This window comes from Balaenoptera ricei, chromosome 5, assembly GCF_028023285.1.
Source record: "Balaenoptera ricei isolate mBalRic1 chromosome 5, mBalRic1.hap2, whole genome shotgun sequence".
NCBI lineage: Eukaryota > Metazoa > Chordata > Mammalia > Artiodactyla > Balaenopteridae > Balaenoptera > Balaenoptera ricei.
In genome coordinates, this window is record NC_082643.1 from 91,715,886 (window position 1) to 91,787,974 (window position 72,089).

The window sequence follows — 72,089 nt, forward strand, 5'->3', positions numbered from 1 at the left end:
ATCATCCTCAGTTTGAGTCCTCATCTTGCAGCTCTTTCAGTGCTAATCATGTTATACTGTTACACTGGAGCCCTGCTGGGGTGGTGGTAAGGAGTGGGCAGGGGATGTGTTCTCTAATCTTATCACTGAATCTATCTTCTAATGGGTCTGTGTTCCTGAGCTGTGACCTTCACAAGCCTTTCTTAGCTTTTTTTTTTTTTTTTTAATGCCCTTAGATAAAACAGGAAGGCTAGAAGGGGTTGGAGTGGGAGAAATGCCCTCCACCCAGGTGGGAAGGCTCTGGTAAGAGCCTTTTTCTCTCCTGGAAAGTAAGCTCTTGCTATGGAGAATGTTCTGGGCATATTTCACAATGGTTTCTCTTCCCCATCTCTTCCGGAGCCACAAGAGTATGTTTCTTGGCTCTTTATTGTGAAAACTTGGTGGGATTCCTGGAGGTAAAACCCACTGTGGAGTGTGAAAGCCCACCTAAGACCGAGGCCCACAAGAGTTTTTCACTCTCTAGATAGTCCCCACTCAGCCATTAGCAATTTGTCAAAATGACCATTGGGGTGAGCGTTCCAACCAGGTATGGCTCCAGTGGCTTCTGCTCCAGGTAATCACATCTTTGCTATGACTCTTTGAACTTGCCTGTCTCTCCAGAGTTCAGGGTGGCAGTTTACCCTGCAACCTCAGTTTTCTAATGGTTTCAAGAAAAGCCACCGGCTTTCAGTTTGTTCAGCTTTTTCTTCTAAGAACGGGAGTGATAACTTCTAAGCTCTTTACATGCTGGCGGTGTAAGTGGAAATTCCTCCGCAGGTTGTTTTTTATTTAGTATCTTGGCTGAGATGGGGGGGTATGGTTTCATAAGCCTCTACTCGGCATTCACCACTATGATAGCTCTTACTCCTTACAGGCCAAAAATTCAATATGGGGGGTTGTGCAAACTACCAAGGATGTCTATCCTTAAGTGTATTGATACATTTATGGACTGGGGACATGACAAGTGGGTGTGTTTGAGAATCCAGGAAAACTGCTACAAGCTGGACCTGGGCCAGACCTCCATTCCAGGCTCCCATCTGCCCCCATTGTAACGGAGTCCATACAGGCACTTGGAGTCTCTCAGTGTCAATGTCAGTTCAGGTCCTATATCCAATTGTCCTTGAAATGTTTGGGTACTCTCTTTTCCCCAGCGTATGGCTACATAAGCCAATGGCTATAGATCCCTTAAGGAAAGGACTCGGGGAATGACTACTGAACACACTGTTATGGTGTTGTAGAGTTCTTTCTCCTAGGAACACGTTTCTCCCTTAATTAATGTATTCCAGGTCCAAAAACTGGTTGTAAACCCCAAACTAAAATGTAGTCACTTACGTTAGGGACAAAGTGGAGTTGGCTAATTCAGGTTCATTAAAGAAAAATGAAACTTAAATTTACCTAACATAAGTTGCAGGAATTTACAGCTCTTCTCAGAAATCAGCAGAGGATGCGGGCCAGTCCCCAAATGCCAAGTCTATTCATGCCATCTTTGGATTTCCTTGTTCCCCTGACTCACTACCCTGATCAAAATAAGGAAGAAGACCACCAGGCAACCAATCACCTGAAAAATCCAAATAACTTCTGCATTTACACACCCCCCCCCCAAAACCCTTTAGTCTGTGAGCAACTCAGAATTCATTGCTCTGGTAGCCCTGAGTGTCCCGCCTTGCAGGTCAAAAACCTTTCAATAAACTCATCTTTCTGCTTTGTTTTACTCAGTGTGAAGAATTTGGTTTTTGACATAGTTCAGGTCCAGAAACTGGGCAAATTTTCACTGGGGCAACTTTCTTTAACCTCTTGATCTTGCATCCTTGATTTATTTTGGTTGTTCATATTGAGGACTTCCTTTGATGGTTGTCCATCTATTTTGCCCTAGATGCCTTGTTCTATTCACCATCTCCATAATTCTGTGGGTCAGGCGTCCTTGACTGCACTCCTACCTTATAGCATCCACTTGGTTTCGGATGTTTAAATGCCACCATAAGACCTCTGTGTTACAGGGTGCTATCATCTCTACCTCTCTCAGGAAGCCCAGTTCTGAAATGTCATCTTCTGTCTTCAGCCCTGGACTACAACGACAGCCACCACTGAATTTATGAGTGATGATGATGCCTCTCACCAGAAATTCCTTTTCGATTTGCTAATTGGTGTATCCTCTGAATAGATCTGTGGAATATATTCATCTGCTGAGTTTTCCAGCTTTATGTAAGTATTTTCGCTCCAGCATGTTCACTTACCTGAGCTGTTTAATCCCCCCTTACACTGTCAACCACAGCAGTTCTGGCATTTCTACCTTACTTGATGTAGTTTCGGCCATTGTTTTTTCCATGCTTCTAGATGACATCTTGAGTGTGTTCATGTCAAGACCTGGGGTTCTTGCGTGAACCCGTATCCTGGGAGAGTACACCCAAATTGATAAATTCTCCCTCATCGGACTTTATGTTCCTCCTCCCTCTTCTCTTTTTATCCAGAACCTTTAGAGTCCAATCACATGCATACTTCCCTGGCTTCTGTTGGTACTTGTTGCGTAGGTTCTACAGCTTCTTTGGGGTTGCTTTCCAATATTATCAGCCTTAGAATGTCTGTGGAATATCATATATCATGACTTAATTCTAACCATTGCCTAGTGATCGGCAGGTAATGTGGGGGGTGCATCCTGAGGGAGGTGCATGTTATCCTGCACAGAAGGCCTCTCATTATCTCACAAGGAAGGAGCACTAGCTTTTAATAGGAAGTAGTGGGGCATTTTGGCAGGCTCAGCAGGTTGTAGAGAATTTAGGGTTCGAGATTTTTCATGTATATCGACCTAAATGTCCTCATCCCATGTGTCAGGGTCCCACTCTTTCCCAACCAGGGATCTACCCTTGAAATATCATGCCTGCCTAAATGGAGAGTATAATCTTCTTTGGAAGTTTCCACTTGGCTTTCTGTTACTGTTACAGTTAAGTCCTGGGATCTGTCCTCAGTTTTCTCTGTCTTCCCACTGCAGGAGATGAGAACCTCTTTACATGCTTCCAGAAGATCTTCTGGCTTTCACACTGAGCTTTGACTTGCAGATTAATCATACTCAGCCTTTCATTATCTCTCTTCAAAGTATCAAGTCTACTTAGCAATAGCCAATCAAATCCCAATGGTCTTACAGAATAGATACTATTCCCCCTATACTTTGGCAACAGTGCCTGATCTTTCCCAGTACACTACAGTTAAAAGCTTTAACAATTGCCCTGCTTTCTTGTGGTAGCTATGTTCCACCTGCCACTGATTCATTGCCAGTCAATGAAATTGGTGGCCAACTCCAAAATTCAATCATAGTGTCTTCTTTCTTGGACCATTCCTGGCACCAAAGCTTTTAGGTCGGGTTCCATGAAAAGTAGACTCTGAAGCAAAGATTAGTGTTCTGGGAGTTTATTAAGGAGTACACTAGTGGAAGGAACGGCATAAAAGTAGGATCAGACAGAGGGAAAAATTAGGCTGTGATGCTGTCGTATAATAAAGAATTTGACTGGTTTTGTCCCTGGTTCCTGGGAGGCAACTTCTAACCCATTGGAATTTCCCATGGGATAGGAGTGAGTTTGTTATTTATGGTGGGTCCTCGGACCACACCTGAGTTTACGCTAATGAGATGATTTAGGATGAGGGTTGGTCATGCCAGAAAGACCAACCATGTGATAAAACAGTTGAGGCTTTCGGCCATGTGACATCAGCCTAAGTTCTGGACCTCTAGGGAGGGGAAGGGGGCTGGAGATTGAGTTCCATCATGGGGCCAGTGATTCAATCAATTATGGCTGTGTAATGAAACCCCAATAAAAACTCAGGACACTGAAGCTCAGTGGAGCTTCCTGGTTTGTGAACAACACCTTGATGTGTCAGGAGTGTGACGTGTCCTAATTCCACAGAGAGAGGGCACAGAAGCTCTGTGTTTAGGACCCTCCCAGGCTTTACCCTATGTATCTCTTCATTTGGCTGATTCTGATTTGTATCCTTTATAATAAAATTGTAATCATAGGGCTTCCCTGGTGACGCAGTGGTTGAGAATCTGCCTGCCAATGCGGGGGACACGGGTTCGAGCCCTGGTCTGGGAAGATCCCACATGCCGCAGAGCAACTGGGCCCGTGAGCCACAACTACTGAGCCTGCGCATCTGCAGCCTGTGCTCTGCAACAAGAGAGGCCGCGATAGTGAGAGGCCCGTGCACCGCAATGAAGAGTGGCCCCCGCTCACCGCAACTAGAGAAAGCCCTTGCACAGAAACGAAGACCCAACACAGCCATAAATAAATAAATTAATTAATTAATTAAAAAAAATTGTAATCATAAGTATAGCACTTTCTTGAGTTCTGTGAATCATTATTCCAGCAAATTACTGAACCTGAGTAGGTTGTGGGAAACCCCAAATTTGTAGCCAATTGGTCAGAAGTACAGGTGGCCTGTGGGTCCCTGAGCTTGTGGATGGCATCTGGAGTAAGGGCAGTCTTACTGGAGACTCTGCCCTTAAATCATGGCATCTGAGCTAACTCTGGGTGGTTAGTGGCCAAAATGCATGGTGGTACAAGAGACGCCATCATAAATAATAACAGCCTCAGCTGATCCCACAGGGAGCTCTGATGCGCCAAAGCTCACGGTTGTTCCTAGTTACGTAAAGGGATCAGGTGTTTATACCTCCACAGCATCTTCAGGCTGCCCTTGGGCATCTTTATTTATTTATTTATTTATTTATTTATTTATTTAGCTGTGTTGCTTCTTAGTTGCAGCACGCAGGACCTTTGTTGCAGTGTTTGGGCTCTTTGTTTGGCGCACGGGCTTCTCTCTAGTTGCAGTGCGTGGGCTCCAGAAGGTGCAGGCTCAGTAGTTGTGGCGTGTGGGCTTCTCTAGCTGTGGCGTGTGGGCTTCTCTAGCTGTGGCGTGTGGGCTTCTCTAGCTGTGGCGTGTGGGCTCCAGAGTGTGTGGGCTCAGTAGTTGTGGTGCATGGGCTTAGTTGCCCCATGGCAAGTGGGATCTTAGTTCCACGATCAGGGATTGAACCTGCATCCCCTGCACTGGAAGGTAGATTCTTAACCATTGGACCACCAGGGAAGTCCCAGGCAGCTCTCTTTAACCAAGGAAATTCCTGAAGGGAGCAGACAGTTGAGTACTGCCTGCAAGTAGCACTCCTAGAAACTGAGGGATGTCTTTCATTCTTGAAGCAGAATTTCCATGGCAAGTCATAGTGCCCACTACACTTTGTTACAGTTTCTATTAAATGGTAGAGAGAGGACAGGGTGATTAAAAGCACTACTGAAGATTGTTTTGAATTTGTAAGCATTTTGCAACTAAAGAGAATTCAAAAAGAGAGATTGGCCGGCTGATCCTGGCAAATCCTCACAAGTGATCATATTTTCCCAATTAAGTCTTTTTGATGTCTTCCTATTGCTCTTGGGAAGGATAGTCTTAATATCCTTAGCAGGACAACTCAGGCTCTGCGTGAAACGGCCCCTTCTTGCGTCTGCAGGATCATGTCTTCCTCATCTCATTGCACTCATGTTCTCTCTGTCTGTGGATTGCACCTGACTTTTGAAAGTTTCAGAGCCTTTGCACAGGCGGCTTCCTCTGCTTGGAAATGCTTTCTTACCTCTTTGTCTGACCAATCTGTACTGTTTTTGGTCTTTGTTTAAATGTCCCTTTCTCAGAGAGGTCTTCCCTAACCTTCACTCTAGATAAGGGCCACTTGTTATATGCTCTCACAGTGCCTGTTCCCTTTGCATGGCCTAAAAACACTTACTAGATATAGTTACCTGTGTATTTATCTGTTTAATGCCTGCCTCTCTCCCTCTGATAAGTGTCATGAAGGCAGGAACTATGGCTATTTTGTTCTTCTCTTTTTCCCAGCACTTAATTCAGTACCTGACATGGGAGTTTAATAAATATTTGTGGAGTGAATACGTAAATGAAGTAATTAAGGCATAGATAATAGTGACAAAGTGCAGTGGTTAATCATGTGGCTCTGGAGGCAGAGTGGGTTCAAGTCTTTTAAATCCTGACCCGTTCATTGAGAGCTCTGTAAACGTGTCCTCCCCTTTGACAATGTAGAAACTTATCAGTTCACATTGAGTCTGTCTGACTGGGGAAACTTATCCTCAATAACCAAACCCTAGGAGAATAATGTGGAATAAGAATACCTATTTATCAGCAGCACTACCGTGTACCCCTTAAGCACACAGACTGTTCTGGGATGAATCCAAAACTGTCATCTTGGCCACAATACTCAGCTTCTTGGTGCATCAGTTTCCTCACCTGTAAACAAGTCTAACTCATAGCACCCAGCTTAAAGTTCTGTAAGGATCTGATAGGTTAATATATATAAGAAACAGTGTATGGGACCCAGTATATGTGTGTGTTATATGTGTTAGCTAATATTATTTATTAAGTTAGGTTGGGAGACACCTCTGGCTTGACACCTGGAGCTGGTTAGCTGCGTAAGACATTCCCTCTAGGTGAGTAAAGTCATGCCATAGACCAAATAATAGACTGGAGAGTTGTCTGGTGGAGTAAGAGTAAAGGAAATCTCCTCTGGCAACATTTCTGGAAAGCTGTAGGGGAGCTGGTGGATAGCTCTTCTCTATTCTAGGGACCGTTCTGCCTGAAAATCCAGGGTGAGTCATTCAGATCCAGAACTCTACCCCTCCTCACAGAGAGTGTAAACATCCTGGCAGATTCTGGCCCTTTGCTCCCCTGTTGTAGATTCCAGAAAGGCCACTGTCCTTAGGGAAATATAGCCTCTCTTCAGTCATTCAGGTCACAACACAATTGATTAGGTTACAGTTTTCTTTAAATATACACTAGACCCAAGGAAGAAGTCTTATCACTTTCATTTCAGTTCCTCCTTTACCAAGTTTCCTTGCACATTTATGACAGGCTGATGCCTCTTAGGGTGGAACATTTCTGCAGGTAGAATTCTAAGCTTTTCCCTCACTGTTTCTCCAAAATTTTAGAGCACTTTATAGTATCCCTCAAACTGGGAACCTGGAGACCTGAGCCTGGAAATGTGAGAGTGAAATCTGGATTTTAATTCTGACGTTGACACTAACTGGTGAACCTGGTCATCACAGGGGTTAGATTTCCTCATTTGGAAAATGAAGCAGAAAGAGAAGATCAGCTGGAAACCCTTCCAGGTTTACAATTCAGTGATTATGCATCATGATCTCCAACAAAAGTCAATATGCTGTTAATGTACTTTTAGGGTAGAAAGTTGTACTGGGTATTTTATAAGTGAAGATACTCACTTTTCTTTGGGCTGATCTTGGAATGTGGATTTTGTACCAAAAAAAAAAAAAAGAATTCTCTTTATAAGCTGCAATTGTAGAGTTGTATTTAACCTTAGAGATTGCAATTCTGAGGATTGGATAAGAACCCTAATATGGTCTTCCAGGGCATCCAAATGACCACTGCGCAAACTACATAAATCACCCGGCTTGGGTTGGTTCACAGATCTTTTTCTTGTGTGCTTCTTCTGGGAATGAATGCAACTGAGCAAGCAGATAGGTTCTGGTGGGAGAGAGTCACAAAAGTCATAAAGTCATTCTACCCCACCAATTTGCTATGGCTTTAGGGACAGCCCTAATGGCTGTGTGACATAACCTCTCTGTCTTGGCGTCCACATCTATTAAATAACACCTACTTTGCAGGGTTACTGTAAGAATCAGAATAGAGGTAGGGTTAACACCGTGGAAGCACATAATATGCACACAGGAAAAAGTTATGCCCTTACTGCCAATTTTCCCTATTCCAGTAAAAACATCAATAGGTTGAGTGCAATCTGTCCGTGCTTGGTAAAAAGAAGCAAAATGTTAAATCAACTATCGTATAAAATAAACAATTAAAAAAAAAAGGCAAAATGGATTATGGTAAGTCTTGACATTTTCTCACCTCAGTTTCCCCACTGCAATTGAGAATGTCCGGTCAGTGGCTTCAAGTGCTAGATCTGGAGTTATAGTTGGGTACCAATCCTGGCTCTGTCCCTTATCAGCTGTATAATCTCGATTAGTTTTTCAACCTCTGTGGGTCTCAGATTCCCCTAATGCCAGGGTAATACAGATGGATAGGATTTCCTAACTAGGATTAGACTTCCTCTTCTCTCAATTTCCTAAATCGGAGGGCCGTGAAGGGCCCAAGGTACCAACCCGCCTAGCACCCACCCAGAGGGCAGAAAATGCCTGCCAGAGGGAGGGCGGAAGAAGGGCGGGTCAACGAGGCGGTGGGCGGGGCTGGAGTTCCCGCCTCCTATGCGTGTGCGCGCACCACGGACGCACGCACGCACGCACAGCATACCGCGGAAGCGCGCGCGCAGGCCCAGCCCTCATCGCCGCCGCCATTTTAGCTCCTGGTTCCGGCCGCACGGTGTAGGCTGTTGTAGCGGGAGGGGTGGGGGTCCTCCAGAGTTTTGTAGCTGCCTTCGACTGCACCGATAGAGCCGCTAGGTTCTCTTTTTTTCTTCCTTCGTAACCGCCCGCTCGAAGAGTCCGAAGATGTCTAAGCGACACCGGTTGGACCTGGGGGAGGATTACCCCTCCGGCAAGAAGCGTGCGGGGACCGATGGGTAAGCCAGGCCGGGGACGCGAGGCAGGGGCTCAGGCTTTGTTGGGGTCCCGGCCGGGAGCGGGCCACGGGCCCCGACCCTTTTGTTTCCCTCTGGGCTCGGGTCACTGGCGGCGGGGCGCGGGAGAGCGGACCCTCAGGCGATCGGCCCGGCAAGGGCACGGGGAGCTGAGTGGCGCGGTGGCCGCTCGGCCCAGTCGGGAGAGCGGAGAGGCCTGTCGTGGCCAGTAGGGTGCCTCCTCCCCGGGCGGAGTCGAGCAAGAGTCACTTCGAGGGGAGCGGACGGGAGGGAACCGCGGACCTCGTGGCCTGGGCTCCTGGTAAGGCCTGGAGCCCGGGGAGAGGGTGGGGGAGGGCGCGGCGGGAGTAATCGTTTCCAAGGGCACCAGGTACTTCTCAGGCATTGGGGTCGGGGAGAGGGCCTTGGGGGGCGGCTGGGCGCCCAGCAAGGGGAGAAGCGGAGGCCGGAAAGTGAGCGAAGCGCGTGGATTCTGGTGTAGGCTGGGGTGGAGGTGCTGGGAGTAGAGTGAGGCGTGCAGACGAGGAGTTCTCGGGGGAGGGGAGAGTAGAGGGCCAGCCGGGAGAAAGGAAAACGTGGAGTATACCTGATGGGCTGGAGGGCTGGTGGTTTGGAGCCGCGGAGTTTATACTTTGGCGGGAGAGTGCGTGCCTCGGTCCATTCAAACACTTCAAAGTAGATACTAGGCAAACTTCCGCTCTCTGCCCACGCTCCCGCCATCTCCTTTATTTCCTGCTTTGGCCGAAACAGTAGTTATTGGGCATCCCCGGGATAGCAATTAGAAGGCATTCTTTTTTTCCAATAAGTTCTTGTTTTCTGTGTCCCTCCCCCGTCCTCGTTCTTAGGTAGCTTTTGAAACAAGAAGGCTCTTTTCAAAAGTTTTTAGTGTTTACGGCAAAATATCGCCCGTCGGGAGGTTGCTTGGGAGTTGAAATAGACCACGCCCGTGGTGTTTCAGATTCCTTTCTACTTACCTTTTCTTAAAGGTGCAGAGGAATTTAACAGTTAACCTTAGCAATTGCATCAAAATCATTTCTTGTCCAGTGTGTATTTTCGTTCCTGAAGTACAGAGATTTATTTGGATAATTCAGGCAGAGCCATGAAAGTCTGAATATCTTCAATACTTAGCATAATTTTGCATTTTATTGTGTGTGTACGTGTGCAGAATCACTGTGTCAAGTCTGTATAACTTTTGTTCACTCAGTCCTTCCTTTCGGTTGATTGAGGTGTGTGTGTCTGGGGAGTATAAGCCAGGATAGGGTATACTTTTTGGTGGCTTTCCGTATATTGAATATGGAAAGCATAAATATATAACATTTTAATCGTGTAAATTTTTTAGTTTACAGTGTTCGATGTCAGCTTTCTCTCCCTCACCCCAACACACACAGCAGAACTTTAGCACATTTGAGCTACAAGTCACAGGCTCCTTAAGAGCTGGAAGTGACTTTAAAGAAAGTATACTCGGCTCCACTTGAGGGATGAGAAATGGAGACCCAGAGTTGTTAAGGTGGCTTGTGCAGCCTTACAGTTTACAGGTGGATCTAGAACCTTGATCTTTTAATTTTCAGTTTTAGCCTGTTGCTTTTTCCGATACAGCACACAGACTGTGACTGTAGTTAAGAGTCATTACGGCCCATTTTAATGACATTTACAATGGGTTGGTAAAGTAGGGAACACTTGGTTCTTTGTTCCTGTGAAGCAAAAATAAATTGCTTGTCATCTGGCTAAGATGCAACTAATGCCTCGCACAGAATTCAGATTGGAAAAAAAAATACGGGGAAGGAATGAATTCACTTACTGGTATTTGTGTGTTTGTGCACCATTTAAATGATTTTTTGGGGATTAGTGGGCCCATGATATGTACATGGGTTTGTTCCCCTTTCCTTGCAAATCCGACATCCTTAGTAAAAATGTGGACTTTTTAAGTCTGGTGGTGACCTTTTGATTCTCTTGGATATTATATATGACATCTACCTGTAAATGAACGAGAGTTCATCTTTGGAATAAAGCTCAAGTTCTGAGATGTTTTGGAGGGACATTTGTATACTCATTTCTATGTCACCTGAATGTCATTTCTGATAGAACTTTCTTTAGCAGTGGGCTTAGAGTGTTTATTAGTGCTTAGGGTTTTTTTTTTCCGTATTTAATAATTTAAAAAGTTACTTTTGTTGACTGTCATGCAGTCTTGCAGATTTTTCTTTTTTTTTAAGCCCTGCTAAGTAGCAGGTGGTTTTACATGAGAGGGTAGGCCTGTCAGTCTTGTGAACTCCACTGCCAAACATGGATGTCCCATTTTCCCCGCTACTCAGAAGGGAAGGTAATTCAGTGAGAGATTTTACTCAAATTCATGCTCCCAAACTATATGTGGCTTTATTTACTTTTGCTATATTTTAAGTTTGGAAACAGATAGAGAAGTTGAAGGTTTCTGTTACATACTGACCTTATTCCTTTTTCCACTTTTCCCACAACATTTTCTGTGTAAAATTATTAACCAAAAGACAACTTACTGTTGAAATATGGAAAAAAATTTTGAAAACAGGAACATTTTTCACTTTGATGTTAGTTTCTGATATTACTGCTTGGTAAGAGTTTTTTCGGTTAAAAATGTGAAACATAGATAAGATAACATAAGTACAGTGTTCCCAAAACTATTTCAGGTGCTTTATAAACAGGTTTTCACTGCAGTTCTGTGATGAGATTAAGTAACTTGCCCCAGGGAACACAAGAAATGTCCATTCATAAAGATATAAAGAAAAGGGGAAAAAATTATCAAATCTTCATCCTCATCTTTATTTAATCCCTTGATGAAAATTTTTTTAGATCTCTGCATATTTATTCACAGGTATCCTGTTTGATACCAATAGGATCTTTTAATATGTATTATTTGTGCTTTGATTTTTTTTAAATTCACCCAGAAATATGGAATGGATATACATTATTCTTTTCATTGGCTGCATAGTATTCCACTTGTAAAGGGGTATCATAACTTATTTAACCAATTTCCTGTTCACTGATGTTTTGGTAGTTTCCTAGTCTTACAAGTGAAAAGTGTGATGAACATCCTTATGTGTACTTATATCCCTAGAAGTCCCTGAAAGTGAGATTACCAGATTAAAAGCAATGCTTGTTTAAAATACTCTGATTTTGATAACCAATTTACATCTTCATTAGCATTTCTTTAGTTTCTGTTACTCCATGTAGAATTTTAACATGGTATTTTAAATTTAAAAAATAAATGATAACCAATGTTTATTGGGCATTTATTATGTTCCAGGCACTACTTTAAGCACATTATATATATTAACTCATTTAACCCTTGCAATACCCCACAAGAGCTTTTTATAGATGAGGAAAGAAATAAATGTGGTCATATAGTTAGCTTAAGTGCTGAGCCAGGATTAAGCTGAGATAAAATACTGAACCACGTGCTAAACAACTGTGTCCTGTTGTGTCTTTCCCTGCCAGTATTGTGGCTAAGTGATCACTGCTTTGATAATTAGTTTTTTAAGCATTATACCTCGATTAGTAAATCTTCTAAGTAACAAACTCCTCTATAATAAAGGTGCCTGTTTAAAAAAGAAAACATGCATGTACACAATATTCTGCATGTATTTATGAAGCAGTAGGTTTGAGGGCCCCCCCCCCCCCCCCGCACTGACCCTTAATTTTTATCTTCCCTTTCCTGTTGAAGGTAGATAGTTTGAATCACAGGCAATATTTCTAGGTGATTGAATTTGCTTTCTTATTTTAATCTAAGAGACTATTTTATCAATACTTCTCGCTTTGCAGATTAGTAAATTGAGGCTTATACCTTTCCAGTGGTTATGCGACTGTGACCTAGGTGCTCGTGCTCCTTTTACTCTTATATCAGAGTTAAACCCCAATTCATGGTCAGCAGTTAATCTTTGTGTCTTCAGAATGTATTTTATGCTTCCTCTGTTGCAGTTATTTTTGGTAATAAAGTTTCTGGTGAAGTAGGCGCTTGAAAAACATGCATTATTTAGACCAGATGTTCTTTAAGGATTCTTTATGTTCTATGAACTATAAAATGTCTAGTCTTTGAATCCATTCCTGACTACAGTGCTTCTCACTTTGCTGGACATGTATCTATCCTGTTGTAAACTTATTCTCATTCACATTCTCGGGCTGTGCAAATACTTATTTAATTACAAGCACCTTAAACTGGAGCAGAATGAGAGAAGCAAAGAAAGGATGGTTGATGGTATATTGCGAAGATAGGCCAGGAAGCTTACGTTCTGAGTTATGGGACCTCATTTTGTATGCTGAGTAGGTTATCCTTTAGGTTCCTTTGATTTCTTTCTCTTTATGCCAGATGGGATGAGAAGCTTCGATCCTAGCTTGTATGTCCTGTAATTCTGTAGAAGGGAACATTGGGTTGGGGGAAGGGAGAATCGCTTTTTATATATACATATGTGAAAAGATTATATATATGTAAAAAATATATGTGTGTATGAATATTTGTGTACATATAATAAGGTTTTTCTCTACTTAGACAAGTTCCTGTGGAATAGAATTATTTATTTCAGAAGGGACAATATCAAATATAATTGGTCAGCTTACCATTTTTGTAATTGGGGAACCATCCTAACTCATGCTGGGCTCAGCATTTTAGCTGTATTCTACCAAGGGGAGTAACTGTTGCCCAGCTTATGTGCCATTACATCAGAATGAATGGTCTTCCCTAGTCTGCTGCTGATAATTGGGGCATGGGAAATTTGTATGTCTTTTGTGTGTTATGGATAAGGAACAGTGACATGTTTAGCAGCTTGTGTCATGGTTCCATGTTGCCTCACTATTTCAAATCTGAGTCCAAACACCTTGTGGCACATTTGTCTGCTATAGGATTTAGTCTGAAGTAAACTAGATTAGTAAAATGAATAAGCATAGATAATTTTAAAATTCTTACTGGTTAGGGATCATCTCTAGTATCTAGAAGTAGATACTAGAATTGGCTAAATGACCTAAGATTAATATGGCGGTCATCTGCATAATTTAAACATTTTAAACAACTTAATAGTGTTCAGTGAAGCTTGTTTTTAAATGAGCTACTTTTCACTTTATGGGTGATCAAAGTATACATAGGTTTTACAAAGTACTTCCCAGTGTCTTTTACTATTGCTGTTAAGGATACATGCAAGAGTAAACAATGAAAACAAGAATAAAAAGTTTTCGTTTTCCTTATAGAGCAATAGATGCATTTTGAACAAAATTTGGAAAGTGTTAACTTAGGAAAACAAACTTGCTAATTCTTTAACTCAGAATTTTGTTCTGAATTTTGTTTGTATTACTGTAATGTGAGGTGGAATTGTCTTTGAGGCCAGAAGCAATAAAAGACTTAGTTCTTGCTAAATTTTGAACATACTTTCAGTGTGAAAATACCTTTTCATGTAACCTGAAGGAGAATCTGGGAAAGACTGATGCCATTCTCTTTTTGCCTAATTTGTCCCTACCTTTTTCCCACACTGCCCTCAGTCTTTAATTTCTAAGAAGGAAAGGATTTTACATGCAGAATGAGTTCTTGTGTTATCTCAGCTGATGGCTAAAGGTGGAAAGAGACTGTTCCTTAATAGAATTTGATGCATCATCAAGGAAGGGAAAGATGTTTATGGATTAGGCATGGAGAATCCTTGATTACAAGTTATTTTTCATTGTTTCTGATACTTCGAGTTTTATATCAGTTTATTTGGTTGTTGGACATTTACTTTCTTGTGACTAATGCCACTATGAACATTTTGCGTAAAATTTGGAATCTGAATTGTAAATTTTTTTTATTATTATTATTTTTTTGTTTTTAGGAAGGATCGAGATCGTGAGCGTGATCGTGAAGATCGGTCTAAAGATCGAGAACGAGAACGAGATAGAGGAGATAGAGAGCGGGAGAGGGAGAAAGAAAAGGAGAAAGAATTGCGAGCTTCCACGAATGCTATGCTTATCAGTGCTGGATTACCACCTTTAAAAGCTTCCCATTCAGCTCACTCAACCCACTCGGCACATTCAGCACATTCAACACATTCTGCTCATTCTACACACACCGGACATGCAGGACACACATCACTTCCACAGTGCATTAATCCATTTACCAACTTACCCCATACGCCTCGATACTATGATATTCTGAAGAAACGGCTTCAGCTCCCTGTTTGGGAATACAAGGATAGGTTTACAGATATTCTGGTTAGACATCAATCCTTTGTACTTGTTGGTGAGACTGGGTCTGGTAAAACAACACAGGTGAGTTATTGAATACCACAGTCCATACTTTATTAATGTTTACGTTTACTAAATGTTGCGTATTTGGTTCTGGTGGTTATTCTCATTGGCTGTCTGTCAGAACTTTTTGAAGCATAGCTGCTTTTTTTTCTTTTTTTTTAAAAACAAGTAATGCATGGATTTTTTTTTTTTTAAGTACTTTATTTATTTATTTATTTTATTTATGGCTGTGTTGGGTCTTCGTTTCTATGCGAGGGCTTTCTCTAGTTGCGGCAAGCGGGGGCCACTCTTCATCGAGGAGCGCGGGCCTCTCACTATCGCGGCCTCTCTTGTTGCGGAGCACAGGCTCCAGACGCGCAGGCTCAGCAATTGTGGCTCACGGGCCTAGTCGCTCCGCGGCATGTGGGATCTTCCCAGACCAGGGCTCGAACCCGTGTCCCCTGCATTGGCAGGCAGATTCTCAACCACTGCGCCACCAGGGAAGCCCCATAGCTGCTTTTATGTTTAGCAATTTTTAGTGACTTACGGGGTCGGAATCCTGTAGGGAGTACCTATTTTCCTGAGTCTCTTTGGAAAAACAGCAGTGCTGTTTTTTCCAGTTTTATTATGTAAATTATGGCAGTGATACTCTCCCACCCACTTTGAATCTGGGGTGGTACATATTTGGGGGCACAAGGTTTGTTTTCCAATGCTTGGGTGGAGAGAGCTGAACCATTGGAATGATTTTGTTTTTGTCATTTTCATTTCTTTGTTTTTGTTTTTATAATTGTTTTGAACTATGTGAATATTATTTATTCTTTTAAAAAATAGAAGAGCTAAGTAAAGTCTTTTTACTTGTGACCTCAATGCAATAGTGTCCCCGTCCTCCCCACCCCTGAACTAAACACACGTTAGTGTTGTATTAGAAATATATTTAGGATACTTCTCAAACATGGATGAGCCATTATTTACTAGGCCCATGTAATAGACGTTTAGGCTGCTTCTAATGGTTGTTTTGCATGGGCAAGTATATCTTTAGGATAAATTCTCAGAAGTAGAAATTACTGGGTCAGAAGATCGATTATAATTGTGGAACGTACAGCCAAATAGCCTTCTATAGGGAACGTATCAGTTTACCGTTCCGTGAGCATGTGTGAGAGCATATGTGGGAAACCACTAGAGTGTACTACTGAACTTGAACTTTTGCAAATCTGACAGGAGAAAAACGGTATTTCAGTGTAATTTTTAATTTGCATTTTCTTGCTATGAGTGAGGTAACCATATTTTCATTTTCAGATGCTTGAGCCTGACCCATCAGAAAATTTCTTAGATTTTACAAAAATAACAGCCCCTGGCTATTGTAGAAAATTTGGAAAATTCAGGAAAGTGTTGAAATGAATTTAATAATTACTTATCCTGCAGAAATAATTGCTATGTTTCCTATGGGCCTGATTTTCCATGTTTATGTACCTATGAACATGTTTAGGTTTGAGCATACTGCATATACAGGTTATCCTGTATGTGTATAATTTAAGTTACACAATGCCACAAATCTATCATTTTGAGTATTTCATGGAGACATTTTGAAGGCTACAATAGCAACCCAGATTGGAGGCTTTTGTTATATAAAAGACTGAGCCTTAGTATGTTTTTTCTTTTTAAATGGAGGAAATGTAATGCTGATGTTAGAAGCTAAAACTGTTGGTTTATTTTTATCACCTTATGGAAATTTAAAGAAATACATGAAAAGATGTAACTCTAAGCTTATTAATATTATATTTTTAATAATTATTTCATCTGGTTTATCTAGTTTGTGTAGTATTAATAGCACCCATTTAGTCAGCAATTGGGTAAAGCCAGGCACTGTGTACTTTGTATTATCTCATTTAAGTTTTTCAACAGCCATGCAAGGAAGTTGTTAATCACCATTTTACAGATGAGCAAAATGAGGCTTTGATTTATGAGAGGTTTAGTGGGTTGCCCTAGGTTACACAGTAGATACAGGTGGATTCAGTATTTAAAACTCTGTCCCTTTGTCTCATAGCCAAACTTATATTTATTTCATATTACTCTTCTGTGATCTTATATGATTAACCTTATTTCAGAGATGAGTTTATTTAGTAGCAGTTAGTGGAGAAGAAGGGCAAGTGAACTCAAAACAAGATTTGTGATTTTTTGGATTAGTATTTTTTTTTTTTTTAAATACTTAAGATACATGGATACCTAGGATTGCAGGGATTTGGGGGATTCAAAGGGAAACAACAGTGTAAATAGTGAATTTTACACAAATGCTTTTTCCGCATGCTCCTATTAAACTTTGACTCAAAACCATTAAGAATAGTTAGCCATTTTTTGGTTATCTTTTTGTGCCTATCAGAAAGTGAAATTCTCCAAACACAATTGCAGAAGGAACCTAACTAAAATGTAGTAATAGTACAACTAGTATTCTTCAAATATCACTGTACAAATCCTATACCAAAAAAATGCCATGTTTCCTGTAGCATTAAAATCTGTTAGGCTTTTGGAGGCTTTGATGGAGATGCATCATGTCTTTCTTGTAGGAGTGGTTTCCAATTTAATGTAGTAAGCACTTAGATTTTTCCCATGGTTCTTTCCCAGGTAAGTGAGTAGAGAACCATTAAATTAGCAGATCTCTTAGTTTCTGTTTATAATGGAACAGCCAGGAAATTCAGTGTCATCATGGCAACAACCAACTACTTATGCTTGTTGGTCTTTTTTTTTTTTTTTTTTTTTTCCTTTGTTTACCCTTCATTGCCCTCCTTCAGGGAAGTGCTGTTGCTGCTTCTATAGGTCCTATTGAATTTGAGATTGATAGTTAACTAAAATTAACTTTTAAGATGTACCTAAGGTGTTGCCATTGTGCATACTTCTGAGGGGAGAAGGATAGGAGTTAGATTCTGCTGGCTTACCAAGTATGAGCTAAATTTGTAACTTAAATTGTATAGGAATTTAAGTTACAGTTTCTTAGAATATTTTTGGGAACTAACATTTGTTATGAAGTAGAATTTTCGTAAGTTGGAATTTTTCCAGTGCATAGAGAAATGCTTGGTGGTGGAACATTGACAACATAGAGCATATTCAGCAAAGCCTCAGTGGACCTAGCTCACTGAGGAGTACAGTTATGACATATCAGTGTTATACATGACCCTTCCTCGTCTTGGCGAGCTCATGCTATTACAAGTTTAAGTCATAAGTAATAATTTGTGGTGTGCCTAAATTGAATTTTGTTTAAAATTATTAGAATGAGATAAAACACTTCATGTTAAATATACCTGATGTGCAGGCAGAGTAGAATTAATTTAAATGTGAAATTATTTGATAGATTCCACAGTGGTGTGTGGAGTACATGCGATCATTACCAGGACCCAAAAGAGGAGTTGCCTGTACCCAACCCAGGAGAGTGGCTGCAATGAGTGTGGCCCAGAGAGTTGCTGATGAAATGGATGTGATGTTGGGCCAGGAAGTTGGTTACTCCATTCGATTTGAAGACTGCAGTAGTGCAAAAACCATTCTTAAGTAAGTACTACCTTTAAAAATGAACACTTTTTTCCCCTCTGTTTTTATTTTCTGCCACCAGATAGGGGACTTTGCTAGTGGAGTCTCAAGCCATCTAACTTTAGAATAATCCAGATTAGACCTTCTTATGCTTACTAGACGACTTTTTAATATGGATTCTTTTTCTTGGTAGTAATATATGTATAGCTATTCAGTGGTCATTGGAGTTCAAAGGTCAGATTTTTTAGTTACTTGGTGCAATATCTTAGGTGAAATGTTGTATCATTTAAATATGGTAGAAAAGTAAAGTGATATATTTAGTAAAAGACAGTTACTTTTAGAATGAATGATGTGTGGGAAGGGGTATGATTTATTTGGGTGAGAGAGCTTTTAATGTTAACTGTACAGCTATTACCATGCATATGTTATGAGCTAAAGGAGGAATCTTTTGTCTTGTGATATACTCTTGGAGTCTCCTCAAAGACCTCGTTCCTCTTCATTATACCATGGTGCACATGATTGACAACCATGCTGAGCTTTTTTCTAACATTTTCTTTAACTTCCCTAATTTTTTATCTTCATCTTAACACTTCCATTCTGCATAAGTAGTGATGTTTGTTGCCTGATGGTAATTCTTTTGAAAATCTTCCCCTGTTTTTAACTTCTGTTTATTCTGTGTACATATAACATTTCAATCATTTTTTAAAAACAATTTCCTTGTCATGATACAGTCTTCTCCCTCAGGCTGTTTTTAAAAGACAATTGGGAATAAAATGTTACATGGACAGTGACATGAGTCTTTGATGGCAGAGTACATACTGTGTTATGGGGGAAACTATATATTTTACAGAAAACTTCAAATGTATGTAAAAGTAGAATAATACTGTAATGAACTCGTGTTTATTTGTCTTGCATCTTCAAACTTGGCCAATCTTATTTCATCCATATCTCAACCTTTTATATGTCCCATATAATTTGAAGTAAATCCTAGGCATCGTATACTTTCATCTGTAAATATTTCAGTGCATCTCTCGCGAAGATAAGATTTCTTGAAATGTAACTGTGATATCACAACTTAAAATTTTTCCATAATCAGAACATTGTTACCCTCAAGTTTCATTTCAATTTCTTAGTTTCTTTGATATATTATTTTATTAGAACTTCAGATTGTTTCATTTTTAATAGCAGTTGAACCTTAGGTGTTTACTTCAGCTCGTCTTTATGACTTTATGAGACATGTTTTTGGCTTAAACCTTAATCTTCATTGAATAAATCTTTTTAGTTTAGTGGTAGTCACATTATTGGTTGGTTGTAATTACAGTATAATTGACAAAAACACTACATAAGCAAAATCTTAACTTGCGATTTTTTTTTTATTTAAGATTAGAGAATGTCAAGCAGTTGAGGATAATAAAAGGCAGATTTTACTCATCTTTAGGAGGAATAATATTCTAAAATTTGATTCAGTATACATTGAATTTTTTTTTTAAAGCCACAGTTGAGCAGGGAGAACAGAATTTGGAAATTCGGAGATGAGAAAGTTACATGCAGTGTTGGGGCAGAATGTGTGTATGTTTGTAGTAGGAAGTGGTAGGCTTTTAAAAGGTGTATGCTTGTGAAAGATTTTGGTTCAGTTAATAGGGAGTGACAAGTAACAGATTTGATAGCTGAAAATGAAAGTATCTTTGGCATTGTGATGTTTTCTTAATGGAATGGTTTCTGGAGGCTATAATGAAATTTAAAAAAACTTTAATTCTTGACAGGGTAAGCTTATTGGAATTTCTTCTAGAATCTTCTGAAGAGCTAGAAGCTAACTTAGTATTATCTTTAAGTGATATCAAATCCTATTAGTACAGGGTTAGTGGTAGTTTTAACTAAAGGGAGTGCTCCATTAAGTGCAGTGTCTTATGAATCCCTATATGTATTTTGTATAGTCATCTATCAACTCATTTCTTGAGAACCCAGTGTTCAAAAAACATTTAAAGCTTTAACTTAATGAGGATCGGTTACATAGTTAATTGGGTAGGAAGAGTGAATACATCAGACAACTATCAGTACCCTCCATAAATTATTTTCATATATAGATATAAAATTCTTATGTATCTACTGTGTAGCCAGAAGAAGCCTTTAATTTTCACCATAGAAGGATGGTAAAGAGGACTAACTTATAAAGATTCTGTCTCAGGAGCTCAGAACTTAATTAACCATGTCCTTCCTGATTCATTGTGTATACTGAACAAATACATGTTTACTAATTAAATAAGTTTGAGAGTACTTTAGCCTAATTATATCTTTAAATCATCTTTATACAGATTAATGGTCCAAAGATAGTTTCTTCAGTGTTTGGGACACATAGATGTCTAGGTTCTAGATTTAATATTGTGCTATTTTAGAGGGTTGGATCTAGTGTAAATTAGTGCACAGTATGTTAGACTAGCCTTAAATAGCTATCTAGTCCCAGTAGACAGGTTACTTTTCAAAACCACCACTGCTAAATGGTTTTTATATTTTGTTTGTTGTGTTTGCCTGCTCCCATCTTTTTTTTTTTTTTTTTCCCTCCCTGAAGTATTTCTTTTGCAGTATATTTATGTTCCTTTGGCCATCTTGGAATGCACATTATTGGGAGGGGTACCTCATGAGGTAGCTATAAGAGCAGAATAGTCAGAAAGATTAAGTTGCCAAATTTGTAATGAGTCAGTGAAAAATATCTTAATTCATTTTAATGTTAGGAAGAGGTTGATAACAGTTTTGCACAGGATTTTAAGCACTTTGTACTTGGACTTGTAACAAATTTTAAGAAATCCATTCTTCATTCTTTGAAGGAGCTGATAACTTTTAAGGGAATAGAGCAGTTTAGTAGTCTTGAACTTTTGGGAAAACATCATAATATTTAAGTTATTAATTTAATAGCTAATTTCACTGTTATTTTAGGTGGTATGCTTCCTTTTTGTTTTTTTTTTTTCCTCAAACTGCCTAATTACTGAGAGATTGTGATATTGAGGGAATCCGGTAATTTACACAAGTAATGCTTATTCATTCATTCAGTCAGTTAATAATTGAGTACCTTCTGTGTGTTGGGCAGTGCTAGGTATAGTAAATCTGGTTCCTGTCTACATAAAGCAAATAAAAAAGTAAATATAAAATTTTAAATTATGATTAGGCTCTGAAAGAGAATTTTGGAGTGTATATGAAAGCATCTTTTGAGAATTCAGCTGAGACTAGAAAAGAGAAGGCAGAATTTTAAGGCAAGGACTGAACTAAAAGTAATGGTTTGCCAGGAGTAGGAATTGGGGTACAGAGAAGCAGATCTTTCCAGGCACATGGAACATCATTTTTAAAAACTTATTTTCTGAAGGGGAAAAAAAATCATACTTTTTACTTGAAGGCACTGTAGTCTGCATATTATTTAAAGTATCCAACTCATTTGTGTGAATCAGCATTTCCATGGCAGATGGCTTTTGAGATATTTCAGGACTGGTTTGTAGACAGTATGGATGATCAAAGATTGTTTTTTTTTGTTTTTTGGTTTTTTCCTTGCCTAATTAGAACATAAACCCTTTGGGAAGAGAGTTTGTGTCTGTATCTGTAGACATGTCTTGTGCATGAATCCTTTAAAAAAAAAAATTCTGAGGACACGGAAGGGGCAGCAGAGGAGTGTGAAAATTTGTCACTACAATGTAGACTAAGGGTGAATCTTAAATATAATCATGGAAAGGGTAGAATTTTCATGGAAAGACATTTTCCCTGATTTGTTCAAACTTGTCTTGGTGGAGAAGGTATAGTGATTTGATGTACATAATTTGCCTTTTATTCTGAGTCTTTTGCTTTTGGGTATCAGATTCATTTCAATTTGGGGATGTCACAAGACTAAGAATTCAACCCAGGATAATGTTGATGAAGCAGAAAGTGTTGCAGCTCTTTATTGGAGGACACATGCTTTTAGCTCTGTATGACTGTGCACTATCCTGAGATGTTTATCTTTTATATAACTTCAGGACAAGATGCTAGAAGATCAAGGAAAGTTAAAAGACAGGACATAGCTGAAATTTAATTAAGTGACGGGGAGAAATAAAGCCTTGGGTTTTAAGGTGTGGTAAGCCCTTTGTAAAACTTGAGGGAGAGAAGTTTTGAGCAAACCAGCCAAAGAAGTGCTTTTCCACGGAACATGGATCGGAAACTTGCGGAATTTTTTAATCTCCAAAAGACAGTCTAGGTAAGAAGATGAAAGAGAATCCAAAAATATTTAACAAATATAAGAACTCAGTAAAATAGAATATCTAAGGTTGACCCTTGGGGAGGATTTACCAGATATTGCCATAGCAAATTCTTTGGGACCCCTGGAAACAACAGTTCGAAGCACCAGCTGCATAAGGACTACTTAGAGATTCCAAAGTGGGTTTCCAGCAAGACAGTCTTGTTCTAAAAAGTTGACTTGAGAAGAGAAGCAAAAGGAAAGAGATTGTAGAGCACAGACTCTAGGATTGCAGTGCCTGAGTTGTGTCCTAGCTCTGCCACTTATTATCTGTGATTTTGGCCACGTAATTAACCTCCCCTGAGCTTAGTGCTTTTTCAGAAGATGGAACTGATAATAACAACTACATCTTAGGGTTGTTCTCAGATCACATGTGTAATTTGTGTGTAGCCCATGGAGTAATTCCTGTTACCCAGCAAGTGCTAAGTCAACATTTCTACTCTTGCTGCTGCTGACAGTGGTGGTAGATTTCCAGTTTGAGAAATTATTGGATCTTGTTAACCAGTTAACCCGGTTAATTTAAAACAGACTTATAAAACCAATTTAATAAAGTTCCTTTTAATACAACAATTGAATTACAATTTGGGGGTTTTAGCTTGAATTAAACATTGACGTTACTTGTCAATATGAAATTAATGAATGAATCCAAATATTATTTTAGGACTGGAGGTAAGATGTGGAAACAGATATCTGGTCATTAATTATACAAACATCAATTATAAACTACTTTATTGAACATCTGTTATATGGTAGGCTTTGTTCTAATTCAAGTGTAGCACTGAAGTTAGGGAAAGGCAGTTTTAGTGGATCTTTAGAAAGGGGTGGGAATAAAGAGTAAATGTGGCTATTTACCACTTAAGCAGTTCCTGTCATAGAGACTAAAAAATCACTGTTGTCACCTTAGAATTAAAATTCTCTTGACTTTTGTTAATTCATAGAAAGCTAACTTGATTTCCTAAAGGTCTGCATATAGTATTACATTTGACCCTTGTGTTTATACTTAGGCACTCGCAAGGGATTAGTTATAGAAGTCTCTTTTGTTTACAATGCCAACATCTTTAAAAACACCAAGTAGGGGGCTTCCCTGGTGGTCCAATGGTTAAGACTCCGTACTCCCAGTGTAGGGGGCACGGGTTCGATCCCTGGTCAGGGAACTAGATCCGCATGCTGCAACTAAAGATCTTGCATGCTGCAACTAAGACCTGGCGCAGCCAAATAAATTTAAAAAAAAACACTAAGTAGAACCTCCACATTGATCCTAGCTTTGTAAATTCTGTTGTGAAGATGGGAGAATATTTCCTTCAAAAGTTATGAAAATTTGCAGAATAGGCAGTATATTTTGAAAAAAATGATTTAGTTTCCTTATTTTTCTATTGTTAATTTCTTTTGCTTGAGTAGATCTCTAACTCTGAAACACATACCAAATGTATTTTGGCTGTTTGCCAAAATAAAGCTGTATTCTTTGGCTGCTGATCTTCAGCATTTCAGTTAATAACTATGAGGCTATATACTTGATAAGTGGGATTTGATGTTTTCTGTTTGGCTTTTTTGGTCCATTTTTTAAAAATTAATTAATTTGGCTGCGTCGGGTCTTAGTTGGGGCACGTGGGATCTTTTGTTGCATCACACGAGCTTCTCTCTGATTGCCGTGCGAGGGCTCAGTTCTGGCACGTGGGCTCTCTAGTTGTGTGTGGGCTCTAGCGCGAGAGGGCTCAGAAGTTGTGGCGGGCGGGCTTAGATGCCCTGCAGTGGCATGTGGGATCTTAGTTCCCCGACCAGGGATCGAACCCATGTCCCCTGCATTGGAAGGTGGATTCTTAACCACTGGACCACCAGGGGAGTCCCTGTCCATTTTTTTGATATTAGAATTGCATTAAAACATTGTAGATTGCAAATTATTCCGAGTACTGTATAGTACCTTTCCATGTGACTGTTTACATCTAATAGTGATTTGTTCTCATTGTAACCGATATCATGCTGAATATAGTGTTGTGGTTATAGTAAGATTAGTGTTGCTCATAATGGGTAATGCTTTTGCTAAGAATATGTCAAACTGAACTTGAGCCTGTATAAATCTTTATCCCTTTACCAGTGAAAAGATCATTATGTATATAAAGGAACTGAGCTAGTGTTGTTGGCTCTTTTCTGACTTGGTTGGGGAGGTAAGCTATGAAGCAATTAAGAAGGTAGTTTGAATGTCACATGAATTGTGTAGATGATTTCACAGAAGAGGTGGTACTTCATCTGAGCTGAGAAGGATGGAGAGACTTAAATGGGCAAATTAACTAGGTAGATAAGCTAGATTTTAAGTAGAGTAGAAGTTCCCATGCTGCTTTGGTTCACAGCATGCTTAACGTCAGGAGTTTTTTCATGACACCCTAGGCCTAAAGAAATAACTCAGAATTCTTGTTTATTTAGTAGTTTAGTTCTAAGAAGTATTTATGTTCTAACAACTTAATAGCCCATTAAACAAATATTGGACATTGAAAGAAAAAACTCAGTCATTATTTCATTCTTAACCACCATTATTTACTAATGTGATGTCTGCGGAATCAGATTGGATGCTTCCACCTTTACTTTTCTACACAGTAAACTTAGATTGTGCTTTAGTGGATTGTATGTGAGCTGTCCTTTAGGAAATCTTAATATTGAACAACCAGATGTCTTGCTTTTTTAAATGGCTGTGTTCTTGTGGATCAGGTTTGTGAAGTTGTCTAAATAAATTCATAGAACTGAGACATACAGTGCTAGCTATTTTGGACATGCACAGAAGACTTTCTTAAGTTAGTGATGAGTCCAGAAATAGCCAGGTCACTTGAAAGAGGTAAAAAACTTCATTTTTTAAACTGACTTCTATATACTTAAAATGTATGATCAACTTTTTTTGTGCACATGGCGTACAGAAGTACTGACTGACATTGGAAAAAAATTGTTTTGATGGATGAAGGTATTTGATAACTTTATCAGTAGCTCTTTAATAAGTATAATAGCATTCACTGTAAGCATGTTTAAAAATTGTTTGCTTTTTTTTTGGTAATCAACCATTTCATAGTGTTGGCATTTTGAAGGAAGGGTAGGGTGTTTAGACTCACCATATTTGCTGGTGAAAAGAACAATATTTTATAAAATCACTGTACTATATGTAGTTCTGTCTTCTAGTATTATTCCTGATAAATGCAAACTGTTTTAGCTTTGTTATTTTTCTGTTCCTTACTATTGTCATTAAAAAATTATTCTACCAATAGGGGCTTTAAACAAAAATAGGTTATGTGGTAGGAAAGTGTGTAAGTACTTCTTTTAGTCACTGTCTCTTTCAGAAGTCTTGATCCATTATAACTTTGAAGAAATTACCACACACAAACCTGTTTGTGTAGGCATTTTAACATGGGTAGCTTTTCTTTAATAGAGACACATATGTCACTTGACTGGATTGTAGTGGGTTAATCTAAAAACAGTGGTAAATAGAAAATTTATGAAAACGTTAAACATCTTATTTTAGCTTAAAACTATACATTCGTCAATCTCTTAATATAGGACCAACACATTTCCTTGAATATGGGCCCTTTGGAGTTCCATTACTTAGTAAATTGTCTAGTTCTAAAGGTGGGATCTAAACCTCAAACACTTGCAACATACACAGGTGTTGCTTTTCTGGAATTGAAGAGAGTTCAGTCTTTTGGAATTCTGGAATTCCAGACACCTTTCACTCTTCTGTAGTTATCTCACACATTTGATAGCTTTTGTGTGTGTGATTTATCTTTTTCAAGCTTTTCTGGAGCATACAACTTAGGATACATACATACAACTCTCTTTTCTGTTCTAAAAGTTGATCATCATGTCACATATGATTATGTTGACCCAACTGGCAGGGACAAAAGTGTAGTTATACTACAGTATGTTTGTAGAGTAAGGGTGGTTTTCCCAAGGATTCATTCATTAGGTGGAGGTTAGTTAAGAGTGTAGCGTAGAGTTCTGCTGTATTGAATACTTAACCAAGTACCAGGCAGTTGGTGCAGTTAGATGTTTTATATACATTGTTTTATTTAATTTAAACAGTAGCTACCATATTCTCACTTTTCAAATGGAGTGTTAGAGAAGTTGAACTTGTTCGAGGTTGAACACCAATAAGAAAGCAGGGACTTGATCAAGGTTTGTCTTGCAACAAGGATGTGTTCTTAACCACTGTATGTGTTGTTCTTCCTCTCCATCCTCATTCTTCATCTCTCCATATAGTTATGTGTAAGTATTTGTAAAGCAGTAAATCTAATTACTCAGAATTAACAGGGCCTGTCATTTATACTAAATACTCTTTGAAGCAGATACCAGGAATTTCTTTGGGTCATGCTGAGACAAATTTTGGATCCTCTAAAAACATAGTTTTGATTTACATGCATATTTAATCATGCCAGGATAAAGCCTATACTTTGAAAGGTAACCAAAACCCTAACAGTATTGGAAAAGCACTGTGTAACTAGGATTTTCAGAACAGATTAATTCAGAGTTTATAGTAGGGCTGGTTCAAGATGTATGGCTGCTGATTTTATTTATATTTATCTTGGAGATTGTTGTAGAACAATAAACAAAGTTGCCTTATTCTTTTTAATGGCTACATAGTTTAATTCTTCTGATGGACACTCAAACTTACAGTTTTTGTCATTACAATCGGTTGCTGCCCTAGGTACTCCCTTACAATCTTGCACACACATTTTTTCACACATGTGTACAGGTGAGTATATCTGTGAAATGAGTTTCTTAAAAATGAAACTGGTTGGATCAAAGGGTGTGTTTCATTTTATTAACTGTGGCCAGATTTCCCTTCACAGAGATTTTATCTACTCAGACCAGTAAGGGATGAGCAGATGAGCGTCAGTTTCTATGCCCTTGCCAACACTTTGTTGTGGAACTTTTTGTTTTTTATCTTTGTCAGTATTGTAAGTGAAAAATAGAATCTCATTATGGTTTTAATTTGCATTTCTTTTGTATGAAATTGAGCATCTTTACATGTATTTATGAGCCATTTGTATTTCTTTTTGGAATCTGAGATGCTTTTTTCATCTTCCCAGGAGTATTGCTACCTGGTTGACAGTCGTTTGTAAGGTGCTATTTTAAAATGTATGGTTTAAACAACAAGGGCCTACTGTATAACACAGAGAACTATATTCAGTATCCTATGATAAACCATAATGGAAAAGAATATATATTTTAAAAGTATGTATATGTATAACTGAATCACCTTGCTGTACAGCAGAAACTAACACAACATTGTAAGTTAACTATACTTCAATTAAAAAAATCATGAGTGGAAAAAATAAAAATAAAAAAAATAAAATGCATGCCAATCACAGAGAAGGTAAATTTGAAAAATATACAGTATTATAGGATTGATGAAATTTGGTAACTTTATATTCTTTGTCCTATGGTGGTTCTATGGTTGATCGGCCTTTTTCTTACTGATTTGTATGAGTTTTTAGCAGTTGGCATTCTGGATATGAGTTGCAGTTTTTGCCTAGTTTGCCATTTGTTTCCTTGCCTTGTTTATGACATTTCATGCCATGCAGAAACATGAATTTTATACAAGTGTTTAACCACTTTTTAATGTTGGATTTTACATCACACCCTGGCCAAGGTTGTTTTAAATAATCCTCCGTGTATTCTGTATTCTAGTTATGTTTTTGTCTTAAACATCTTTGATCAGTCTGGAATTGGGGGGGTTGGCGCTGAGGCAGGGAGTCTTTTATTACCCACCCCCCTCCCCCACCACCCTCGCCAGAGAACACTGTTACCAAGGATTGCTTACCCATACAGTCAGGTTTTTTTCTTCATTCCTGCATGCGGGCTTTCTCTGGTTGCGGTGAGTTGGGGCTACTCTTTGTTGCGGCGCGCGGGCTTCTCATTGCAGTGGCTTGTTGTGGAGCACAGGCTCTAGGGCACGTGGGCTTCAGTAGTTGTGGCGCACGGGCTTAGTTGCTCCACAGCATGTGGGATCCTCCCGGACCAGGGCTCGAACCCGTGTCCCCTCATTGGCAGGCACTCTGAACCACTGCGCCACCAGGGAAGCCCTAGTCAGTTTTTCATCACTCATAACGTGAGCATTACTTGTTGACATTCATTAAAGTTATGAATAATACATAGTTTATTATTAAAAACTTTTTAAGTTTCTGGTGTTCATTTTGTAAAGCATTTGCCACCTTTCTGTGGATCTTTTTTCCCCTTTATGACTTTTCTTTGAATCAGACTACTTGAGATGTTTCAAAAATTATAAATATATGAAAAGGAAACTATAAACAAATAACACGTTTGCAGTACATAATGTTTTAAAGTGCTTTTGTTTATATCAGAATTTGTGACATTGGTTGGGATCAGAGTTAGCGGTTGGCTTGTACCGTGCTGTCTGCCTGTGCCCATTGATTGCAAAAAATACTTAAGCTAAATTGATAGTCCTTAGTACACTGGGTTTTTTGGTTTGTTTTATTATATAGACAGTCCTGGTTGGAAATAGGGACTGTTTCTGACTTGCTCCAAGGATGTTTTTGCCACCTTAACCATCTACTTTGCTTAATCTGCCTCTTTTTTTTTTTTTTTAAGTTTTATTTTAATAGCGCCAAAGACTTTTTTTTTTTTTTTTTTTGGCCATGCCACGTGGCTTGCGGTATCTTAATTCCCAACCGGGGATTGAACCTGGGCCCCCTGCATTGGAAGCTTGGAGTCCTAACCACTGGACCACCAGGGAATACCCTGCCTCTTGTTTAACTTGATTAGTTTAGACTGGTGCTTTCCACAAGTTAGCAAGCATCAAAATCATAGGAAAGCTTGTTAGAACACAGATTGCTATGCCTCACCTTCAGAATTTTTGATTAAGTAGGTTTGGGGTGAGGCCAGTTCTGTATTTCTAACCAGTTCCCAGGTGATGCTGATGACTTTTTAAGCTAATCTTTGTCCCAAGACAGTTAAAAAAACACTGGAGAATAGGGTATCCAGTAAAATGTAGAGTTTGGCTGTCCTGTGCAATTTCTGTTTACTAGTCCATTACTGAAACTTCAAAATAATGTAATTACAATTTATTATTGTGACCCCCCCTATTTTTATGGCTCACCCCTTAGTCTGGGCTAAGTATTTTATCACTACTATGAAAGGTAGTAAAACTTGACCTAACTAAAAGAAAATGGTTAGGGTTTTAATAGGACCTACCTGATTCTCCTTTTTTTGTGCTCTGTTTCAGGTTACTTTGTTTTTTTTAGCAAAGGGTTTCATACATCTAGCAGTACAGCAAATCACCAGGTAGCTTTTTAATTTATTTTTCTGGGACTTTGAGGAGAGTGTGTTAGTGTAGGAGGGGCCTGGGATTGGGAATCAGTACACTGATACCTAGTCTTAGTAAGCTATTTAACTGGTTTTGAGACCCTGGAAAAGTTAACTGCTGGTACTCAGTTTTCTTCACTGGGAAAGCAGCAAATTTGATTGTATCTTTTAGAGATTTTCCAACTTCAAAAACGTCTTTTTTTCTGAAGCTCTCTCTGTTGTACAAACAGCAAGCTTCCCATATTAGCTCGTGATGCAGAAGATAATTAACTGTAACATCTCATAGAATTGGATCACTGGGTGATGATGTAATCAATATTGAACTATTAGGAGTCGGTAGAATCTGGAAGTTAGAGGGTTCAGGTTTAGTTGACCATTAAACTTGGTAATAGGTAATATAAGTTGTTAATAAAAGAGGACAAATAATAGTTCCATTAATTTAATTTATAATATTTATAAACTGCCATTTGTAACCTTTCCCCTCTTCTCAGAAAAATATGAAAGAATGAGTATTTGGGTTAGCTCTCCTTTTGGATGCCTCCATAGTGTTTTGGTGGTCTGAAGTTTGAGGAATATGAGAAAAGATCAAAATAAAAGGGTGGTTTGTTTTTTTTTTTAAGGCGTTTTCAAGTGAAAGTTTGATACTTTAGTGACTTTTTAATCACAATTTTAATATGTGAAATTAGAATGCATTTTACAGTCTATGAGGGTCTTATAAACAGGTGGAAGTTAGGTGGTTGTCAATGCTTGAACTTGATCTAGCTGTACAAGTTGTCACTTCAAATAAGTAATATGTATTGCCGTAACTACATATGTTGAGTTCATTTGTTAATTAAAGTATCTTCAAAATACTACACTAGGATTCCATGTTGAAATGAGTTGGCTTGCAAACTGAGCAGTAGAGTGTAAATTTGATAGTATTTAAGCAGATGTTTGCTGTTCAAAGAGTGACCAGTTCGGGTTTTTTGCCTTGCAAAGCACCAGACAAGAGCTTTGTTGAATCTAAGGAAATTATCCACAAGTAGATGAAACTGTATTAATGTTTTGCTACTGAGATAATGTGCAAAAGGACTGCCCAGCTCATGTCAGTAATAACATCTGAAGGCAGGAGAAAGCACCACATGTCCTCAAAGAGATCAAAGATATTTCAGAGCATCTAGAGGATAGTGTAGCTGATTCATGCACCGTGGTGCACTGTGGTTAAGGCATTGAGTCATAGTTTAATTGGCTCTGTTTTTGCTTCATGGTCTTAATATAAAATAATCTTGCAGGTAATGCTGTGTCCATGCCAGGAATGTGGTAGCTTCCTTTTTAAAATAGGACCAAAGAAGAAAGAAACATAACACATAAAGAGTAAAGATGGATTTCTTTGCCAAAAGTCTTAATTTACAGTTAAGTTCAGGTAAAATAAAGAGAAGGCTTCATGTGGGTTGTATACTGTCATTTTGCTGAACTTGGTGCTCCAACAGATGGCCTTAGCTAAAAATGTCAAGTTGGTCCGTGAAAGATTAGATTAGACTAATTTGTCAAAAATAGAGCCAGAATAGTGAAGTCATAAATGATGACATCAGATTTTTATACTGCTTTTAATTCTGTAAATGAAACCATGGATTTGTATTTTAACTGAATGACCTGTGACTTCAGCATTTGCAATTTGTCCAGGTGGCAAATGTAGGTTAGCGTTTCGTGTTAGTGACAGTAGCAGCCAGAATGGAATGGACAGGAGATGGCTGACCCATACAGCCATTCTGCAAACCACCCTTCTTCTGAGTGCCTGTATTACACATTAGCTGTCTTCTCTTGAGCCATCCCTGAGCCTAGTTTTCCTCTCTTTGCTTCATTGATACAGCTAATGCCATTTGCCTTTTCTCTTCCATATGTATTTATCAGCATTTCCATAGTGCTAATGCTGCTACTCATTCCATGAATATATTCCTTTTTATGATTCTTTACCATCATTTTATTGAATTGGATGGGGCTGGGGAAAGAAAGATGGTAGACTCGTGCTCTCTTAGTCCTTTTGAACCAGGAGTCTGTTAGCTTAAGTGGGGAGTTATTAAGATTTTAAAGAAATACAACATTTTAGTGCTGTAATGTGATAAAGCAACTTAAAATGGTTTCTTAGTTTTATTTGCAGGTTGAATATTTGTTTTAAATTTTATTTTGTTTTTAAGAAATTTATTTAAGTGACTAATTTTGCTTTGGCATTTGTGTGAAACCATGTGTTTGTTATAGTCCATCATCAGATTTACCTTGTTTTCTCAATGCAGTATAACAGGCTCACTTGACAGATTTGATAATGTATAACTTTGATATATTCACTGAAGTTTTTCTGGAAGCTTAATTTTGCAATTGATTATGAAACAATAGCACATTTGGTTTGAACAAGGGTTTAATTTTGACTTATCTGATGTCTTTGCATTTCATATTTATGTCATGAAGTTTAGTTTTAAAATACCCTAAATGAACCTTAACTAACATGTTCTTTGTCAATATAGGTATATGACTGATGGGATGTTACTTCGTGAAGCTATGAATGATCCTCTCTTGGAGCGTTATGGTGTAATAATTCTTGATGAGGCTCATGAAAGGACACTGGCTACAGATATTCTCATGGGTGTTCTGAAGGAGGTTGTTAGACAGAGATCAGATTTAAAGGTGAATTAATTTATTTGTTTGGTTCTTAAAAAATACCGATATATGTATGTATATATAAAAAACAGGGAGCACATGATGATCACTCTAATCGACTACAAAAAATAATCACCTGTAAAAGAAGCAACCAATGAGAGTACCTGTAGTGGTTTATCCTTTCTTTCTAATTTACCTTGCTGTGTCTTTTAGACTTTAAGTATGTATTTTTGGTAATGCATTTTTAAGCCAAATCTTTTTGGTAATGTATTTTTAGTAATGTATTTTTTAGTAATGTATTTTTAGTAATATATTTTTAAGCCAAATCTTTTCAGTTTCTAATCCACCCAGTTTTTTGTTTTGTTTTGTTTTGTTTAAAATGATCTAATGGTGTGGTGTTTTTAAGCCTTCTGCTCACCCTGACTTTATTAAGTACAGGGAACGCCTTTATTAAGGATCAAATCTTTGTCCTTGTCCCAACACAGACACGCTCATTCTAACTCGTAATGCTGGAGAGTGGAATAACTATACCCAGAATAAACCACTCCTTAGAAATGCCTTCCCTTAACCTAGGGTCTTGTGTGTGTGTGTTTGTTTTTCTGTCCATTATACCACTTAGACCCTGGCCAGTGTTACTGTGTTGATAAGGGCTTAAAACTGACTGAATATGCTGACATTTTTGTCTCCCAAAGTTTATGAAGTTCCCCTTTTGCATTGTGTGTGTGTGTGTATGTGTGTACCATTCATTGGAACTTAGTATCGTGTGTTAGTGTATGTGTTACAGAGGGTTTGTATACTAGGCAGAAAGATTCTGGGTCTTAAGAAAAATTGATATTGAGTATGATTTGGCTTATAAATATTAAATATATGCTTTTAAAGAATATATTTGAATAACTATATGAGTACTGTCATTACTGATTAAACCTTATGAGCAACTGAAATTTTTAGGTAGGAACTCAAAGTAGAAATTAAGAACTCTGTAGTGGAATGTTTAAGGGGGGAGCCTTCTATTTAAGTACGTTTTTAATGGATCATATAACATCATAATTTAAATAAAAGGAGGGTGACTACACGATCATGCAACCCTGCACCTGAACAACCTTTCTTCACTGTGGCTTTACAGCAGTATAGAAAGCCTCTGTTTTAGAAAATTTTCTGAAGAACATATGCTTAATAAAGATGGTTTGGAAGAATGGAGAAATATTTTGTTTTGTTTTTGCGCTTTGTTCCCGTTTTCCCCTATGTGCAAGGTTGTCATGTTTTGTTTTAATAACATAGCTGCAGTCATACTACATATTTGTGTTGTCTTTTACCAATCCCTTTTACATATCACGTAATTTTATAAACTTTGGTTTTTAAGGTGTTGCTTCGTGAACAAGTATTCTAGGTTATTTATTGGATGCCAGGTTTATTCCTACTTTTAAAAAATGTAAATAGCTTACTATAGCACAGCTTTTCTGTATTTGATTTTCTTAATCACAGTTTATTCAGGCATATTGACATATTTGGAGCAGTAAATATTACTCTTCTGTTTTTTACTTTAAAACCACGTAAGGATCTTTGAAGACAGCTTCACTTAATTTACTGTTTTCTTTTCAGGTTATAGTTATGAGCGCTACTCTAGATGCAGGAAAATTCCAGATTTACTTTGATAACTGTCCTCTCTTAACTATTCCTGGGCGTACACATCCTGTTGAGATCTTTTATACTCCCGAACCAGAGAGAGATTATCTTGAAGCAGCAATTCGAACCGTGATCCAGATTCATATGTGTGAAGAGGAGGAGGGAGATCTTCTACTTTTCTTAACTGGTCAAGAGGTATTGTCATTATTTGCTTCATTATTTATATTGTTTCTATTAGGCAACAACTTTAAGAACTTGGCATATATTAACCATATATTTCTTACCCCAGTATTTAAAGTTTTTCTTCAACCTGATTGTATATATATATATGAAATATTTAACTCCTTTTATCTGTGTACTCTAGGAATACCCTTTTATACCATTAGTCTTTGTGTTCTAGTTAATTACCCTAAGAATATTAAATGCTTTTAGAATTTCAAGATTTAGCAATTGTAGTCTCAACTTTGGAGAGACCTGGGTGGTGAGTAGTGTTGTGTTAATTTGCAGTTTTGCTGAGGCATGAATTTGAATCACAGGTGATATGAAATCTGGTTATTATAGTCAGTAATTTAGTTTGTAAGTGAACTCAGGTAACTCAAGTGCCCATCTACCATCAAAACAAATGTGTGTGTTTTGTTTTTGTCTTCTTGCATGTGTTTACTGAGGATTGGAAGGAATCACTGAAGTTCCTTAGTTAGAATTTACGTCATTTTTTAGATAGGAATTTTAATCTCAGATGCAGCATTTTCTAAACTCATTTCCAACAGGATGTTTACAGGTGTGCTAAAAAATTCTTGATGGTTAAATAAGCTCAATGAAAGCTATCTGGATAAAATAGTTTTAGAAAGCCTTTTTCTAGAGGTTTTCTTAAAGCTTGTCATTTGCTATATAGTAGGCTTTGTGAATTTTCTAGAACTTGCTTCTCAAACTAATATATGTGCTGATCACTTAGAAAACTTGTAGATTCTGATTCAGTAGGTCAGGTAGGGCCTGAGATTCTATTCCTAGCAAGGTTCTAGAGCAGTGCTATTCCATTACAGCTTTCTTCATATCTGGAAATGTTCTGTGTCTGTGCTGTTCATTCACCTTCACTAGAATGAGAACTATCTTATTTGCGTTCAGTCTGCAGGGATGCTTGATATATAATATTTGATCAAATGCTGTTGCATTAAGAGCTATAAATGTTGAGTAATTTTTTTATCCTTGTATTTTTTCATTATTGTCCATATGATTTATTATTTCTGTCCCATTGGCCATAGTTTCTTTTCTGTAGAGCAGGGTTTTTCGACCATAGCACTATTTATGTTGTAGGCTGATTAATTCTTTGCTGTGGGTACCCCCTGCATTGTAGGATGTTTCTTAGTGTCTCTGGCCTTTACGCATTAGATGCAGTTACACTCCCCCAGTCTGTAGACATTGCCAAATGTCCCCTGGGGGTGCAAAATCATTCGCAGTAGAGAATCATACTTGTTCTTTTGGGAAAAAAGGTGGGTTGCAAATTCAGTTTTACAGATAGATCTCTGTACGTATTAGTCTTCCTTTGTATGCATTTTGAATGGAAGAATTTTTATATATATTTTGTAAGCAAGAGTACCAAATGCTTTTTAGATAGCATGTAAACAGTGTTTATCTTATAATGCAATGTTGAGGCTGTTGTATTCATTTTGTTCTTTTGTGTATGGTCTCTATAGTTTCTCACTTCTTCCAAAGTGCATAGCATGTTTTTTTAACGGCTATTCAAAATAGTCATTATGTTCAGTTAGACAAGCATATTAGAATTCTGTCAGAAATATCCGATGGCCTTAATGGCGATGACCTGAGATGCTTTTCTATGAGTTAAATTTCTGTGGTTGATATTTTGGCAGCTACCCCACAGCTGGGGAAAGGAAGGGAATAAGCCCCAAGGTTTTCAAATGTGTGTATCTTTCAATAAAGTATTACTGTAATTGAACTAGGTTTACATGTGTCCTGTTGGATTTTTAAGTTTCCTTTAGACTAATGAAGTCTTGAAGAATGTAAAGACCTTTAAGGAGAAGGTAGCAAAACTACTATTCCTCATGTCTGTGAACCTGTTATTTTTACTTGGTCAGTTAAATGGTAGATTCTGGGAATTCAGTACTCCTGTCTCCATAAATTTGAATAGCATCCATAAAATTTAGCTATCTTGACATTTAAAAATGACCATGTTAACCATTTTGACCACGTAAACAGTTGTGTTTCTATAGTCCCTTGAGTTAATTTGGGAGGGGAGAGACCAGTTTTAATTGGTGAAAGGTTGGAAAACATGTGAATTCTAGAATGTGTATTATTTTTTTGTTAATCCATTAAATCAAGTGTTCCTAGAAGAAATCCTTAGAGGAGCTGTGCTACTGAATTAGATAAGAATGATTATAATTGAAATATCAATTGTTTATAAGTAGATACTTAAAGATGTTGAAACCTTCATTCTTTAAGCAGTACATTCTTTTTAATTTCACTGAGTCTTTTCCACATGCAGGAGTTGAGATTCTTTAAATTAGGAGGGTCTAAATTAATTTACTAACATACATATTGATGCTTTTGGAGCTGAAAGTCTTTCCTGAATTCAGAAACTCTTAAACTTTTGTCTCAGTTCTCAATTCGTGACTAAGCAGAAGGTTGCATTGTGCTGATGAATGTTAATAAGCTTTGTGGTCTTCAGAACTGACAGTGTTGACTCTGGAAGTTTGGTTAAATTTAGGGAAAATTTTGTTGCCGAGTTTAAAAGCATAGTGTTTAGAACTTTGTATAAAAACATAAATGGTGTGACATTTTTTTTCCCCTCTGCTCTTTAGAGTAGTCTTTATATCCCATGCAATAGTGATTTTGTTTTAGCTCCATACATGCTTAGCAAATACTTCCAGTACTTCCAAGTAAAATAATCCGTTAAAATTTCTGGAGTCTGCAAATGCATGATTTGGGGCACTTTTAATTTTCTATATAAAATCTGGGATTTGGTGGCTTCTGACCATTTATTTTCCAGTCGAATATATTATAGAATTAACAAAATTGAAAATACTGGTGTCAGTTTTCCTATAGGATATGCAATATATAAAATCTAGTTTTGGATTTATATTCCCTTTTTTTTGCAGGGGTGGGGGAAGAGGTCTAATTTTGTATTTGTATACCAGCAGGGGGCATTCTAATCTAGGTACAGCATTTGAAAGCAGTTTTTTTGGTAAAAATATTTGTTTCATTTGTTATATTTTTTTCAGTGAATAGCAAACTTTCATTTTCGTTTGGAAACTTTAGATCTCAAAGGAAACTATTACATCAAATACTTAGTAGTAATTTTCTGTGTCACAATTTTCAAGACCTTATCTGTTATTCAAGAAAACTGGTATGTTTGAAATTGAGGAAAAAAAACCTTTTTTTTGTTGTTCTTAAGTATCCAAAATCCTTGTATTCTTTAACATGGAAACAGAGTTGCACTTTGATTTACAATCATTTCAAGGAAAATTATTCTAGCTTGATTATAATATACAATAAATTAATCTGATAAATTTTAAAAATCATTCTGTCTTTTGAATAAAAGATAATTTGTCAATAAGGGTAACTTCTGGTTGAGATTATTGGACAAACTGCCAAATCATTTAGCATACTTCTGAGTTTAACTAAATTAAAGCTTCTGTAAAATTTAAAATTGGCTCCCTTCCCATTTTCAAGTCCCTTTGTCATCCCCTAGAGCCTCCCATCTACCTGTCGCTCACACACTCTCAGTATTCATTGTGTGTCCTCTCTTTAAAACTGGGTTTGAATGCAAATGTATTGGAATCGTTTTCTGTAGTAGGGAAATTTTTGAAGAGGCTCTAAGATATTTGGGTTAACCTAGTTCTTAAATATCTATGTTGATACTGTAGAGGTGTGTGTTCTCATTAAGCACAGTGAAGCAAATCTTCCATATAATTGCATTAGTGATACGTGACATTAAAGCCTAATTGGCTTGTTTAAAATATCTAGCACATCAATTTCTTTTAGATTGTGAAAATTGAAAAGGTTATGAGTGCAGTTAAATATTCCTGGGTGAGAAATTTCAATTTTAGTACAGTTTGTTGAGAATTAATTAGGATATCGAGTCTAAGAAAAAAGGGTGTGGAATGCCAATAAGGCAATTTTGTGTTCAAATCCATTTCTTGGATTATTTTTGGAAATCCCAGTGAAATTTTCTATATTAATTTTGATTACTAAAATGAAAATAAGCTGCATAGAACTAGGATTATGATAAATACTTAAAATGTTTCAGTGTGTATTCATTTTATTTTCAAATTCAAACTTTTGTAGGAAATTGATGAAGCCTGTAAGAGAATAAAGCGTGAGGTTGATGATTTGGGCCCTGAAGTTGGTGACATTAAAATCATTCCACTGTACTCTACACTCCCACCTCAGCAGCAGCAACGCATTTTTGAGCCTCCGCCTCCAAAAAAGCAGAACGGAGCAATTGGAAGAAAGGTAGCATTGAAATGTTTTCTATAAACATTGCATTAATGCCGAAAGATTTGTCTGTGAGATATCAAACTATATTGAATTATAAAGGAGTAAGTTATGGGTGATTGTGATCTGAATTGTATGCTACAAAGTTACCTGTATTTCCAAAGTAAATAGAAAGAAATGTATTTGAGTAGAGTTTTGCATATCTTTTGACCTTAGAGTAAGAGCAGATACTGCTTCCCTCTCTCCCCAGAAGTTCCTCCTTAGCAAATGGAAGGTTGATTGGGGTGAGGAAGACAGCCAAATGTCTTCCTCCCCATTAAATCACTTGGCAAAAACTAAGTACTTTTTTCTTCGGTGCCCTGGCTTCTGCCTAGAATTTTTGTCAAGACCTAACCAAATGTCATGTCTGTAGGTATGAAATGTTGACTGCACAGATCTCTAATAACAGCAACACTAATCACACTGCGTAAATATTTGGATTTCTTGAGGGCAGGAACAGTGGATCCTTTTGGTGTGGATATCTGCCTGGCACAGGAAGGGAGCCAGGGGTATTCCAGCCTTGTTCCTGGGTGCTTTGTGTGTGGGGGGCATGTATAGGAAGGAGATCTGAGTTTGATACAGGCAGCTGTGCTTTTATTTTTTAAGATATGGAGATTCTGGTAGATCCTTTGAAAATAAGATTGCATTGTTTGAAAAGGTTGGAAAACCACTAGAGTCAACTTGTCTTCTAAAAAGCCCAGCCATTTATTAGGCTATATAATAAGCTGCATGTGAATTTTGGTACAATTCTTAATCTGGTTTTAAAGTTTGCATATTTTAAAGTGGGTATAGTTGATTACCATCATCACCTTGGGGAGATGATTGTCAGGGATTAAGCTTATTGTATACAGGGTACTAACATATCTAGAAGAGTCTAGGCCCTCGTGGCAACTGTTATACATTTCTTGAGTTTATTCATGTAGAAAAGTCTTGGAAATATTACTCACTTATGACTTGCTTATCAGTCAGATTTGGAATTCATTGCTTTCTTATGTCTGTATTCTAGCCTAACAGATTCACAATTTTTTTTGCTGTATTTTTTCGATCTTTTTTCCCAACATTTTTGATGATTGTTGGAAAATTACAAATTATAAAGATACTTAAATGTATCATGGTTAATTATCTCTTTACATGGCTGTGTAAAAGTTAAATGAACCAGATACATTTTTCAAATGGAAAGAACTTACTGAAAAGATAGGCAACACCAGCGTAGTGGTATATAAATTAACAGGAGATTGATAGGGGAAAAAAATTAGGTTTTGAGTTTTTCATAGATCAACAAGAGTAATGAATATGACTTTTAAAAAAATAGTCTGATCATAGCTTCATTATGTTCAACATTGCAATTATTTTTGTCATAGTGCTGTCTCTAGAATATGTTTTAAAATATTTTCTGTTTATGTGCATTCAGAACTTTGGGGGACAGTTTTAAGTGATAACTTTAGTATATAATTTTGAAGTTGATTTGTTGACTGAAAAGTACTCATTCTCTGTGGAGTTTTTAACTTCACTCTTTGTCAATGGATGTATATAAAAGTAGCTGTTTCGTAAACATTTTCTATAGTAAAGAGGAGTTAGTACATCCTCCAGGCAGGTGATTTAATTTTTTCTTGAAATCATGTACACTTTGTGTATCTGCATTTGTTTTAATTTTAAAATGGTGTTTTTATTTATGTTTGAGTAAAATTGGCTTACAGCAAGATTTGCCATGTTTGTCTTTTCATGTAGTTATCTTCATTCCATTTTGAGTTACTTTGAGAACTATCTGGCCCGCACTTATTAAAACTTACTTCATATCTGAGCTCTTCTTTGCTCTGTTAATACTAGTATATTGGAAATTTAGGTTCAGTCTGGTGTCAGTCCAGTACATGGTACATTTTGTAGACTCTACAACCTAAGCCCATGGAATAGAATTAGTTGTTTGATTTTTTAAAACTATTGCTTTTCATGTTCTTGTAAATCCTAGGATATTTAGGAGAATTTTGTCTTTCTGAAAAGAGTGATTCAGCAGCAGTTGGATATATGTGTGATGGCCACAGATGTTGAGGGGAGGCCGTTGGAGTTCCCAGGGCTTGGGCTCACCATGGGATCCCATCTCAGGCTTTTAATTCAGAATCAAAATTAAGGGCCACAATGCTATTTCATCATCTACTAATGATCTTTCATTCAGCTAAAGCTATAGGATCTCTTGTTGGGAAATCATGTTATCTCCTGGCGTGAGTCAGCTTCATCTTAGAGGTTGAGAAGAGCGCTGTCATGGCCTCCCTGGATGATCCCAGGGGAGGGAGGACTTCCCTTGGCAATTGGTGCATTATTCTTTATGAGGAAAGACACATTGAAGCCCAGCATGTTTAAGGGAAAGTGAACAATTTTTATAGAAGTTTATAGAGGAGGATTCACTCAACAAATCATGTATTTTGAAGCTGGTCAGGGAAGGTGGGAGTGCCAGCTGAAAACCTGAGACTGTTGAAATGCACTAAGGCCAAGCAGTGACTGGCAGGTGAGATGAGCAAGTGACCATCAGACCCAGGGCTTGGCAGGTTCAGTTAGAATAGAAGAAAGGATTGGTGGGATTGAAAAGAAGAAGGGTAAGAATTAAGATGCACACAGGTTACATGAGGGAATGTGGGTGGATACCAGAACAGTAAGAACTGGTATTCAGTTACTATTTTCCTGTTCTCTTTTTTAAATGCTACAACTTTGGTAATATCCTATTTATATTATAAAATAAAGAACTAGAGGCCAAGGCTTGATTCTTTTGTCATGAATTCATTAATTAAACGTAACTGTGCCAGTTACTAGAATGGGACTTTCATTCAAGAGTGCTGTCACTGACTGATACTCACAATTCATTTAAAATTACAGGGAGGGATAAATTGGGCATTGGGATTGACATATACACACTATTATATATAAAATAGGTAACTAATAAGGACCTACTGTATAGCACAGGGAACTCAATACTCTGTAATGACCTATATGGGAAAAGAATCTTAAAAAGAGTGGATATATGTATATGTAAACTGTACAACAGAAAGTAACACAATGTTGTAAATTAACCATACTTCAATTTTAAAAAAAAAAGTAACTGTGACAAAGCACAAAAATAAGTAAGTAAATAAATAAATAAAGTTACATAGGAACATTTAGGGGTTTACAGTCTGCTTCCAGTGTGAAACAAAATACTATTTGATTCATGTTTTTGTTAAATTACTTTATATTCGAGCACATTTTTTAAGGTAGTACCTTATTTGTTATCTTACTCATTGTATTAATTTATGCAAAATAGGGTTCCTAATAGGATTGTGGTAAAACTAACAAAACAGCTTTTTAGTACTAAAGTTTTAAAATGTAGGCTATGTTAAACGTAATCTTTTATGGGCACTGGGTACTTAACTAGTATTCCTTTTACAAATAGTTACTGAGTTCTTTTTATGTGGACTTGTAACATAGCACCAATGGTAAACTTTCAAGTTTTTAATCAGGAAAGGTTGACGGCTTCCCTGGTGGCACAGTGGTTAAGAATCCTCCTGCCAATGTAGGGGACACAGGTTTGAGCCCTGTTCCGGGAAGATCCCACGTGCCGCGGAGCAACTAAGCCCGTGCGCCACAACTACTGAGCCTGCGCTCTAGAGCCCGAGAGCCACAACTACTGAAGCCCGCGTGCCTAGAGCCCATGCTCCGCAACAAGAGAAGCCACCACAATGAGAAGCCTGCGCACCACAACGAGAGTAGCCCCCACTTGCCGCAACTAGAGAAAGCCCGTGCGCGGCAACGAAGACCCAACACAGCCAAAAATAAATATATTTTTTTTAAAGAAAGGTTGAGACTGCAATTCATAAATTTATGTGAGGGTGGAGGCTTTTACCTGTTTTGATCATGCTTGACATTTGTTCAAATATTTGACTTTAAGTTAAAGCTACAGTAGTTTTGTACATGCATGAAAATTTACTCATCAGTAAGTCACTTGTATGCATTTTTTGACTGACTTATAGCTGCTGTTTTATATAGATTTGGTGTTATTAAAATCCAGCAACTATTTTTGTTTTTATTTAGTTTTCATTAATTTTGTCCATAAAAATAGCTGATTTTTCTGTAGCTTATCTTAGAATTTACTAATTAACATGGCTCAGAGCATACATTGCTCAATAAAAAAGAGAAATGGCCCTTGTGGAGATGGCTCTATAGTTTTAAAGAGAGGCTTAATAATCCGCTATCTGAAGATAACTTAGTGTGGTGCTGCTGGGACATTTACAAACCAGCTAATGTCCTCACTGAATTGGAGACCCCACCGAGTTCCCTAGGGACTAAAAATCCAAATTTGTTTAACCTAAATGCATTACTGTGTCCAAATAGAATTCAAGTAGAGCAACTCAAGTACTTTGAAATGGAAATATTGAAATAAAACAACGTGGATTCCATTAGAAGGCAGATTATTGAGGAGGAAAGGGATAAATCTAGCTGAGAGTTTATTCTTAACACATATAATATAAAAAGATTAGAATTGGCATCACCGGACTTTTTATCATAGTGTTTATTCTATATATAGGGTTATTTACCTGAAATAATTCCTTTGCAAGTGAGGTTTGAACACTCTTTAAGACTCTTTGAACACTTATTGCCAAGCTACAGTCTAGAAAGCTTATAACATATATATTCCTGTCGGTAATATGTAAGTCCCTTGACAAATTCAGTATCACTGTGTTATGACCACTTCCTAATTAGATCATGTGCCACTTAACACATCTAGAATATACTTAGGGCTTGCCTCACTCACCCCACTGCTAAGGTTCCAAGACAGCTAGATAACTTTTATCATCTCATTTATTTCTCTGTTCTTTTGTGATCTGTGGGTGTGTATGTTTTATTTAGCCTTAGTTAGTATTGTTTATCCAGCTCTAGTGGTAGAGTCAGTAGAAATACCTCCCTCAGAGTTGTACAATTTGTTATGAGTGTTCCCCTTTTTTGTCCCAAAACCCACCTCTCATAGGGTAGGTAGGTCCTACTCAAAAAAAGTTTTTTATCACCTTAAAGCTTTTTAACCCATTTACTTTTTTAATCTTTGGAAAAAGTCTAAAGACCATGCTTCTCTAGGTCTTTTTATGCCTGTATTTCAGAGTGTGACTTTTGGATGGCAGTTGACTTTATCATCAGTAATGACATGGAGCTTGCCAAAGTTGGTGTAATCACCTGATTCTTAAACACTTGTGAAATCACACATCCACACCACCTTATAAGGCGTTGTATGATTTGTCACACACACACCCAGAGAAAACACATGAACACCAAGTGAAATTATTTGGTGGACAAAACTTGTTTTTAAATAACTCAAAGGGTTGATCACATCAATACATTTTTATTACATTGAGTATATTTTGTTCTATTAGAAATATGTGAAATGTATTTTTTCCCCAAAATATGTTTTAAACATCTATCTGGAAGTACAGCATCTATCCATAATGGCAACCATTCTCACCCTAGAATAACAGAAAACCACAAGACCTCTTATGTAATCACAGGCATGTAGTTTGTGATTCTGTATAGTTTATAAGGGCTTTCCACATTCATTATCTAAGTTTATATCTTAAAACTCTGTCTCAGCTAGACTAGTATACAAGAGTTATAAAGGGAAATTAAAGCTTGGGGGTGTTAAAACCTCTCCAGTCTTACTTAACTATTCAGGTTTGATTCCTGGCTTTGCCACCTACCCCTGCTCCTTCCACTACAGCACACTGACTTTGTAGAAGAATATTAAACTCTGGTTATATTTATTCAAGTTCACCTGTTAACCTTGTTTATGCTTGCTTCAGCTCTGATTATTGAGTGTGCGTGTCTTCGAAATGTTCTGGAAAATATATTTCATTAGCATCAAACCACTGATGGTTTATTGTCCATTTGCTAGTTAGCAGTCTTTTCAACTGACCAATGCACAAAGGGAGCGTTTTGGTCTTAGACATGCAAATGATTCTAAAATATTGTCCTGTTAGTGATGCTCTAGCAATCTTTTTTTAGTATGTATAAATTTATTTATTTTATTTATTTATTTTTGGCTGTGTTGGGTCTTCGTTGCTGTGTGCGGGCTTTTCTCTGGTTGCGGTGAGTGGGGGCTACTCTTCGTTATGGTGCTCGGACTTCTCATTGCGGTGGCTTCTCTTGTTGAAGAGCACGAGCTCTAGGCGCATGGGCTTCAGTAGTTTTGGCTCGCAGGCTCTAGAGCACAGGCTCAGTAGCTGTGGCACACAGGCTTAGTTGCTCCGCAGCATTCTAGTAATCTTTTAAACCTCCAAGATTTCCTGGCAGTGTGAGTCCTTTCTTACATGTGCCTATGGGCATTCTTGTCCATATGCTCTCTCGTTTAAGCCGAACCTTCTATTTCTAGTGCTCTTCCCTTCCCTCTTGTGGGTAGATCCCACCTTACCTTCAACAACTCTCCTAAATGCCATTTTCTCAGTAAGTTTTCCTTGTCTTCACTTTGGAAATAAACACTTTAAAAATCTTACAGCGCATTTTTGATGTCATTACACTTCCTCTCCACCTCTGTTTCATTACAAACTAAAAGCTTTAAGAACAGACTCTGATTTATCTTCTGTGTCAACTGCTTGCATATACAAGTATCTCCTATTTAATGGCAGCAATCTGTTCCCAAAATCAGATGTTTTGGGGAAAATAATAATGAGGATCCCATTTTCCCATTGTTTAAAAAGAAAAATTATGTAACATGTCATTCTCAAGCCCCTAATCTTCTAAAACCTGTTTAAAATACAGTAAAACACCCACATGAAAAAACAAGCTATCATGTTAGTATGTAAGTGCTTTAAACATTCCCTGTCAATAAAAAGTTCAAATGATTAACAGTTTCCTTATATGCAGTGACACCCCCTTTGAGACTATACACTTTCCAAAACATCTACATTCTGTTCTGATGATCTGCAAATTCTTGGATTCTAACTTGAGATTTTCAGCCCTATGTGCCATTTTGTTTAAAATACTGAGTTGAGTTTTGGTGATATAAAGTTTTCCTTTGTTAATGTTGCCTGAAAATACTGAAAGATGTTACATGTTGTGTGGAGTTTGGATATTAACCAAGGAGTGTTCTCTCAGGGAGACATTCTGTGAGGTAAGCTTATATTGCTTTATTGATAATTTTCTTTTGATGCTCTTCTGCTATTTGAATAATCAAAACATGATGTGATTGAGTAATAAACCTGAAGATTTTTTGTTGAAAAAGGAAGGTACTATGATGAGCTAAATGAAACTTTGAATTCTTAAATATTAATTCGTCTTTATATAGCATTGGTCATTAAAGATCAAACCTTATTTCTGGTTTATTTAGTGGGTTGTAACTGATTGTTTAGTGAAAGTTAATGCTAATCTTACTATTTGAGTTGTACTTGGCTGGTAGTATAAGTTAAATACTGTTTATTTCTTAACAGGTAGTTGTGTCAACTAACATTGCAGAGACATCTTTGACAATAGATGGTGTGGTATTTGTAATTGATCCTGGGTTTGCGAAACAAAAGGTATGTATTTTGTACTACTTTAGTACTTTATAAATTATTATTAGTTTAACAGTACTTATTGCTTACTCATTTAATGGCTGAAATTTACTTTTTAGAATTATTTTCCAGTTTGTGTTTCATTTTCAGACTTCTGAGATATGAACCCTTTGTGTTCTAGCTGGCTTTCACATACTAAGCCCATGTTTAATGTTTAACCCTAGGCGGCTTTTCGGTTGCATTGGTTTCTTTGTTTCTTTGTAGTGATGGTGAGTGTTTTGTATGTGAGTGTATGTTCATGTAAGGAGTATGGTGATAGTAATAAATACAGGATTGATTATCATAACCTGCATATCAGTCACTCCCCAACTAAATTAGAGTTTCTATGTGCCAGGCACAGTACTTGGAAAAAAAGTACTATGTTAACCTCTAGTTTAACAGTACTGAATACCAAGCACTTTTACCAAATGAAGTGACTACTCAGTAAATAAATAAAACTATGTTTTATAATTTAAAGATCTTTGATTGCATTTGATTACATTTTATAAATATAATTGGGAGAATTCATTGTACATAGTATTCATGTTTTTGATGGAAAACTGTCCTTTAAACTGGCAGCATATAACTGACTTCTTCTGGACTAAGTTCAAAATAGTTTTCTTAATGTCCAATTGACAGGTTATTTTCAGGCAAAAACCTTCAGCACAATCCACTATATAAGAGTAAGGTAAGGCTGAAATTATTTTAAATTAGGAAGAATAAAGATGATATAAGCTATCTGTGTGTTAGATAAGAGACTTTTCACGTTAGCTTGGGTCTCTCAGAATGCTGGAGTCAGAATACCTGAAAGAAAGTTAAGGAGTAAAGATGATGAATTTTGTTTCTGTCCCAGCATGGTATATAGTGGTCATCAGTACTACTTTGTTTATTTTGGGGTTAGCTGTGGGCTTTGGATACTTCTGTTAGATCACAGTTTTGTGTTTAACTGAAGGAAGAATCATTCTTAATGTTATTTCCATTCCAATAGGTATATAATCCTCGAATCAGAGTCGAGTCCCTTTTAGTGACAGCCATTAGTAAAGCTTCAGCTCAGCAAAGGGCTGGTCGAGCTGGACGAACCAGACCTGGGAAGTGCTTCAGACTTTATACAGAGAAAGCCTACAAAACAGAAATGCAGGTAAGGGTTTTACTGTGTCCTTCCTAGTGTGTTTGGAAGGTTAAGTTGAATTTGTTACCAGGAGAAAATTACTTCATTTACTTTATCTTGCCTTTTGGCACTATAATCTCTTTAGTTTTTCTGAGATTTATGGTGTAGTCTACCAATACAAATCTTTGTTACAGTTCTCAGTCGAGGTGGGCAGCAGCAGTAACACTTCGAACCCTATAAAGATAGTTCACAGAAAGTGTCTGATTCCCTTTTAGTCTTTTTAGTCCACAAGTATTTTTCTCCTCTCTTTAGTCAGTGGTTTAGAAGAAATGCCAAAAGTTAATAGCTAAGGGGGGCAGAGAACAGATATGTTTTGCTTTTTGGAGCAAGAGGATTAAGGAATATTTAACAGAACAAATGTTTTTGTATTTTTCTAGGATAACACCTATCCTGAGATTTTGCGTTCTAATTTAGGATCAGTTGTGTTACAGTTGAAGAAACTTGGTATTGATGATTTGGTGCATTTTGATTTTATGGATCCACCAGGTATGAATTCTCAAAGCATATTTTATCAAACCTTTTAACCAAAATTGACTCTTTCTCTTCATCCTATTCAGTATATATATTAAATACATTTTACCTGTTTCTTACAATGCATCAAGATAAATTTTGTGTGTTAGCATTAAAACTAAAAGAGTGACAAAAGAGCAAATTCTTTTTTTTTCCCTTCAGAATAACGAAATTATTCTGGGAGTTATTGACAGGGCATGAAAATGTGAAAAATTCCCCGATTTTTTTTTTGGAAGAAAAATAGTTTGATAAACACATTGTTGAGTTAACAGTTATTTAACGTACTTAGGAAGATGACAGTTTTACTACTATACAGGGAAGTTTTGCAATTTTATATGATTCATAGTTTGCTAGATCTCTGTAATTGAATTTGATGACAGTTTGAGTTTCGAGTTTGCTCCACTGTAGAATGAAAAATGAGAATGCTTATAATATTTTGTACTTTGTCATGTTTTTGTTTATTAAGGCAGCTTGTCTGTTATATTGCCTTTTCCCCCTAGCTCCTGAAACTCTGATGAGAGCCCTAGAACTTTTGAATTATCTGGCTGCTTTAAACGATGATGGAGATCTGACTGAATTGGGATCCATGATGGCCGAGTTTCCTCTAGATCCACAGCTCGCTAAAATGGTTATTGCAAGTTGTGACTACAACTGTTCTAATGAGGTCCTATCTATTACTGCTATGTTGTCAGGTAATAGAGGGAAAGGAACTAAAAAAAACCCAGCTCTTCAAAGTTTGGGTGGACTTCACTTTTGGTTTTGTTTTTTAATATTTAGTATGATAGTAGATTTTATAGGTGGTTTTAAGGGACTCATTTTGTTTCCTAAATATCTTGTAAAGTAGCTTCATAATGACATAGTATTTACAAAAGTAAATTAAGTCATTGTGCACACAGTATAGTAAAAACATGGGCTCTCTTGAGTACAAATAAAAATCTCAATAAGAGAAGAATAAGTCTGAAGACATTATAACTGAGTTCTTTGGTAGGTCCATCAGTTTTGCAGTTTATTGCTGAAAGTACCAGAAGAACTTTATTCTAGTAGCTGGCACTGTTAAGTGAGCCTGAGACAAAGCAAACTGTCATTTAAAGAGTGAGCTTTTTCTACATGTATAAATCGTACTGCAGTGGCAATCAAACATTTACTTCAAACTTAGCATCAAATAAATAGAAGTAGTAATATATAATTCTAGGTTTAAAATCTAACCTGATGGTAATTCTTTTACAATGGCAGGAAAACACTTGATAAAATAAATATGTCTAATAGATAAAATTGCTTATTTTAAAAATTGGAACGTTAAGCTGAACAAATACTATTTTTTTTAGTAGCAGTAACACTTAATTCACAAATAAATAGTAACTTGGAAATTAGATTTTCCGAAAAAAGAGAAATATTGTTAACATACAAATATACACTGGTTCTTGCAGCGACAAATAGAAAACGTATTAAGTTTTTACTATCAAAGTACTCTATAATACTAGTTTCAGTACTGGGGAAAGTTGACTTCCAGTCATAGAGTGGTTTATTGGTATTATTTATCATTAAATGCCTCAAATAATTCAAAATCTTACATGTAGTTAAAGGAGGAAATTTTTTAAATTTCTAAATATAAAAATTTTGGCTTAGTTTAGATGTATATTTTAATGGTGTGAATTTTTAATTTAAGAACTAGCTAAAATGTTTTTTTTGCAGAGTTATGATTGATCAGACTCAGAGCAGATGGGCAGGGCAGTATCGAATCATTTTAATGAAATTGTAGTCTCTTGCGGAGGTGGTGGTAGGTTGTTGTCTGCCTTTTCTTATATGTTGTTTTTGCTAGATTCTCCCAGTTGTAGTTAACCCAACATTTTAGTTTTTAGAGAAAGTGTGGGGCAAGAGTTTAACAGACTGTGTATTTGTTATCTGCCCAGTTTTTATTTTTCTAGGTTCTCTTATCAGGCATACTATACAATTACCATTGTTTGAGTTTAGAAAATTAGCCCTTTAAAAAAATTGGTCATTATGATGCAGTTGAGATCTTCCAACTACATCTCTTATTTGTAATAGTTCTACAAAACGTAGGGTTTACTGGTCATCTTTAGCACATCAAGAGAGTGAACATTTATGTGCAGCGATTATTAAGCATGGCATTTGTGGGGGAAAATGTTAAAGCGTGAGGAAGAAGTCATGGAACTGAAACAGTTTGCTGAGCTTGTAATGCTTTGTTTTCCATTTAAAGAGTTTCTGAAGTTTTCGGGTCCTGATATAAATAGTACAAATCAGGGGCCTTATGGAGTGCTTCTTATACCCAATATTTAACTCTGGTAGCTAGTTCACATTAACTTTCAGAGCTATGAGAGGTTTCTGTACTTTTATTTATTACCTTGCTTCAGTTACATTAAGCAAGACTTAGTATTTACTGTGATCATGTGTCATTGTCTCTATTTGGCTTCTTTGGAATCATTTTAAAGGGGAAACTGTATGGCAAAGAGTAATTGATACTGTGTTTGATCTCACTGTCGATTATTCCCATTATCTTCTATCTGAACTGATAATTTATAATTTTTTTTATTGACAAAGTTTTAAGAGCTTTAAAAATGTGTTCACAAAGTCCCAAGTTGTTAAGTCTTTTTATTTTCATAATGCTTTTATGACTATGGAATTGCTAAAGTGAATTAAGGAAAGTTGTATTTCAAAAAATATAGTGCACGCTTTGTATGTAACAACTTAAAGTTTTATGTGAATTAATATTGAGGCTCTAAACAAATACTGTAGTTATATATTTTGATGACCCTTGAAATAATGACCGTTTCAGGCTAATTGTCAACTTTTAAAATATTGGATTCTGCTTTTATATTGAAGTCTTCAAATACAGTTTAAAAAAAACTTGGGACTTTATTTTCTAATCTTTTTCTTAAAATACTGGAAAACTAGGCCGCATATTCCCAGCCTTTTTGAATTTTCTTAATTCAGAGGCGGTTTAACCTTCCACCACTACTGCTATCATCAAAACCCAAGATTTCATGATATTTTTTATGTTTACATATGCTTCTGCTCACCAGTGCTAATAGTGATACCCACCAGTTGGTAATAGCCACAGCACTAGGGAAGAATTACAATAGAAATGTGGCAGTACACTGGTTGGAAAGTTGTTTTTAGCCCTGCAGTGGGCAAGTATAGCTTTATCACTTTCATAACCATTCAGCAGATTCAATGGATGGCCTTTTAAAAAATTATATTTAGCTAAAAGGCTATTAACACCATAATTCTGGCTATTGGTAGAGCTATCGGCACTGGTTTTTGAAATAAGTTGAGCTTTCTAGTATCTTGATGGCCTTCAGAATAGCTGTTTCGATGCCTACTTTTAGATCTAGTTAAAAATAATCAGGTACTCTGTAGCTTTGAAACCCTCTTGTCTTACAGATGTGGTTAGGTGTTGATGTACCAAATCAAGGTAGTAAACAGTCCAAGATGCAGTTGGAGGCCATCCTGCCCTGCCCTATGCTCTGTGAACTGACCTAGCTAGGCCTTGTTCCTCTATCTGTGAATGCGTGACTCATCGATATGGGCGTTTGTGTTGGGCCCATACCAACCTTGTTTAGTCCCACAGTGTTTTGTTCGCCCCACGGAGGCCAAGAAAGCCGCAGATGAGGCCAAGATGAGATTTGCCCACATAGATGGAGATCATCTGACACTGCTGAATGTCTACCACGCTTTTAAACAAAGTAAGTATAAATTAGATTGAAGGCATTCTTTTGTCTAAATGTCACTTGCAGCATATAAGATGTTTCTTCATCTCACTTTCATTTATTATCTGTGACAACTTTACATTAGAAACCCAGAGATCCTTTAGAAAAAAACTCATGACTAGCATTTAAAATAGAAATTGCCCATCTTTTCCAGAGTTGTTTACTTTTATAATCAGGGAAAAAGCACTGGAAAGCTGGAAAATACAGAGAAATAAAGATAAAATACTTGTATAAAATTTACCATGAACGTACAGATTTTGATATACTTTTGTTTTAATTTTGCATTTTTTGTAAATGGTTTTGTATTATAGAATTATTACTGTCTAATATTTTTACTAATAAATAGCTCTTACGAAAGAGTAAACTAAAATAGAAATACAGGCTATAAATGTGAATGACCATTCTCAGGCTATACGTGGTCCATAAACATGAGGGGGAAATTCAACTCTACTTGTAGTTCAATAAATGCATTGTTATTGAGAGGTGCCATTTTCTCACCTATAAAATTGGCAGAGGTTAAAGAAAAATAGTCTTTAGCTGTGTAGGAGTGGGTTTAGTGGAGCAGTCTTACACCAGAGCTGGGAATGTAAATTTATGTTATCTTTATGAAAAGCAGTAGATTTTATGTTACCAAGAACCTTAACAAACTCAAACCCTTTGACCCAGAGATAATCTGTGAGATTTTCTTTTAGTATTCTGTGGACAGAGATATGTTTCAAGGTTTTTATCCCACAGTTCTCTGTCATAGTAAAGGAAAATGGAAACTACCTAAATGCCCACCAGTAGAAAGATGGTTCAGTGATTTATGCTATAGCAACATGGTGAAATATTGTTCTAGCTTTATATTATGTTTTCAGAGAATATTTAGCAACATGAAAAACATTTTCCAGTTATTTGAAAACAAGGAAACATAGTGGTGATAATACAGTTATTGCCAGATGCTTTTGTTGGAATGCACTATTTATAAAAATTAAATGAGAGGAAAATGTAAAGGGAAAAAAAATGTGGAAATAATTGCAATAGATTCTGAAAGTATTTGATTTCTACATATCAGTAGGTTAACCTGTTGGGTGATAACGTTATCAGAGACTGATAGCCCTACATCACCCTTTTCCAGGAATGTGGTGTCTTCAATCACTCTGAAAGTTTGTGGTTTCTGCTGAAAGAATTTAGTTTCCTAATTTATTATATAGACATTCAAATTTTGCACTCCTTGTTTTATTTGAATCTCATTTTTATTTCTCAAAAAATCCTATTTACACTCTTAAAATAGTCTGTTGACTTTGGCACATCTCTCTGGGGATAGGGGTGAATTTATTCATTCAGGGTCCAGAAGTGCTAGAGGGCCAGTATGAGGAACAAGGACCTTAGCAGCCAAATTGCACATCTGTGTCTTACACACGAACTCTGATATGAGTTGATAGAATTGATGAATACCAGATAAGGAAAAGGTAGAGTCCTTCTCTTCCTAGATCTAATAAATTTGGGGCAGATAAGGGAGGTAAATGAAAAGTAATTGAGAAACAGATGAAGGCCAATACATAGTTTACTTCAGAAAATTTATTTTATCCTTCTTGTGTCCAAAGTATTGGTAATACATAATGTTAAAGACTTTATTCCCGATGGGATAGGTCAATTCAAGAAATACACTATATTCCTGTTGTGGTGCGAACTGTATCACATGCTGGTTGATAACTATGTGACCACCAGACATAACTTATTAACAGATTGTGATAACTGCCTTGAGAAGGAGCAGATTCACATTCATCTTGGTTCTCAGAATCCTTTGACGTTACTAAGGTACTGTTTTAAGTGGAAATGAAAAGATTTCTGAAAGAGCAGCATGGTTTTTTAACCCTATTTCTCTCACAGGACATTTTAATTCTTTTAAAATTAGGTTGTGTTATTTTGTCATTTAAGCTTTTGATGGTAACTAGCACAGCATTGTATTTGGATTTCATAATTTGCTTTGAAAATGAAATTTAAGATTTATAGTGGAACTGTGTGTTTTCATTTTTACATATAAATGTAACATTACAGTATCTTATGTTGGAGTTTTAAGATTTAAATGATAAAATTGCTAAAGAATGCTTGTGCTTTATACACATATTTGGTAGTTGGGAGCTTTCTAGGAAAATATTGAACAGTAGGTACCTATAAAAGCTTTATCCTATGCATTCTAAGCAGAGGGAGTGTCATGAAGTAGAATGGGAACATCTACTCACTAGATAGATAGATGATCCTCTTCTACTAAATGCTTCTCACTGCCACAGGGATGGTAAGCTGTTGGTTAGTTTTAGACCTTTTCCTCGATACGCTTTTCTTAATAAGGTCAAAGGAAACAGAATGACTGGACATTTAGCCTTTAATCACTGCCACCTTTTCAAATAAGGAGAGCTATTCTAAAAATAACATCAAACTTTGATCTCCACATAATATTTGGACATTTCATATCCATTTATTGAATTTGGGGTGTTTTAACTAATTTTTAAGTGACGCTGTGTTGTATTTGAAACATTGTGTATTTGCAAACTAGCAAATATTAGCAAATATTTCAGATATTAGTCAAGAGGATCTATTTCATTAAAGACAGTGATTACATAGTAAAGATAAATTAGTCTTTATACTATTTGTTTTAACACTTGGGAAACAGAACTAGATTTAAGTTATTTTGCAGTGCCTTAATTTCTCTGTGTGTTTGTGTGTGTCTGTGCTAATGGTTTGGCTTTAGATCTTAAGAGTAGTTTCACTGTGAGAACTATATAGCTAGAATTATTTTAATAAAATGTTCCCATGTTTGGATTTTATTCCTCCCATTTATCAAACTGTTTCTCAAAAATTTAGAAACATAGTAAAACCATCAGATACTATTTGTTTATCTTGACAACTTAAAATTCCTGTTCTGTTACTCTTTAGTGTATGAATTCTGTGAAAAGTTTAGCATGTCAGAAACACTACACTCCAGATCAGAGTGTGCAAATGAACAACCCTTTTAAGAAGTCCCCCTTTTTATTGTCTGTTTCGACGTTACCTTTCATTAAGCACATACTTTCTTTGTTTCATCTCTGAAGATACTCAGTGCTTTGCTTTAAATGTCAGTATGTTCAGTTGGATACCTTTTATTTCTCATTCCAGATGGGTTAATTGATGGACATTTTAACATGTCAGTTCTTCAATTTAAAGGTCACTTACTACCCCACCTATCCACCTACCCTGTTTCTGAAATGTGGCTGCATTTTGTAATGGATAAACATTTATTAATATACCTGTTGTTCCTCTGACAAACTATTAAGAATACGTATATTATAATTAGTAGAATCCTAGAACCAAGGAGAAAGGAATATGCCAAAGATTACTGTATATCACACAGCTGGAAAAGGATCATCATAGTTGTAATTTTTTAAGGGAACCCCCCCCCCCCCCGCATTTCACAATAACCCTCTTAGATTTATTTATCGAAGGGCCTCTGAAGTAAATAATGCAGTTTTCCATTGTGACTGTCTTTGAGACATAAAGATGGCACTGTGTAATATTTTACATGATGCTCCAGTTTGAGCTCTTATATGAGCATCTCTAGGTTAGTTGGAAGGATTCATCAATGGAGAAAGATCCCTTTGATAATAAAGAAAATACATGTAGTGAAATTACTTGAAGTGCTTTGATATAAGCTTTGTTTATTAAACATAAGAGTGAGTGTTCCAGACGTCCTTGTAAACTATGTCACTTGTATTTTAAACCACTAAGAGGTACATGGGTCACAGTAAAACTTTTAAACGCTAAGTTTGGGGTGCTCTAGCTCAGGAATAAAGAAAAGCACACAATAGTCACTTGAAGTTCATTTTTATAACTTTTAAATTATATTTGACAGTCTTAATCTAAGCTTGTTTTTTCTTTGAAAATGAGAAAGACATGGCATTTTTCCAGATTCTCTCAACCCACCCCTGTCAGACTATCGAAAACAACCAGGTGGATGTTTATGGGTAAATAACTCAGTACAATTAAAATAGTTTATCCAAAAACCATTGTTTTGTCATTCAATAGCCAGAAACCTTAGTGCTATTTCTAATTTTGAACTTTACTCCAGATTTTTAGGAAAGTTGATAACATTGTGATTAATTTATAAAAATGATGTGGGTTATTCCCTTTTGGATTATTTAGCTTACTGTTTATAGTGATTTCCTTTTTTAATTAGATAATATACCTGTTTGGATGATTCATGTCCCCTCTTATTTTCCCTCCCTCCAACTTTGTAGATCATGAATCGGTTCAGTGGTGTTATGACAACTTCATTAACTACAGGTCCCTGATGTCAGCAGACAATGTACGCCAGCAGCTATCGAGAATTATGGACAGATTTAATTTGCCTCGTCGAAGTACTGACTTTACAAGCAGGGACTATTATATTAATATAAGAAAAGCATTGGTTACTGGGTATTTTATGCAGGTATGTGGATAATACAGAAGTGCATAATTAAATGTTTACATAGTAATGTTTGTTTTCTATAGCAGCCCTTGGAATCCACGTAAACACAAAAATTCAGTTAAAGAATGCCTATAAATATTGATCTTAAATTTTATGTCCAGATTCTTGAATGAACTGATATACTGAGTTTTTACGTGTCTAAATTAATTCACTAAATGGCGTAGTTAGTGATCCAGTTATATAGAAATCAATTTTAGAATTACTTTTTTATTAATGGAGTCTTTAAGACACTTGGTGCTGGGAAGGCCAGGTGTGTCTTTTGATTTAAGTAATAAAGATGAAAAATAATTTAAAACGTTTCATTTAGCTTTGTGTTTTATATTGGAGGCTGAAATAAAACTTGTCAGGTAAATCTAGTGAATATTTATTTTAAGGGACTTACAACAAATTATGTTTTTAAAAATGCAAAGTTTTTCTGGTGAAAACAATGAAAAGTCAATCCCTTATTACTTGAGATGGGATTGGTTTTAGTTATCTCTTATATATCCCACTTGTTTTTTTCATTGTCTCCTTTGGCTCTGTCTTTTAAGCAAGATGTGGCCTGCCTTAAGGCCAGATGAGCTCAATAAATAGAATGGACTTAAATGCACTGAGTCAGAGTGAAAGTAGATTGGCTCATTGTCTGTATTTGAAATCAAAGCAACAGAATGTTTATTGTGGCATCTTATAAGATCTTATTAGAGTTAGGATTTTCATGCCTTGCTCTATTACTCAAGCATTATGGATTTCTAATTCTCTCTTAGGATTAAAATTTATTAGAAATAGGGCATGCAGTGTAGTACCTGGCACTTAGTAGGTGCTTAGTAAATATTTATTGAATAAAATTGAGTTTATTTTCTATTATGTATTATTCATTTCTATTATTCACACATATTCTTTATGTTACTAGAGTTCTAGAATTGGAAAGGGCTATCTTCATCTGCTTTGGATGAGTGCCACCAATTGATATGTTTAATTATAGATAATGAATCTTTTAGTAATTGTTCAGCTACCACAAAGTTGTCACCTGGCATTAAGAACCTAACTCTAGATAGTCTAAGGCAAGAAGGCCAAATAGTATATATTAGGCTTTGTGGGCCCATTAGGTCCCTATTAAAACTATTCAACTCTGCCTGCCCTTATAGCACAAAAGCAGCCTTGGACAAATGGGAATGCTTGTGTTCCAATAAAACTTCACTGAAATGTAAATTTCATGTGATTTCCACTCCAGTGTCACCAAATGTTTCTCTTTCGATTTTTTTCCCCTAATCATTTAAAGATGTATAAAGTATTCTTAGCTGACAGGCCTTACAAACATAGGCAGTGAGTTGGATTTGGCCTGCTGTAGTTTGCTGATTCCTGCTTTTATTAGGCAGTGGTAAATAAATATAGCCATCAGATAAAAAGCAAAAGGTGAGGCTTGCTTGTCCCTAATTATATAGGTAGCTTTACACCACTTTTGTTTTGTAACTAGCACATCAGAAGTATTGTATTAATTTACTGGGTTTTGGTTTCAGGTGGCACATTTAGAACGAACAGGGCATTACTTAACTGTGAAAGATAACCAGGTGGTTCAGTTGCATCCCTCTACTGTTCTTGACCACAAGCCTGAATGGGTGCTTTATAATGAGTTTGTTCTTACAACAAAGAATTACATCCGGACGTGTACAGATATCAAGCCCGAATGGTAAGCTCAGCGCCTTTCGTTCTAAAAGTTTTCGTTACCGTTTGCTTAGAATGGAATCTGAAAGGAGTCTTGTTTTTCGTTTCACTCTGGGGAATTTGGTGTTTTCATCACTAAGGTATATAGTCCAGTGTATAGTTATGGGGCTTTGACCTGATGGTATGGTTACCTCTTAAAATCTTTGCTTTGATAAGAGGACGGTGGGATTGTTGATACGGACATGGGCAGGATTTGGAGCCAAATATAAAGTTACAGTTGACTGATATCAAGAGTGTCTTTAGTGCCATTCTCTTGCTGTTGTGATTAACTCAAGTCTCCTGGTTCCAGAAGTCAGTCAGTCTTTATATTTTATCTGTCCCACTATAATTAGCTCTCAACTATTATTTATTTATATGTTGGTGCTTTAGGAGCTAAGCAAGCATTAAAAACTATACCTCTTTTTGTATCATTGCATATTTGATTCACAAAATGTAATCAGAACTGACTCTTACTTTAAGCAAAATTACCCACCCACTTCACTAGCTCACTACCTCACTCCCTCTTGTGTCCTTTTTTTTTTTTTTTTTTTTTCCTTTTTTGCCAGAATCTATTCTATAACTTAAGATAGGAAACATCAGCCAAGAATGGTGGGACTGAAGCGCTTATTTTAGTTGATGTCACTTGCTATATACTTTGAGGCTTCTTTCCTACACTGATTTATGACTTTTGACACTTAAATTGTGTAGGACATTATCATTTTATCTTAAATGCTTTGTTGAGAAAAAATTGTATGGCCAAATTTTAAAAAAGATTCAGTAAAGTGTATTGTTTGGGGTACAGAGTTATATTTATGGTTATTAGAACTTTGAAAATGAGAAGATCCAGTCATTTGAATACCAGGATGTTTCTTGTATAGAACCTTCAGTACTATAACCTTAGAGAGGTTGGTCAAAATAGTGTTCTAGAGTGAAGAAATGAATGACCTTATGTTAATATCTTTGTATTAATGTAAAGAAAGGATTTTTAATAAGAATTTATCTTTTTTTTTTAAGTTTATGGAAAGTCCACCATCAGAAAATTTACAGCTTACTAGAAGCATGCATATCAAAAGTGGTGTTTATAAGGATTAGGCATTTGTAATTTTAACATTGATTTGCATTTGTAGGTTTGCTTTTCTTTATCAGTATATTAGTGAGTAATGCCTATCCCGTTAGCAACTCCAGTACTTTAATTGTTAATTTGGTAATTTTTCCCCCCCTTCTGGACAGGTTGGTGAAAATTGCCCCTCAATATTATGACATGAGCAATTTCCCACAGTGTGAAGCAAAGAGACAGTTGGACCGCATCATTGCCAAACTGCAATCCAAGGAATATTCACAGTACTGAATTCAATGCTTAGAACTGAAGTTATTCAGAGGACAGCTTTAAAAGATGAACGAACTCAAAAGTTCAAGTTGTGCTCTTCACGTTGGTTCAATAATGGCCTTTATTTGAAAGCTTTTTAATTTTTCTTTACAGTAAATATTCCATTCTGATTTCATAAATTAAACATTTATGCCTCCCTTTTGTGTTGACACTGTAGCTCATACTGGAAAAGTCGATCAATGTTTTGCAGTTTATTGAAAGTAGTTCTATATATAACAATGTTATAAGCATTTCTTTAGAAATGGTTGAAAATGCTTCTAAAATGTGATTATCGACCATGGTATGCATGATCGTTGTAATTGTTGACATTCCTTTTAGAAGTTGTGAAATGTTACAACTTGTGCTTATGTAGACACAATCTTCTGTCTCAGTACAGAGGCACTGACTTCAATAAAGTCTATTTATACTAATTTTGGCCACAGCACTTTGATATTTTTGTTCTAGTCTCTTTAAGTATGGCTTCTTCTCTTCCCCAGTGTGGGACTTTTTTTTTCTCTCCTTAAATTGTAAGTGTACTATGATTACATATTCAGCATCTTTCCACAGGGCTGCTCTTTAAAGTAGTCATTACAGCAGTGTTTTAAAGAATATAGCTTAGCACTTTGTTAGGTCAGGATGTGATCTAATGGGATAAAGTATGTAGTTTTTACTCAGAATTGGATCCCCAAAGACAGAATAATGAAAGGATAGTTTTCTCTTCATCTTAAAGTTCGTTCCATAAGACTGATTATTTATTATTTTGTTACCACATTTTTAGCAGATGTTTTGGTTTTACTTAGACCATTCTAAGCACTCCAGTCACTGAAACAAATGTTTGTATTAAATAGACAATAGGAAATGATATTATATTGTAGATCTTGGTCAGTTTTACTAAATTCTCAGTGTTGGGTGTTTTATGCAATGTACAAAGTAATTAGTGTAGTGTGTTAAAATGTGAACTTTCCATTCCCTGTAACAGGCCACAGACAAGTTAAAAACCCTTTTTTTAACCACAAATGACCCATCAACGGGTCTTTAGATGCGACGCATCTTTAGGGTGTGACCCATCGAAGGGTTCTTAGTAAATCAGTTCCTTTTACTTGAAGAGGAAATACTGTACTCATTAATGTCTGGACTTGCCTCTTCTCCCTTCCCCCTCTTTAAAAATATTTAAATGTTAGGGGCTTCCCTGGTGGCGCAGTGGTTGAGAATCTGCCTGCCAATGCAGGGGACACGGGTTCGAGTCCTGGTCTGGGAGGATCCCACATGCCACGGAGCAACTAGACCCGTGAGCCACAATTACTGAGCCTGCGCGTCTGGAGCCTGTGCTCCGCAACAAGAGAGGCCGTGATAGTGAGAGGCCCGCGCACCGCGATGAAGAGTGGCCCCCACTTGCCGCAACTAGAGAAAGCCCTCGCACAGAAATGAAGATCCAACACAGCCATAAATAAATAAATAAAATTTAAAAAAAAATATTTAAATGTTAAATTTATAGGTGTACATAGTTGGGATTTAAATATACTTTGAGGCATATATCTAGTATGTGGTGTAAGGGAGTTAACTGGGCAAGTTAAGAGTATTTCAGGTTACTGGGATACTTCTCAGTGTAGGTAGCTGTTATTGTTAAATGATGCCTAGTGGTTTGAAAGAGTTAATATGCTTCTATTAAGTGCTTAATTTTGTTCCCATGGAGTAATTTACATGCTGAAATAATATTTTAGGTTTCATTTAAATTGTTTAAAAATTTATCCTACGTTAACTATTGGCAATATTATATGCTAGCATTTTTTTTTAGGTTAAGAAAGTCTAGGCCCTTGATCAGACTGTTTTCACTAAAATGGTAGCTCTTGCCAAAGTAATGTATTATCTGTTAAAATTATACCACAGTATACAGGTGGTAAATCAGTTGCATATCTTTATAATCTGACCATCTGTCCAATTTTAAATAGGTCTCAGTGTGTTGTATGTGTTTTTTAACCTTGTGCTTTTTAAAATCTAGAGTTTCGACCATTAGGTTTTCTTACAGAGAAACAAGTTATAGAGTGATACGTAGAACAATGTTAGGTAGTTATTTGGCAGAGTTTCTGGGAGTGGCTGGTATTGTTTGTGTCTTACAAGTGATGAGCGTGCACTGGGAGTGGCTGCCTGGAAACAGCAAACCGAGTTTTTATCCACGATCATCACGCCTACCAGACTATTAACGTTCCCGCCATAATAATGCAGAAGATCTGTTTTGAAGGTTTTCTGGAGAGGTCTCCTTATCCTCGCAGTTTAAAATAAGTAGAACTGCTTTTTGTTGTGAACATAGTCATTCTCAGTATCTGTGGGGAACTGGTTCTAGGACCGCTTGTGGATACCAAAATCCGTGCATGCTCAAGTCCCTTATATAAAATGGCATAGTACAGTTGGCCCTCTGTAAACACAGGTCCCACATCCCTGGATTCAACCAACCATGGATACAGAACCCCTAGATACAGAGTGCAGACTATGTAGCATAAGGAAGGAAGACCATCAGCAAGTAGAACATCTGCCTGTAAAGGCCGAGGAAATGAACACAGCTTGGGGGTATAGGGCAGGATAAAATACATACCCTGTAATCAATCCATTTAGCTAGAATTGCAAAAATAAAAGGATTCTATGCTGAATTTTTAATATAGTATATAACTTAGTTCTAGAATTTTAGGTTTGTAAGGTACCTGCAAATAGTTGGGATTCTTTTCTGAATAATTTTAATGGCCATCCCCTTTGCTCAGATACTTAAGAGAAAAACTATTACTTTAGAAGACATCTTAATAGTTCTCTTAGAAATGCTGAGCTGAATACTCTTTCACTGTAACTAATTGTTTTTAATTCTTCTAGAGTAAAGTTAAATAAGTCTGGCTGTTCTTCTGCATGATGCCATTTAGTTATTTGAGTTAACTGTCATCTTCCTTTATTCTTATTTAGGCTGTATAGCCTGTTTTCCTCCTCAGCCTTCCTCTTCGATACGGTTTCGAGATACCACGAGTGTTCCTGCTTAACCTCTGCTGGGTGTTCTCAGGATGGCAGTCAATACTGTGGTCTAAGCTGGGCAAAGTGCCGTGGAACTCGTATTTCCCAGGGGACCAGACATGCCATTGCTTCTGTTAATGCAACTTGAGATTACATTACCCTATATTAGTGAAAGTAGAGGAGGGGATTGTGGTCTGGTTCCAGGCATTTTTAGAGGTGCCCTCGCACCATACTTATGGATAAAATAGGTGGATGTTCTATCCGTAGGTAAAAGGTAACCATCATACAAGTGGTCAGGTAGTTATCTTGCCATCATCAAGGCAGATGTGTTTATTGAGAACTTACTGCTGTAGTGACTTTTAAGTACTTCTGTTGATATACACTGGCTAGATTTTGGGAACTTTCCTATTTGGCTTACTGTGAATTCTCTAGCTTGGACTGTTAATTGCTCATTTCTAAAGTGTTTGAACTTAGCCTAGCAAAAGCAGCCTCTGTTATCAGTCTCACGCTAAGTTTAACCCAGACCTGGGAGTTACTTGTATTTGGCAAGTTTCTTGCATTCTTTTAATATGTGGGCCTGTTTTACTCTGTTTGAAAAGATGCTATTTTTTGTAGAGTCTTCATTTATAATTAATAATAGACTGCAGTAAATGGAACCTGATTGAGAACTCATGGGAAAACTATATTTATAACTTGTTTTTAACATTTCTCCCTGATAGAAGTTTTATTGTTATTGGTATTCCTTCATAGAATTTTTGTATACATCGCTTAGTAATACCGATCACTGTTCATTTTACTAAGTACCAACTCTGGAAGGCATTGTGTGAGTCTCTAAAAATAGATTGATAATTCAGAGACTGTCTGGAATTATGGTCTGGTTGGGATTTTTAAAATGTGTTCAAAGATCCATAATATAAAGCAAGGTATGATGAATGTGGTAAAGAGCTATAGGTATCAGAAAGGAAGGATGGGTTAAGGATTAATTAGTCAAGTATTGAGTAAAGTGAGATAAATAAGCAGCCAAGTAAGTTAAATGGTTAAGTGTGAGTCCACTGGAAGTGGTTAAGGACTGGGGTAAGCTCACATCCCTGGCTCTGTCATGTGACAATGCCTGATGGTATTTTAAACCAACCTGGAAATTCGAATTTATATGTTAAATCTCCCTATTATAAATTTTAGATTTTTTTTTCTTCACTCTTAAAGCTGGATTCTAGGCAGCCATTTGCAACTTCGGGGTTAAGTAATCAGGAAATTCTGTGGTTTAGTTGCACATCAAACAATTATTAGGATTGCAACAGGCACTAAGTATTTCTTAGACAATTAACAGCATGTCAGGCCAAGAGTCATGGTCCAGAGACAGTTGTTCTGCTTTAATTGAGGTATAATTTACATACAGCAAACTACCTTGTTGATTTAGGTCTACAGTTGGGTGAAGTTTGACAAATCTATACAGTTGTGTAATCATCACCACAAACGATACACAACATTTTGATCACCCCAAAAAAGTTTCCCCCTGTCCCGTTGTTCACTAATCCCCTTGCCCAACTCCCAAGAGCTTTGCAAGTGCACAGACTTGCTGTCCTTTTAGTTTAGCCCTTTCCAGAAGGTCATAAATGGAATCAGACTGGTTGTTTTTTGTGTCTGGTTTCTTTCATTGGGCGTAATGCTCTTAAGGATCATCCATGTTGCATATATAGGTATATTCAGTAGTCCATTATGTATGTACCGTATTTGTTTATGCATTCACCTGTTGCTGGAAGGTTGAGTTATTTCCAGCCTTTGCTATTATGAGTAAAGCTATTTGCATACAGGTGTTTGCGTGGACATGGGTTTTTATTTCTCTTGTGTAAATACCTAGGAAACAGATTTAAGCGCATGTTTAGTTTTATGAGAAACTGCCCAACAGTTTTCACAGTGCTGTACTATTTTGCTGTCCCACCATCAGTGTGTGTTTCGTTGCTCTTCATTCTTGCCAATGTTTTGTAATTACCACCCCCACCCCTTTTTTTTTTTGCCACACTGAGCAGCATGTGGGGTCTTAGTTCCCCAACCAGGGAACAAACCCTTGCCCCTTGTACTGGAAGCTCGGAGTCTTAACCACTGGACCGCCAGGGAAGTCCCCCATTTTTATTTAAAATTTTAGCTATTTAAGTAGGTGTGTAGTCCCTCATTTTGGTTTCCATTTGCATTTCACTGTGGTGAAATTTGCACGACCGATCTTTAGCGGTGTTGAACATCTTTTCACATGCCTATTTGTCATTCACGTCTCTTTTGGTGAAGTGACTGGTCACATCTTTAGCCCTTCTTATAATTAGTTTTGTTGTTGAGTTTGAGTTCTTCATGTATTCTGGATCCAAGTTCTTGATGAGATACATGTTTTGCAAATGTTTCCCCAGCCTGTTGACTTATTTTCTTAAGGGTGTCTTTCAAAAAGCAGAACTTTTAAATACCGATGAAGTCCCATTTATCCTTTTTTCTTTTTTTTTTTTTTTTTCCCTTTAATGGTTTGTGCTCTTGGCTTTCGAGGCCTGTTTTGATGGTGTGTTAAGGGGGCAGCAAGTATTCCATTTTGGCTGGAGCATGATGTATATGCTATAGAGTGAGGTCAGATGAGGCTGTGAATTTAGGTAGGGATTGAGTTGTGGAGGGCTTTAAAGGCTAGATTAAAAGTGGATCCGAGTTCACTATAGAGGATAGATTGGAAGTAGTGGGGGACACCGAAGCCACTTAGAACATTATAATCCAGGTAAGAAGATTGAACCCAAACAGAAGAATAAGAGTGAAAGGGCAAGAGAAAGTAGTGACATAAAGCAAAGGAGTCATTAAAGATAGCTGGTTTAGGGTACAAGTGAATGAAATGGTTTGGTGTGCCAACTGCGAATCTAGGCTTCAGATCATTTTATTGTGATCCTAGTTGCCACGTAGAGAGAGAAATGGCAGAGATTACAAGTATAGAACCTACAATAAGGGAATTGGAGAGGTGAAAAACCAAGAAATAAAACAGTTTAGGTAGTGCACTTTTACGGGTAGATGAGAATTGTGAACCTGCAAAATCATTGGATTAGCCAGTTTATGTTGAAGGCAGAGGCTGCAAATGGGTAGCCAAAAGAGCCAGATTTCAGCCTGCTCATCTGTTTTATGTGACCATGGGGTGTTTCAAACCAAGTAGAGCCATTGTTTAGAAAGGGAAAAATGATCACATAAGGTTTTTTCAAAATATTCATAGGTCAGGCAAGGACAGGCCTACCTGATGTTTAGCATGGCACTCAGTAAGTAATCCGCAGTGGGGTTTGTGGCTGGCCCCTGTAGGGGAGGCACATTTTCTTCAGTTTGCCTGAGTCCCTTGCATGGCCAACCTGCCCTCTTGTTAGGCATTGTTGAATGAGAGAGAGAGGGTTTTGAACTAGGAAAAGCTTGCCAAGGCTACTTTTTACAAGAAGTTGCATGATTAGGATTGAGATCAAGAGGGGAGGGATATTTTTTTTAAAGAAGGGGACCCAGCTTAACCGTTTTAGGGAAAACTTGAACCTGTGTCTTAAGAGAGACTGGGGTTGAGGCCAAGCTTGGTGGTGTTAGCCTAGGAAATGAGAAAACTTCCTTAGAAAGACTAAGGTGAAAATAGAAGGGAGGGTTAAGGGACCCTAACTCTCAAATGCCTCTGTTTTGATGGGGGTGGGGGAATGTATTGATCTTAGTGTGCACTGGAGATCAAGTTTAGGCTTGAGGGAAGGGAGTAATGTGTGACAGAGTTGGTAAGTGGTTTGATTGTGAGTAAGCAAAGGATCATCAAAGGGATGCCTTCGGTCATGGGCAGGTTTAGATCTTAGGAATCTGATAGTAAATTCACTCTGCTCAGGTTCCTCTTCTGTGGTCTGTAGCCTGGGAACTGAAAACGGAGAAGGCTGCCCCAGGTTGAGGATGGTTATAGTAGGCATGGAGAAAAGTGGTAAAGTCTTTTAAGATCTTGCCATTAAAAAAAAAAAATTTAGGCAAAGCAGATGTTCTTTATACTTAAAGTTTAATGCATTCCATGTATTTAGATTTGGATGGCAACTATACCCGTGAACTCATCAAGTAGCAGTGAATTTTCCTTATGCCTTGTTTTCTTGCGATTTTTGGTTAATGGCATTGGTGAACACATTCTACACTCGGTAATAGATGTCATGTTTTTGCTGAGAGGTGTCTTAATTTCAGCTTAATTTGTTATTCATATGTAGAATTGTTGGCAGTTGAAAGAAATTTTGACTTAGCCAAATCTGAGGCACGATCAGAGGCATGCTAGTGGAAATTTATTTTAATGCTTACAGAGGTGAGTGTTGTATATTTTAGATCACATAAAGAAGTAGAATTGTTAAGGTCAGATGCTGGGGGAATACTTCAGCTCTTTGGCACTAGTTCTATTATATATTATAGTACCTTGTCAAAGAACCTAGTATTTGACTCACAGGGAGAATTTACCAGTGCTAACATTCTTCTTTACAAGGGAAACATTTTAATGTTTAAGGAATGATAGATAAATTTGTGCAGTAAATTGTAGAAGAAATGATTAGAATTTCATTTCTGAATTGCAGTAGTGAGCGTATGGTATTACTTTAGTATATTTGCTTTTTATTGTACAGCCTCAGTTCTCCTTAGTACAAAAACATGTACTGAAGACAATTTTGTAAAGTATTTACTTAGAAATTCTTAAAAGCTTTATATTTGGCTGCTTTGTGCTATCATGACTTCCCAGGATTAATTATATTAATGAAATTTTTTGTAATTTAAAATATAGTTTACATTTTATTTTCTTATTGTTTACCTTTTTAACATTTAAGAGAGGCTGGACCGATGACTTAAAGGTGTTTTTTAAGCTTTGAATGCCTGATTCTGTTTTTTCCTTGCCTTTATTAGAGACGTTTAATTACCTCAGAGAAACAGGAGTTTGTACAGAAAGTACTGATTGCTTTAGAGATGTCTCCTTAAAGTAATGGGATGATCGGGATCTGCTCGTGTCAGTTTTGGTACAAGGTATTTTGTTTATCAGGGTTAAGAAAAGTCTTTGAAGCCCAAATTTCCCCCAGTTTGTTTAATTACTATAGAGAAAGGTAATATTGGATATCTTTTAGTATAGAGGACTTCTACATGAACAGCTCTCTTGGACAGTTAATTGTCCTGTTTTCACTAAGAAGCAGGTAGACTGAAGGCAGTAGAAATGATGGGGGCATGGTGGAGGAAAAGAGAAAGCAATCAATAGCAACTTGTAAAATAATTCATAGGAACTCTGAAGAGTCCTTGATCAGAACTCAATCTCCTACCTCTAGGGTAGACTGCATTATTCCCCCCCTCCCCTTTTTTTCCTCCCCAGAAGAACTGAGGTCCAAGGTCACGTGGCCACTCCTCAGCGGAACTGGCATTCCTCACGCTGCCTAAGGGCTCCCTGCACTGCTTGATGCATTTCCCCTGAGCTGTGTACTAGGGAGCTTGGATATATAAAGCCTGGTTGGAGTCCCTGATTGATTGCATGGTTCTCAGATTGTGATCTCACGTAAGTTTAGAACATTATCCACATTATATATGGGTACATGTGTGAGCGAGGTGGATCTAGTTTTCCGTTCTGGTGTAATGTTCACAAGGAAATAGGAAAAGGAACTTTACTGCATTCTGGTGCTCCTCTTCCTCAAGTGGTACTACAAGGGTCTCATGGGATTTTTTTTTTTTTTAACCAGTAACTTGCTTTATTATAGTATGGCTTTTCACTGCAACTATTTCTTGTTTTTAAAGTAGATCAGTGATATGCTAGTGTGAAGTGAACATAATCCAAAAGTTACTTGTTTAGTTTGGGGATGAGAAATATTTCCAAACCGAAGTGAATCCTATTCCCTCCTTAATTCACGCTAAACTGCTTTTCCCTGTGATTTCGAGCCATTATGATTGTCTTACCCATTTCTGTCCTACTTTCTGACTGTTTATTTCTGACTGCCTACTCCTTTTTTAACCACCAGGCTAGAAACCAGATTATCCGAGTAATATGGGGTAGGAATATCGTGTAATGAGCTTTAGAAACAGATTGATGGGGTTTGAAATACTGGATGTGACTTACCTAATGGCGTCCTCATTTGTGAAGGGAAATTGGTTATAATACTTTGCCAAAGGGTTGGGTTGACTAAATGAAATAGTATATAACTAACACCTGGTCCAGTGGATGCCTGTAAGTAGCAGCTTCTCCTATTCCATTGTTACAAATACAATTGGGTATTTCGTGGGGCCTGAGTTAAGCTCCATTCTTTACACGAACTTTGAAATATTTATTGTGACCGCCTTCCAGAGGTCTGTCTTGCTTATTAGTCCCTGACTCTTAGGATTCTTAGCTAAAGTCACCTGGAAAGAGATTCCCCTGTATAAACATTGATACTACTGTGAATATGTCAAGAAGATTTAAGTAACCTGAATGCTTTCCTTTCCTTATTATATGCCAGGGGATGCTTGCAGGGAAGTATCCCGAAAGGATGTATTGAATGTATTGAAAGGAATCACAAGTTTTTCATGGATAATCCACATTATATTTATGAATTGATAGTGTAGTGACTGTGATTGTTTATAGATCCTGTGCTGTAATCTGCTGAAGTCAGTATCTGATTACAAATAAATGCCTGAAGTATTTTTCTACAAGAGAAACTCAGGATGTCGTGCACGCTCAAAAGGTCCAGTAGAGGTTTCCAGGGAAAGGTCTTATTTGTTTTGACCTTCCTTTTTTAGCCTCCTGACAGGGTTTAGACACAGCTAGGCAAGCAGGAGCAGGTGTTTAGACTTACGGAAGACTTTTTGAACTATTTAGCAGAAACATCAGTTGTTTTTCTTCTGTAGCATTTTCCCCCCAGTTCCATAAGGGAAGAGAGAAAAATAATATTTAAATGGTAGAAGTAAGGAAATTAGCTTATTTTGTATTAAAAATGAATACTAATAGCTTTTGTATACATATGATATCTAAAGAATCTTTTCAAAACTTTTAGTGTCTTTTGCCAAGTTCCTCTCGTTAGTAAATATAAATACTATAACCATGTTCATATGTATTATTAAATTATGTCTGAACAGTATATCTGAACAAAGACCTACTAGTAGTGGTCTAAAAGTTTTCCATGGCCATTGGGTTTCCCACAGAATTTCTAAGTCTGCTAGATTTATTTTTTAAGTTAGTGTTTTTAGTTTTGCTATTTATTAAAAAATAGAAAACTTAGAAAAACAGATCAGTGACAGTTCCTCATTTCTCCCCCGCCCCCTTTTTACTTCCAAGCCATTACCTAGTTTCTGAATGTGGCATTGCAATCTTTATTTATTTTACTGTTCTGAGCTAAGGCTTTTGAGATAAGTCCCTAATGTTGAGGAAATCCTGAATCCTGGGGTGGGGTGGGGGGCTTCAGAAGTATGGTGACGGGCTGTGAAATAGTGTTGTCATGACTTATCAGTGGCTAGTAAATGGGGTAGTTGCCCTCTGGCACCATTTTGAGTGAAGGCAGCTTAATTGCATTCCCTCTGTTTAGATAAGCATTTGGGATCTACCGTCAAATATGTGAATGCTGTGCTTAAAGTATTTCTATTATATTTGATTTGATTTCTTAAGTGATTTCTCTTTCGAAGTTCTACTTTACATCAAAAGTTATTTGGACAGTGTCTTTCACTGTATGTGTATGTGGAGAAACATCACTTACAAATGTATGTAAATCCAGTGACTGTAAAATATCAGGAATTTTGCAAATACATGATTGACAGTTGGTGGTTTACTCCCATGTGTTACCCCTCCCCCCAAAAAAAGAATCCTGTGAAAAAAATTAAACCTTTTGATTAAGAATTTGGAATTTTTTAGTTGTGTTATTTTTATTTGAAGAAAACTCTTTCCCTGTTGAATGAAGATTCTAGTTTCTGGGCATATTACATTCATGCTTCCAGCCTCACTGCTTTCTGCAGCATAAACAATAAACACTTAAACCACTAAGCATTTACCAGGATACTCATGGAGGAAGGCTGCAGCTATTTGAGCTAATTTTTGCATGCTTTGTCAATTCAGATTTTCTACTAGGTTGAAAATCCACTTTGGTTTTCAGTGGTGATGGGTTTTATCCTCTGATGATTCAACCTTTTCGATTTTTGAAAGAGAGGAGTTTTAACCTTAGCAGTAATGTAGCGCTTTAAAATTCAGAACAAGAATTTGACTCTTTGACTCTTAAAATGATAGTGTGTTTTGTTTTTGTGGAATGGGAGGGCCAAATGGATAACTTCTGTCGCCATTGCAGCAGCCGTCAAAATCAAAGGAAATGCTGGAAGGGACCTCAAGTCATTGATTTCAAATCCTCATTTTCAGAGAAAATCAAGGCCCTGAAATAACCAAGTTTGCTTTGAGGTCATTCAGTTTGTTACTTTGTTTCCTCATTCCAAGTGAGGGCTTTCCCCCCTGTGCAATTACCTACATGGTGGCTTTTATATTTATAATCCCTTTTGATTTCTTTCTTTTCCCAAATAAAAACTGTTTTTAAACTATGCCAGTGGCATTAAGGGAACTTGGATAATAGTTACTAAAACATTTTGTGTGTGTGTTATTTTAGTAATTTCATTGTGGAGGGAGTTTCAAACCTTTGCTGATTTCAGGCTGTTTTTTTCTAATCATTTGATTAGCATCTTAGAAGCATGTGAAATCTTGGTCCTTTACAACTGAAGATGGAGTGTACTTCTTTTTCATTCAGTTTTCAAATAATGAAAATTTTGACTTCTTTATTTTTTAACTTAAGGAAATAAATCATTTTTTGACTTTTTCTTAAGGAAAAATACGTTGAACTCTGGAAGAAAAACACATATCAAACACATTTTGATTTGCCCTGCGATTTTTGAACAGTACTTTTATGTACCAAGTACTGTGTTAATTAAGCACTTAACATAAACTAAATTTATGAGGTGCTGTGAGGTTATATAACCTGCCCAAGATTTCAGGCCTAAGTGAGAGCTGGGTTTCAAACCTTGAAGGTGGAGGTAAAGGGTGGGGAGAGCAGACAACTGAGCCGGGAGAGCTCAGTTATCTCTACAGCATTGTTACTTCCCTCAACACCTTACCCTACCCCTCCAGCCAGTGCAAAGCTGAACTTCCTTGTCATACCTGTGCCACTGGAGACTTGCTTTCTTGAAGGCCGAGGCTTTATGTAGAAATCACAGATGTGCTCCACCCCTTAGTCCCATTCCTCCCGTCCCGTCCTTGTCTTGCCGAGTTTGGCAGATGTCGTCGATGCGTACCCACTCACCTAATCCTTCCTTGAATTGTCGGTTGCTTCCTCCCATCCCCATCGTGGAGATTTCCCCTATTTCCTGCTGTGCTCGGTTATGCATTTTAAAAGATCTTGTTATATTTCTTCTGCAGTCTCAGGTGTTTTGTTGCAGGAAGCTTTCAGTTGATCTGTCTCTAGAATTGCTTGATATAGAAATTGGCCACTCCCTTTTAATCTATTTTTAAGATTTATTATTTATTTAATTTATTTTTGGCTGTGTCAGGTCTTAGTTGCGGCACGTGGGATCTTTCGTTGCGGCGCACTGGCTTCTCTAGTTGTGGCGTGCAGGTTTTCTCTCTCTTAGTCGTGGCGGGCGGGCTTAGTTGCCCTGTGGCATGTGGGACTTTACTTCCCTGACCAGGGGTCGAACCTGCTTTGCCTGCATTGTAAGGAAGATTTCTTTACCACCGGACCACCAGGGAAGTCCCCCCCCCTTTAATCTTTAAATCAAGAGAGGATTAGGGGCACAGCACTGTGCTATCTAATGAATTATTCCTACAGATGTAGAAAAGATAAATATTTATTGATTTAATCAGATGAGTGAAAGTTTAGTGAGCATTCCCTGACATACTGACATACTTGGGCCAGCCGATTTTCTGTCCTTTAGCAAATCTCACTTGGGTTCTATTGGCATAATTAAGTGGGGTTGGTAAACCATCTCTATTTTCTTTCCCCCTGAAGCCTGACACCCAGTGGTCAGGCTTTGAAACCAGAACA

The 72,089-nt window shown here is 37.1% G+C and overlaps 1 protein-coding gene across 1 annotated transcript; it reads left to right on the forward strand.

Annotated features, from left to right (window-relative positions):
- The first annotated feature begins 8,343 nt into the window (after positions 1-8,343).
- On the forward strand, positions 8,344-59,536 carry DHX15 (DEAH-box helicase 15). The gene is made up of 14 exons (XM_059923252.1): positions 8,344-8,584; positions 14,419-14,854; positions 18,156-18,349; positions 32,378-32,537; positions 34,110-34,328; positions 38,433-38,600; positions 46,055-46,141; positions 47,145-47,294; positions 47,702-47,810; positions 48,335-48,526; positions 51,416-51,538; positions 55,816-56,006; positions 57,542-57,711; positions 58,956-59,536. The coding sequence occupies exons 1-14, from the start codon at positions 8,514-8,516 to the stop codon at positions 59,071-59,073; spliced, it is 2,388 nt and encodes a 795-aa protein (XP_059779235.1). The 5' UTR covers positions 8,344-8,513; the 3' UTR covers positions 59,074-59,536.
- Positions 59,537-72,089: the final 12,553 nt, after the last annotated feature.

Bases quoted from the DNA above. Each gene is read 5' to 3' on its own strand.
- DHX15 (XM_059923252.1), top strand. From the start codon at position 8,514: ATGTCTAAGCGACACCGGTTGGACCTGGGGGAGGATTACCCCTCCGGC. The intron at 14,855-18,155 runs GTGAGTTATTGA...ATTATTTGATAG, and splicing joins GGTCTGGTAAAACAACACAG to ATTCCACAGTGGTGTGTGGA. The intron at 46,142-47,144 runs GTATGTATTTTG...CCATTCCAATAG, and splicing joins CTGGGTTTGCGAAACAAAAG to GTATATAATCCTCGAATCAG.